Source organism: Cajanus cajan, chromosome 8 (genome assembly GCF_000230855.2).
Source record: "Cajanus cajan strain Asha chromosome 8, NIPB_CcT2T_4, whole genome shotgun sequence".
NCBI lineage: Eukaryota > Viridiplantae > Streptophyta > Magnoliopsida > Fabales > Fabaceae > Cajanus > Cajanus cajan.
The window spans coordinates 7,403,148-7,464,095 of NC_138524.1; the positions used below are offsets into that span (position 1 = coordinate 7,403,148).

The 60,948-nt window shown below is 31.3% G+C and overlaps 5 protein-coding genes across 15 annotated transcripts; 3 read left to right on the plus strand and 2 right to left on the minus strand.

Annotated features, from left to right (window-relative positions):
* Window positions 1–337: 337 nt before the first annotated feature.
* LOC109798997 (ethylene-responsive transcription factor RAP2-7) lies at window positions 338–4,442 on the plus strand. Of its 2 annotated transcripts, XM_020359462.3 has the most exons (10): window positions 338–1,320; window positions 1,480–1,505; window positions 1,638–1,668; window positions 1,795–1,882; window positions 1,967–2,112; window positions 2,349–2,393; window positions 2,514–2,617; window positions 2,702–2,826; window positions 3,209–3,322; window positions 3,965–4,442. In XM_020359462.3, the coding sequence occupies exons 1-10, from the start codon at window positions 806–808 to the stop codon at window positions 4,238–4,240; spliced, it is 1,470 nt and encodes a 489-aa protein (XP_020215051.1). In that variant the 5' UTR covers window positions 338–805; the 3' UTR covers window positions 4,241–4,442. The 2 variants fall into 2 exon arrangements, with proteins under 2 accessions (XP_020215051.1, XP_020215052.1); XM_020359463.3 differs by lacking the exon at window positions 2,349–2,393.
* Window positions 4,443–18,830: 14,388 nt separating this feature from the next.
* On the minus strand, window positions 18,831–26,318 carry LOC109799122 (uncharacterized). Of its 6 annotated transcripts, none has more exons than XM_020359636.3 (13): window positions 26,160–26,318; window positions 25,318–25,416; window positions 24,761–24,888; window positions 24,178–24,331; window positions 23,930–24,039; window positions 23,313–23,396; window positions 23,168–23,216; window positions 22,999–23,090; window positions 22,617–22,746; window positions 22,354–22,436; window positions 20,798–22,260; window positions 19,616–19,729; window positions 18,831–19,539 (listed from the first exon to the last, which is right to left on the minus strand). In XM_020359636.3, exons 2-13 carry the CDS (start codon window positions 25,408–25,410, stop codon window positions 18,971–18,973), a joined length of 3,069 nt encoding a protein of 1,022 aa, XP_020215225.1. In that variant the 5' UTR covers window positions 25,411–25,416; window positions 26,160–26,318; the 3' UTR covers window positions 18,831–18,970. The 6 variants fall into 6 exon arrangements, with proteins under 6 accessions (XP_020215225.1, XP_082918983.1, XP_082918980.1 ...); XM_083062857.1 differs by having other exon boundaries at window positions 22,354–22,433; window positions 22,617–22,743; window positions 26,160–26,317; XM_083062854.1 differs by having other exon boundaries at window positions 22,617–22,743; window positions 26,160–26,317.
* Window positions 26,319–38,967: 12,649 nt separating this feature from the next.
* On the plus strand, window positions 38,968–41,546 carry LOC109798834 (L-ascorbate peroxidase, cytosolic). The gene is made up of 10 exons (XM_083061773.1): window positions 38,968–39,125; window positions 39,261–39,390; window positions 39,503–39,677; window positions 39,824–39,889; window positions 40,397–40,445; window positions 40,532–40,617; window positions 40,756–40,835; window positions 40,922–41,024; window positions 41,123–41,181; window positions 41,296–41,546. The coding sequence occupies exons 2-10, from the start codon at window positions 39,272–39,274 to the stop codon at window positions 41,309–41,311; spliced, it is 753 nt and encodes a 250-aa protein (XP_082917899.1). The 5' UTR covers window positions 38,968–39,125; window positions 39,261–39,271; the 3' UTR covers window positions 41,312–41,546.
* Window positions 41,547–47,442: 5,896 nt separating this feature from the next.
* Window positions 47,443–50,508, plus strand: MPK3 (mitogen-activated protein kinase 3). The gene is made up of 6 exons (XM_020358689.3): window positions 47,443–47,832; window positions 48,051–48,180; window positions 48,833–48,970; window positions 49,105–49,437; window positions 49,631–49,814; window positions 49,956–50,508. The coding sequence occupies exons 1-6, from the start codon at window positions 47,672–47,674 to the stop codon at window positions 50,123–50,125; spliced, it is 1,116 nt and encodes a 371-aa protein (XP_020214278.1). The 5' UTR covers window positions 47,443–47,671; the 3' UTR covers window positions 50,126–50,508.
* A 944-nt stretch (window positions 50,509–51,452) lies between these two features.
* Window positions 51,453–59,676, minus strand: LOC109798530 (uncharacterized). Of its 5 annotated transcripts, none has more exons than XM_083061771.1 (16): window positions 59,357–59,675; window positions 59,086–59,286; window positions 58,762–58,997; window positions 58,569–58,658; window positions 58,259–58,415; window positions 57,853–57,989; window positions 57,526–57,723; window positions 56,116–57,420; window positions 55,665–55,959; window positions 54,998–55,559; window positions 54,790–54,898; window positions 54,511–54,603; window positions 53,125–54,356; window positions 52,889–52,997; window positions 52,538–52,618; window positions 51,453–51,768 (listed from the first exon to the last, which is right to left on the minus strand). In XM_083061771.1, the coding sequence occupies exons 1-16, from the start codon at window positions 59,493–59,495 to the stop codon at window positions 51,700–51,702; spliced, it is 5,013 nt and encodes a 1,670-aa protein (XP_082917897.1). In that variant the 5' UTR covers window positions 59,496–59,675; the 3' UTR covers window positions 51,453–51,699. The 5 variants fall into 5 exon arrangements, 4 of the variants coding, with proteins under 4 accessions (XP_082917897.1, XP_082917896.1, XP_082917894.1 ...); XM_083061770.1 differs by having other exon boundaries at window positions 54,998–55,119; window positions 55,240–55,559; window positions 55,665–57,420; XM_083061768.1 differs by having other exon boundaries at window positions 55,665–57,420.
* Between the last annotated feature and the right edge of the window lie 1,272 nt (window positions 59,677–60,948).

The following is a 60,948-nucleotide window of genomic DNA, read 5'->3' on the forward strand; positions in this document are numbered from 1 at the left end:
GAGAAAGTAAATAAATAATAATAATGTTGTATATGTATCACTCAATTGATAGTAATTATTTAGAATATTAATTGCATATTCTTTTCACTTCAATCATTCCCCTTACGCTAGCCATTTGACAATAATCTAGTAGTTAGTTTAGCCATAAATCCAAATCAAGAAAAACTCAACTAAGTCGATAGTTTCCTTCAACGAGACGGTGACCTTGGCACAGAGAGAGAAACTAAGAAAGAGCAACGAAAAATATCTATTCCCTTTTGCAATATCGGTGACCGGTAACCGAACCAACAAGTCGCATTATGAGAGAGAAAATGTTTATATATTCCTTCCCTCTTAAAACGGGTCGCAGTGAAAGAAAGAAAGTGTTTCTGGCACTTCACTTTTCATCTCTCTCTTCCATGGAATCCACAAGTCGGCGACGCTTTCACTCTCTCCGGCGACGATGAACTCATCGCCGGCGAAATGAGCTCGCGTCGATTCCTTCTCACTCCTTGTTCCGTGAGTTCCTTCTTCTCACTCCTTCTCCGTTTTCCGGTCGCCGGAAAATTTATCCGGCGTCACTCGTACTGAACAAAACGACGTCGCGAATCTGTTTTCTTCTCCGTTTCGTTTTCCACTTGTCTCTCTGTGACTCTTACATTACTTCTCTCGTTCGGTTGTTCTCGATCGGATCCATTTCGCGGACGGAAAATCTTCGCCGGCGAAGTTAGTTATACAAGCTTTAGCTAACGTTAGTTGACCTAAGAAATTATAAAATAGAAAACGGAATCTAAGAGTTAGTTCGGTTCAGTTACAGAACGGTTAAATGAAAAAAATAAGCGCGATGTTAGATCTTAATCTCAATGTGGACTGGACCGAGTCGACTCAGAACGTCGACTCGGCGGTGTCGTTTGAGAAGTTTCAAGAAGGTTTGAGGCACCAAATGGCGGAGTCAGGGACTTCGAATTCCTCGGTGGTGAATGCGGACGGTTCCAGCAACGGCGGCGGAGACGAGGACTCGTGCTCCACGCGCGCCGATGACCTGTACACCTTCAATTTTGATATCCTCAAGGCGAACGACGTCGTAACGAGGGAGCTCTTTCCGGTGAGCGGTGGGGGAACTAAAGGAGAGTCCGATACGCCGTCGCTTTCGGCGAGGAATGGCTTGGTGGATCTCTCGTTCGATCGCGAGGGAGGGAACGGTGCGATGAAGGTGGTTCAGCCTCAGGTTCAGCCTCAGCAACCGGCGAAGAAGAGTAGGAGAGGACCGAGGTCTCGAAGCTCGCAATACAGAGGGGTTACCTTTTACAGAAGGACGGGAAGATGGGAATCGCATATCTGGTTCGTGAATTTTTCTAGTGTCGCTTTGGTTTTGTTTTAGTTGCGTTTTCCATTTTAGGTCTTGCGGGGAAGGGAATATTTGTTTGTGTGGAGTTTGATTGGTTGAATTGCAACTGACTTTTGTTTTTTGGTCGTATTTTTTGTAATTATTTGGTGTAGGGATTGCGGGAAACAAGTCTATTTGGGTATGGATTTTTAATTTATGAATTTCTATGTTTATTTTTTTTTTGGTGCATGGTTTTTGTACTATTTTCGATCGTATTCTATGGTTTACTATTTTAAGCATCTTTTGACGGAATTGGTGTTTGAGTTTGTAGGTGGATTTGACACGGCTCATGCTGCTGCTAGGTAGAGCTTTGGTCTTATTTTCATTTTCTTTGTCGTAATTTTGGTTTTAAGAAACGGTCCTTCATTTTGATTTTTGAAGATTTGAGTCGTGTTATTTTATTATTGACTTGGAGTTTCTAAATGTAGAGCCTATGATCGAGCTGCAATTAAGTTCAGGGGAGTTGATGCTGATATCAATTTCAATCTGAGTGATTATGAGGATGATCTTAAACAGGTTAGGAGGCTCAAGCATTTGGTGGATATGGAACTAGATGGTGTATCTGATTTGTTTTTTCACCGTTTTCTTACTGATGGGCAGATGAAGAATTTGTCCAAGGAGGAATTTGTACATATACTGCGTCGCCAAAGTACTGGTTTCTCGAGAGGAAGTTCTAAATACCGAGGAGTAACGCTTCACAAATGTGGCCGGTGGGAAGCTCGAATGGGACAATTCCTTGGCAAAAAGTGAGGACATGTTTTTATTTATCAACTTAATTAGTGATGTACTATGATTATATGAGATGTTATAAATTCAAATACCTGTTGGCCTGCCAAGCGAATTGGTTCCAGCTTAGTTCTCGATGCATCTTTTGGCTTTTTCCATGTTTGGAGAAGCATTTCTAAGATAGTAAGATGCATGTTTTCAACGAAGCGATTGGCAAAGGTATTTTCGTTATAGAGATTGCAATGCTTCCATGCAGGTATATATATCTTGGCTTATTCGACAGCGAAGTAGAAGCTGCAAGGTCCTAAATCCTAATGTTTCATGAATTAAATTCTAACTGCATTGAATTTATTACCCTGAATTATCAAGCTCATTAAGTTCCATCCAACATGTATCTCCCATTTGATTTTCTGGAAATCAGGGCTTATGACAAGGCAGCTATCAAATGCAACGGAAGGGAAGCAGTGACCAACTTTGAGCCAAGTACTTATGAAGGAGAGATGAAATCCGCAGCCATTAATGAAGGTAGTACTTAATAGAAAATATCTTCTTCTATTTTTAATTTCCAAGTGATTTTCTGAATGGCAAATGTTCTTTTTTTCAACACAGGTGGTAGTCAGAATCTTGATCTCAATTTGGGCATAGCAACCCCAGGACCTGGTCCCAAAGAAAATTGGGGCCAACTTCAGGTCCCCTCCGTCCCTTACAACATGCATAGCGGAAGAAGTTCAATGGTATAATTGAAGTTACATCTTCATTTATTTTAACTTTATTCTAAATTATGTGCAATGAAGGTGGGTAGCACTTTTTATGCTCTCAAAATACCCATTCAATTCAATTTAACACCTATGACCATAGAGACGTGGATTGACGTTGAAAGTGTATTGGAAAGTGGGAAATAAGTAAAAAAAACAACACTATTTATTATTTTGATAAAACTATTCATATCATGATGTTGAGGATATGTTTGTCTGGATGCAAAGCTTTTGTAGCCATCGTGGGTTCACCTTGTAACTAATTACAACCTGTTTTCCTTTGACGGCATTGGTATTGTTTTTATTAAATCTAGATGTCCTATTGAGTGATCGTAATTGACATGGTTTTCTTTATTTGCAGATGCAAACCAATGTTAATTCTGGAATTGGTAATCCATCTTTGAAACGGCTGGTTGTAAATGAAGATCGTCCTTCTGTATGGAATTCCATGTGTCCTAATTTCTTTCCCAATGAGGTAATCCATTTGGTGTTGCTCTCTTGTTCTTTATTGAGTGCAACATTTAAAAACTGCAGAATTATTTCCTAGCTAGTGTCTTCGATTTCATTGGAATACTGAATAATGCTTGACTTTTAAATGTGGTGCTTTACAGCAAAAGTTGATTTTTTATGTTCAGGGATTTACTAGTTAACTTAAATAGGATTTTGGCGTAATTTTTGTATTGGAAAGTCAAGGGAATTGTAGGTATTATGTTATATATAGTTGATATTTGCTCCATGGTATTCAATTTTTAACAAAATGAATTGGTCCAGAATGTGTCTCAAAAGCATTACTTGGAAGTTCGAACGGTCAACATTTGTGATAATGCATGGTCTCTTTTTGTTTTTGTTTGGTCGGTAATGCATGATCATTATATGAATAAAATAAGACAAATATGGCGCATGGCTCGAGTTTTAAAACAAAGCCCATCAAAGCATTGTGATAATATTTTCACTGAAAGTTCCGCGACATACATTATATTTTTGTGGCCTATCTAAAGGTTCTGGGTGGTGTAACGTTTGTTCACTGAACTCCGCGTGTAAACAATTATATGATTGCATGCATTTTTTTAATTAAACGATTCTGTAAGACTGTTAAAGATTGCTAATTATCTAGCAGGAAAGAGCAGAGAGAATCAGCATTGATCCTTCAAAAGGACTCCCCAATTGGGCGTGGCAAACACATGGCCAGGCCAATGCTACCCCAGTACCAACGTTCTCTGCTGCAGCATCATCAGGATTCTCAATTTCAGCTAACTTTCCATCGACTGCCATCTTTCCAACAAGATCTATGAATTCAGTTCCCCAGAGTCTTTGTTTTACTTCATCCAGCACCCCTAGCAGCAATGCATCTGAATATTATTACCAGGTTAAGACCCCGCAGGCACCACCATAGCTGATCTTGTACTACAGATTATAGGCAAACCATAAAAAGTGTTTGCATTCAATTTTTTTTTGTTGGTATAATTCAGTAACTGATTGGTGTATACCGAGATTTGACACCTGATTGCTACCTCTTGCTTAAACTAATAATGCCCCATGTTTCGGTGAATCATGTTTGAAGCAAATGATGTTTTTAGTGCACTATAGCACATCGATGTTGCTGTTTTCCTCTAATTTGTTGGCAGTATCCACATTGCACACCAATCTTGAGATATATTGTGCATCCCATAAATGGGAGAAACGAAAGAGTATTTTATATTCTCCGTTGTAGGACTCGACCCGATTTGACAAACATTAATTGTAAAAAACAACGCTGAATATTTCCCATGGGATTTGGGATCTCTTCACCTAGTATATGAAAGAAGGTAGACAAGGCAAAGAAGTTAGATAGGTTTGCACCAGTACTACTTGCTGCCGTTTCCAGAATATATAGCTGCTAAATCACATATGGCGACACTAATGTTGCTGTTCTTTTATCCGGGAGAACGAAACAGCTCCAAAGGAAAAGAAATGGTTAAAATGGATAAACACTTTACTTTAAATAGGATACTCCATATTTTATTTTTTTATTTTTTTGATAACACGATTTCTTTTTCATAACCTACATAATGGCAATTAATTTCGTTATTGGGTGATGGTGATGCTTACCGATCCATCATATCAAAATGAAAAGGAGGGGAAGAAAATTTGAACTCATTGATGATTAGTGAGCCACCCTGCAACTATGTAGCCATGAGAATCGGCCTCGTCCAATGTCAATGCCAATAGGTGGCAAAACTCATATTACACTTGTCATGTTACTAGGTTGTAGCAGTGCAGTTTCATTCAAAACTGATAGCAACTAGCAATTACATAAGTGGAGCTAGCCAAATCTAAGGAATTGGATGTCACTGTTCACATTCATATGCCGTATCTGTTTTGTTGTACATTTGTAACCTAAGAAAAACATTCAGTGAATGAGTGTTATTCCGGGCCTACGGGTACAGGTGTTCAAATGTTTGAGGAGAGGGATAATGGGGAATGTTAGGTTTCGACCCCGCAAAACTGAGCTAAGCCGTGGGAGGCAGTCCATTAGGCAACAGTTATTGTGTGTTTATGAGGTGGTGGACCAACCCTTAAAAGCTTACCACGGTACTCCATTCAGACACCAGAGAATAGAGGTCCTTTTGATCAATTTTCCCAAATAAGCCTAGACAGTCCTAGCTAGAGAGTTCAAACCAAAAAGGGCAGAAAAAAAAACTCTTTAAAGCATCATTGCTCGTTACTGTCCATCCCGGTTGCTGGTTTTGCATATCATCTTATGACAAATTTTGTCAACTTAAGATGATTAATGTCATAAAAAAAAAAAGATAAAAACAAAAATTAGTGATGTAAAACAAGTTGTGAGAATCTAAAATTAGTCATTCAATCTAAACTTTTTTTTTTTTGGAAGGTAATATTATTTTGGGGTAATATGATAGAAATCGATAATGTATATAATTTATCTCTATTTCATTCCCTTAAGTAATATGGCTGTAATAAATTTAGCCTCTATATGCCTTATCCGGGTAAACAATTGCCTCTCTATATATTATTTTAGAATTATTCTCAGTGCCAAAAATCTTTGCTCACAAAAATTTAATGCAAACAAGCTGTCAAATGTTTTTTTTTTTTTTTACATCAACAGAATCGTATTTTTTTTCCACTAAAACAATAATTTAAATATAATAAAAAAGTTTATTATAAATATTTTCTGCATCAAATAAAATAAAATTTCTAATTAAGAAATGAACTATCAAATTACACGTGGTCAAATGTTAATATACACAATGTTGAGTTGATTTCAAAGATGCGTAATTTGTTTGGGGGAATATAAAAGGTCAACGGATAAAATATGATTTATGGTCATTCATATGTGAAGGGATAGGTTCTCGTTGTGGGCATCTATCTGAATGGTGACCATATTCTACCATTCTCCCACTTCTCCATTCTCTATGCTGCTGGTAAACTAAGCTAATAAAACATGTCATTTTCATGAATGACAAATTCAATTGGCACCACAAGTGTATTATTTTTTTGTTCATTTAAAACAATTTATTTGATAGTGGTGAGTAAATTGTAATATTTAGATGAGATTCTTATCCTCATCTTCCTTCCCTCTGTTTTTTTTTCCTGTACTGGTGCATAGTAGAGATTTTTTTTTTTAATTTTTAATATTTTAAATTATTTCAAAAAATTAATTTATTCATGAAATTATTTTAAATTTAAATATATTATTTTATTAATTATAAATTTTAAACTTTAATTAATATTAATTTTAATAAGATATAATAAGTTATAGTTTTAATTAATTTTAAATGACCAAATGTTTTAAACTTAATTATTTGTAATTCTTGTGATTAATTATAGTTATAATAGTTAATATTCCCTTCTATAAATATTGGCACCAATATAGTCACATACACATAACACAACTCTCCTTTATATGTTTTTTTTCTCTTATTGTATGTTTCCTCTTTTCTGGGTTAAGAAATTGTTAGTTCAATATCTTTAGTCTAATACCGGAAAGATCTTGTTATATCTAAAGAACTTGCATTACGGGTCTCCTCAGAAGTTCAGATTAGTTAGTGCTCTCAATATTCATGAACAACATTTTTGAGTGGATAAGTTGAGATATATAGTCAATAAATTCCTAATAATATAAATATATGAACAAAAATATAAGAATAACATATCGAAAGAAAAATATAATGTTAAAATAATAAAACATTGAGAAGAATATAAACCCAATTCAATGTTTTTTTATTTATAAAATAATTCATGTAAATTTGAAATTTATCCACAAAAAAAAAAATAGTTTAGATTTTTTTTGTGTGCTTAAATTTATTAAAATAGTTTTTTATACCCTTTTGGTCGAAACTGACCTGATCTTGGTCCAAAGATGGTGATCAATTGGATAGTTGTTAAGCTTCTTCATACTTGCATAGTTAAAGCTTGGTCTTCATCCCTCAATAGTTCCTAGTTCATTAACAATTTGGGACTGACTCATTTATCTCGACACCTTTCTTAGGATCATATAGAATATTTGTGATTCATCTCCAAATATTTAAAAAACATAATACACTCACATTATATATAGACAACTAGATTTTATTTTTGAATATTTCAGACTTTAACTATCGCTAAATTTCTAGAAGAGGTCCTTTGTACCAGAACATATTCTATTAATAATTAATGATAAAACACATGCATTTGTTTATCACCTTTTATGTGTGAATATAAGACATTTTTTAGTTAAGAATTATAAACTAATTTTGAGATATTACAATTCATTTAAGAAATTAATATTTCCAAGCAAATGTTTATATATATATATATATATGCTTGAAAATAAAAGTTATTATATTAATATTTTTGTTGTATAATGTGAAGAATAAAGTTAAAATCTAATATTACATATAAAATATTTAAACCTCTTATTAGTTCGAATATGATGATTATCACATCATATTAGTGTATGTGAAGATTTATCACTATAAAAAAAATCAGCTTTAATCCGTATGTTTTGATATTCATATATGTTTGTTATATTATTCCTAAGTAGTCATAAAGATATTTTTTTCTTCTTCTAAATCTTATAAAAAATATAAAATTAATGAAAAATGTTAAATGATAAAAAAACTAAATAAGAAATATTTAAGCTTAAAATAAAAAATGCTTTTGTTACTTATGTAATTTTCTCCTCTTGTTTAAAATTATTTTCTTTAATTTAATTTTATATTAGAAAATATGATTCTCATTATAGATTATTTTCATAATTAATAATAAACTTTTATTACACTTTCTTCCTTCTTATAATACATAATTTTCTCATATTTATTTAAAAACTTAAGATATTTGGATTTATGAAGTTGTATAATATACACTATTGAAGTCAAATTTTATTTTATTTTTGAATATGACCATATTATTAGAATAAAGTATCTATTACTTTTGTCACTAACTAACTTTTATACAAAAATTTAACTGATTACTTTTGGTGAGATTGTTTCTTTATACTTTCATTTTTTTTTTTCATCCTCAAAATTCGAATCTATAATCTTGTTTATGGAATTTAAGCTCACTTCTACTTCAACAAACCATGGCCACATGTTTTTAATATGCATTATTGAAGTCAAATTTTTATTTAGTAACAACAACAATATTTTTTTTTCATCCTCAAAATTCTAATCTATAATCTTGTTTGTGGAATTTAAGCTCACTTCTACTTCAACAAACCATGGCCACATATTTTTAATATGCATTATTAAAGTCGAATTTTTATTTAGAAACAAGAACAATATATTTTAGAAAACTGTACTCAAATTCTATATCGTGTATTAAAAATCCAGATAAAAGTAAACTACACTACATATAGTAATCGTCAAATCGGCACACTTTTTAGTAACTACCTAAAAAAGAAAAACACTTTAAATAGTTTTTGTTCTTACCCTGCTCTCATCATGCAAAGCTAATTATTGGAGATACTATTACAAATATATATATATATATATATATATATATATATATATATATATATATATATATACATGCAATGTGCATAAATGTGGACCTCTTCATTAAAAAAATTTAAAATGTGTGGCTCCGAGGAAGACAGCCAGAATGGGTTAGGAATAGAAGGACCACATGTGTGTGGTGGGTATTTGTTTCGACATATTTGTTTGACTGCAACTCAGTCTTATAATTGTTCCTATTGATGGGGGACACTTACTTGGTACTATCATTTAGGCAGTCACCTTTAAGCATGGCCAAGTGCGAGGACCCCCCAAAAATACTCAATCCAATGCTGTGAAGAGAGGAGACAGTGTTTCAGTACCTCTATTAAGGTCACCACCTCCCGGTAGGCATGTCACTACTCACTATTAGTCATCATAAATAATCATGTCCTCTCTTCTTATCAGCAACTATAATTTAAGATTCCTATACATCAAAGAGAATAATAAAGTACAAAATTTAATTTAAGTATAATTAGTATTATTCTTTAATTATAATTGAAGTTTTATTTCGATGTAGTATGTTTAAATATATATATCAATGATATCTAAATTAAATGTAAGTGTATAATACTAAGATAAAACTCAAATTTTCATTGAAAAATAACATCAACAATACACAAGAAACTATACCTAAGTTTTGTCAATATTTATTATAAGTGAGAAAAAATAGATTTTTTTTTCTTAAATATAAGTAAATTTTAACTATTTTTACCTCATTTAATGATGTTATACAAGTAGCAAAAAAAATAATGATTTTACTCTTATTAAGAAAGTTATTTATCTTACCGGGATAATATTTATTAATATATATACTAGTATAATATTTATTAATTTTGTTAATGACTAATTTTCGTAAGAAAATTTGAATGATCATTTTTAATGAAGTCTTTCTTTTTTATTATAATTTTTTAATTCTCAAGACTTAAACTTGAAATCTTACTTAAGAAAATTAAATTCAATTATACTCAAACTAACAAATTGTTAGGAACAAGAGTATTTATTAAAATATTTAAATTTTTAATATGGAATATCTCTTAATTAAGAATAAGACTGTCTATTAAAGTATTTAATTTTAAAAAAAATTATTCTTTTTGATATATGTTTTTTCTATTTATAAGGACGATCGAATATATCAAGCATTTATTTCTTAAACAAGTAAAAGTACTTTTAAAAACATATTAAATTCTCAATTTTTTTGGTAAAAAAATTATTTTTTAACAGCTTTGTTATGAAGTTGTAAAAATGATATTAATATGTCAAAATGAATTAAACATGCGAGAAAAAAAAATCAGCAACTAATTTGCATGTGTATGTTAGTTGAGTGTTATTATTTTTAATATATTTATATGAATTTAATTATAATGTATTGATAATGTAAATATTCATAAATTGTTACATAGGAAAAGATTATTATTTTATAATAATTATTTTTAAATGGATATCTAGTTTTTAGAATAAATTTTAACATATTTTTATATAAAAGGTTTAAATTAGGCATATAAAGTGAGAGCCAAAAATCAATACAAATCCATATAAAAAAATATAGAGAGAAATTATATTTGATATCATGTTCTAATTAATATAAGTAAAGGAATTTAATCAAATGTGTCACTCTTGTAGAACTACTTAAACTTAGTTAATTGTGAGACCCCTTTTTCCCTTTTACTTTCTTCCCCGTAAACTCTCCCTCTCTTTTCTCTTCCTCACTCACTCAAAAAACTCTCTTTCTCACTTCTCATCTTCTCTCATCTTCTTTGTGGTGACCTTGGTAGTTGTAAGTGCTGATTGTGGTGTTGGAAGCTAGTGAAAGTCTCCTTCTCCGTTCTAAATTCTCCGCTCGTTCTTCTTCTCCATTTCTCTTCTCCTCTGCTGTCCCGAAGCTCGGATCCTTGCACCGAGGTAAGGGAAGCTAGTTTTCTTGATGGCTGGATGCAAATGAGTGTAGCAACTCATGGATAGTTTGATGTTGAATGATTTTGGCTGAGATTGATGGCTGTTTTGGTGAAAATAAGTTTTCGGGATGTTGGAGGAAAAATTTTGGTTTTTCTTGTTTGATGATTGCATGTGTGAAAAGATTATATTTTTGAACTCTTGGATGAAAATGTGAACTTTTGGCTGGTTTGCATGTGCTGGTTGAGTAGATTTTTGCAGGTTTTGGGAAAATTTTTCAAACTTGGTGGGTTGCTGCTGAGCCTCGCGTTGAGCGCCGTTCTTCGCGCCGGGCGCGAGACCACCTGGAGGCTCCTTTTAGGCAAGCTCGTCGGACGCAAAGATGTGTGCGCCTGGCGAGCTTGAGAAGGTGAGCCTCTGGATGGCCCACGCCGAGCGTGACATGGATCGCGCCGAGCGCGCTGGCAGTATGTGACATGTTTTGGGGTTATTGTTCCACGCTGAGCGCGACCCTCTTCGCGCTGAGCGTGGGGGACTCCTTGGGAGTCTCTGCCATGGGGGCGTTGGGCGCAATTTGAATTGCGCTGGGTGCGAGACCCTGGGAGGTCTCTGCCTTCCCCGCACTGGGCGCAGGTTAGGGCACGCCAGGCGCGCGAGACTCCTTAGAGTCTCTGCCTGGGCATGCGCTGGGCGCAATTTTGTATTGCGCCAGGCGCGTAAGAGCCTTGGGCTCTCTGGCTGATCACGCCGGGCGCGGGCACTCTTGTGTTGGGCGCGTTGACCACTGGTACTCCCTGGTTGCGCCACGCCGGGTGCGACTATGAGTACGTTGGGCGCGTAGGATGATGATGATTCATATGCTGATAGTTGTTATATTTTGCTGAAATTGTTAATAGATGTATATTGTCGTGTTGAGTTGAGCTGTTATTGATGATTTTAATGCTGAATTATGATATTGTTGTACTATAGAATGTTGAGCTGAGTTGTGAGTAGTAAGCTGTGTTGAATACTACTTAGCTGTGTTGTATGCTGAGTTGGCGTGCTGTGTTGTGAGCTGTGTTAGCTAGGCTGTGAGCTGTTTGGCTGTGTTGTATATTGCTGAGTTGTATGTTGGTTATGGCCACTATTGTGGTGCTGTTATAGCCGCTATGTCGGTGTCATTATAGCCACTATTGTGGTGTTGTTATAGCCGCTAAGACGGTGTTGTTATTGCCGCTATGCGGTGTTGTTATAGTCACTAGAGTGATGTTGTTATTGCTGCTATGCAGTGTTGATATTGTCGCTTTACGGTGCTGATATTGCTAAATGTTGTGGTGTAGTATAAGCTGGTTGTTGCGCTGATAGCTGTAGCTGTTTATCATTCATATTGTTATATATGTATGTTGATTTGTTTTCACTAGCTTACCCTTTGTTATTTTCATGTAGTTTGGACTGCAATGATCATACTATGTATGGGAGTAGAGCAGGGATAGGTTGGTGGCTGGTGGTGAGTCTGCAGCTGGCAGACGGAGCTGATATATTAGGATGTTTTGTTGTTTTAGTTGCTTGGTGTGGTAGCATTTGTTGTATTTTGTACATTTTAACTCTATCCAGACTTGGACCTTGTATATGTATATATTCTAGACCCTATATGTATACACTTGTTCCTTTTTGTGTGGTATTTCTAGTGTGTTGTGCGGTGTGTAGTGACCAGCTGAGTTGTTACATTAATAATATTAATGTTGTACTAATAATGTACTACTTCTTTTCTTTATTATAAGAAAAAAATAAATTACTTTTATGCATATCAAAAAAGTTAGTTATTTACATTAAATTTTACTAGTTTCATAATATTCTTTCTAAATTATTCTAATCATAAATGTCAAAAGAAATAGTACAATTAAAAGGTCATATATTGAAAAGGAGAATATTTTTTTTAAAAAATATTATTAAATAAAATGAAAGTAGTTAAAATTTATTTATATTTAAAAAATATTTTTTTTACTTATAATATAGACAAGATGGAGGATGAAACATGATTTGTTTATATTCGTTTTATTTGTGCGAACTACATCTATGGAACAACTCATCTTTGTCTAATGCTTCATGTTAGTTAGGCTTACATTAATTTTCTAAGTACCATTACTTCGACAAGCAACTGTATCAACACATGAGATTGCTTCATGACAAAATTGAGGCAAGCAACATAATTAATTCTAAGCAATATGAACACTCTCGGTGTCAAACTTAAGACCTTCAATCAGTGAAAACAATTCATTTAAAAGTAAAAAAGAAAACATTTATTATTATTATTATTATATATATATATATCAAGAAACAAATATTATAAAACACTCATCAAAAACGACAAATGGTTTGAAAAGATATCAAAATATAAGAAATAAATTAATTAATAAAAGAAAAATTTAAGAACAATAGAAAAATTAGATGCAATTAGTTGAAATTATAAATTTAGAGAGAGAAAAACTCAACTCAACAACATATATATAATATGAATTATATGTAAGTATTTTATAAGTTGCTTTTATCTCTTTATTCCGGTACAAAAAACTCATTAGAGAAGATTTAAATATTATCCATGATCAGAGCATTTAAAGAGTATATAACCTATCTTCCTTCAAGACTAGAGGTCTCTAATTATACCAAAGTTATCATTTATGAGTTTCATAATTTTTTTAATTTTCACCCTAAAATCTAGGAATGATTGATATTATGTTTTGACATTCAATCTATGCATTAATGATGTTGATCCTCATATCAAATCTCTCGACTCAATAAATATTTGACCACCCCTAAATTTGATTTGCTAACTTGAGCATTCTACAATGGAGAGGCTTCTTAGAATATTTTTTAAACAATACACTTGCATCCTAGCCTTAAATAAAGATTGTAGGCAACACTCTCCTTGTTTTGTCAATTAGTTGAGACCTTTCAAAATATTTTTGAGATAATACACTTGTTCCCCAACCTTAAGCACGAGATGTAACACCCCTCAGATTTGATCTCTTAGTGACTCTACTTCATGGCACTTCACACAATAATACTTCACATAACTTCTCATTAGTCAAAACTCTTCACCAGTCTGAACTCTCCATGGGTAACCTTTTTTGAGATGTCTGTCTATTTTGAGGATCAATGAATGACCCCACAAACCAACATAAGACTTTTCAACGTACTTTGTCCTCACTCGCACACTTTATAAGAAACTTTCTAGAAGGTCACCCATCCGTAAATTACTTCATGTCATGAAGTTCTTATGGGATAAGTTACCAAAAAGTAGATGCATCTTGTTAGTATAGGTAGTACAAATTAATTCCTTTAAGACATCCTTAACTCTACAACCTCATACTTGTACAATCTCTAGATCTCTCTTATTTTGGTGTGTCTAGGCTGTTGCGCAAGGTGCTTAAAGGTTGTAGATGACCTTCTCCTTATTTTGTCAATTAGTTGAGACCTCTTAAAATATTCTCAAGATAATACACTTGTTCCCCAAGCTTAACCCTCAATTGTTTGTGCATGGTGGCCAGTTGAAAGTCAATCCTAATCACATCTTTTCAAGTCAAATGCATGGTGGTTGGTGGCAACCAATCCAACCTACATCTTTCCAAGACCAATGCGTGGTGGTTAGTGATGACCAATTTAATCCATGTCTTTCCGAGACAAATGCATGGTGGTTGATGGTGACCAACCTGATCCACGTCTTTTCAAGACAAATGTATGGTGGTTAGTGTTGACCAATTTGACTCATATCTTTCTGAGATGAATGCATTGTGATTGGTGGTGACCAATCTGACCCACGTCTTTCCAAGACAAATACGTGGTAGTTTGTGTCGACCAATCCAACTTATGTCTTTTGGAGATGAATGTGTGATGGCCTATGTCAACCAATCCAACCCACATCTTTTTGAGTCAATTTTTTGTACATGGTCCAATCATGTTGAGTTATGTTCTATCATGTTGAGTCTTCTCTTTTTTTTCCACATATGAACAATTTTTGTTCTCTTTTAGTTTCTAGTAATAGACAACAAAGACTAAATATAAACAACAACAAAAAGTAATATGTATAAAAATAAAAATGAAATATTTTTAACTGAAAGGTAAAATTTATGAAATTGTAAGGATCGAAAGGTTATTTTTTTACACCTTCAAAAAAAAATTTACTTTTATTTAATTAAACAGAAAAATATCACCCATCATATTTTTTTCTCTTTTATATTCTTTTTAACCCAAACATACATAAAAGGATACTTCAAGTCATATGGTAGCAAGTTACTAAAAGCAAACGTTTCTCTCCCTGGTTCGGAGTTAAATGAATTAAGGGTTAGCATCAAATAATAGACATTTTATCCGATTTAAACATGATCGTTTTCGATAATAATGATAATAAAATATCTTTAGTATCTGCCAAATAAAATAAGATAATGGTGGCCTTACTTAAAAGCCATCAATCAAAGAGAGGGATGTATATTTTAGGCCAATTTTTTTTCAGATAGTGTGCTCTTTTAATAGCTAAAAAAAGTGTTGAGTTCTCAAAAGAAAAGTAGGTTAATTAATTAAAACAAAATAATAAGGCTACAGAAAAATAGAAACAGAAACTAAAAATGGGCGTATTTAAAATTTTACTTCTCAGATTGTCAACTAAATTTTCTTCTTAACGTTCTAATTTATATATTTATATTTAAATTTTAATATTACTGGCATATTTCAAATTGATCTTGCCTTAAAAAACTTGGATCTTGATGCTTGATTATTGAAGAATACATGTGCGTAATTTTTTTAAAGAAATTGAAAAAAAAAAAGGCAAAATATTCGGTTTGAAGCGTTGGAAGAACAAGCACTATAAAGCAACGAGCAACCTTTTTTGCTAACATAAGTTCCATTATAGTGCCAAAAACAATTGCAATGCATAATTTATGCGGTAATCCAGCGCTTAACACTACAGTAAATCTTAGTGCTGAGAGCGTTGCACATAGAGATTTGGAAACGTTGTAAATAATTCCCATGCACTATAAAAGCAAATATCAGATGCAAAGAAATCGGACACCCATTACAAAAATACACATTTTATAATCAAGGAGTGGATACCTTATTCGTGTTTTGCTAAATTACCCTGAACTAGGAGTGGATGAACACTACAAACTCTCGGTAATTTAACTCGTTTGCTCCATGTTTATTTTCCAAATGTGGGCAATCGTTCTCTCTACTTCGTGGATTATCTAATTGATCATTAGTGAATATGACGTTTTAGTTATGATTGAGAAATTATAAATACAGCTAAACTCGAGATTTACTTCCTTATTCAAAGAGACTAGAAATAAAACTTATTGAGCAAGCGTTCTTAATAAATTATATACTTAATGATTAAATAGATCTAAGTATATTTAAGATAAAAGAAATTAGACTTAAATGTCTATGTCAAAAAACTAAAAGCTAAAATATCATCAATCTCGAGTAATATTACTGAAAAATAACAGATATTCAAATCTTAATAACTTCTATTCCATATTCATCAATTAATTAAAAATATATATAAAATCTACTCGGTTATCAGTATTATTTATATTTCATATATTATTCATACACACATCCCCTATACTATTGTATTACTTAAACAAATGTATAGAAGAAAAATTTACAAAGATAAATAAAACTACAAAAATAAAACTTGAAAATTTAAGGGGTGATAAAATAGCGACAGAAACATTTAAACCTTCGTGTAGTTAAAAGGGAGGAAAACAGACACCATACCTCAATGAAATTGCAATTTCAGTATTAGCTTAGTTAAAACCAATAATCGCTAATCCTTAGATGTCTTGGCGTAATTTTAAAATAATAGAGGATTTTAATTTTAAAACAAGAACTGTATATATTAAAAAAATTAAAAATTGTTTTTATATTAATTGGGTGTTTCATTTTATATTAAAAACCATCGTATTAAAGAATAGCTATTTAAAAAATTACCCACTTCTATTGGAGTGAGAAGGTAGAACCATCAAAGTCAGTTTAACCAACCAGATCTATCATGGGTTTGAACTAAATTGGAATAGAAAAAATTGAATCATTTCAATTATATAAAAAAAATAAAGATAAATAAAAATTAAAATAAACTAACTCACTTATAATTCAACTCACTACAAATCAACCCATGATAAGTCAAGTTAACTCAAAAGTTAGTCCATCTAATTTACTTTTTAATTTTTAGATTCTCTAATATTAATTTATTTGATTATACATTTATAACATTGACTAATTTAATAAATACTAATTATAAATTATAATAATTAATATTAATTTAATACTATTTATCTTTATTTTATATAATTTTGATATAATTTAATATTATAAGTTAATTTAGTTAAGGTTTATATCTTTTTTTTCTCTTTTTTTTGTCCTATTGTTAAGATAGTGGGAATTCTAAAAATTGTATGTACTTTTTATAAAGTTCAATAATTATTATTATTATTTTAATTTAAATAAGTTAACCCGTTTAATCCATTAACTAATGTGGATCATGGTGTACTGAGCCGAGTTCTAGGAGAAAGGGACTCATTTTGGGAAAGGGTAACACTCCTGCCAAAATGAACACACCCAGAGGACACCTTAAGTAACGGGCTCCACAAAGGAATCACCAAAGAAAATTATATACGTCATATACTCGAACCACAGCACAGCAGACTAGAATTAATTGTGTGTACCAAAAGTCAACAGAAACCTTAAATACATAACCGATCTCATTCAACAAACCCGAAATCGGCCCTAGAACAATGATGTCCTCAACATTACATCTTAGATTTTCAGCTGCGCCAGAATATGCAGAAAATTGACTGCTAATAGAGACATGCCCATAGTTTCATAACAAGGCATGGGTCACGCCGTTCCTGCTGGTTATATTAGTTTGAGAAACAGTTTCAAAATCAGAAAACAGCTAAACAAGGGGGAAAAAACAAAATCAAGGAGAAAACCAGCGCATTTAGAAGCAAGAGAACTCCTCTCGCAGGAAATATATGAAACGATTAAAAGAATAACTACCGAAGAAATGGCAAAATTAAGATAACTAAAAAATAATTGGCAGAGGGGAAGGGGGGATGGCCACAAGCTCTAAACGAGCGCAACAGCATTTCATTCACATCACATGGACTTTCCAGTTAAATATCGATCTATTTAATGCCCAGAATAAGTATCAGACTCTAGCATGTAAACCCCACTTCCAAAAAAATTCCCCTTTTACCAGTCGAATCAAACCTCTACTTCTACCAAAAATGGTAGTTAAACTAAAACATAAGTTACAAACAATGAGATTGATCTACTTGATTTTGAATCAATAAGTTTCCATGTTCTGTACTATCAAGAAAACAGTCGACTAAGATCTACCTGCCAGTTTGATCACGTTAGCATACTGACAGTTGATATCTTAAAATCCCAAAACAGCTCACTTCTGCCAATCCAGAACTACAAAGGAAAAAGGGGAAATGAGTGCACAATTACAAAAATAAAAACAGAAACACCAATGACATTCTTAAAATAGAAATATAAAACCGAGTGCAAAATGAATTAAAAAAAATACTACTTTTATCCCTATTAATAACCCAATTTAGATCAATTGCTTGTTCCAATTCATATTGTCTAATATATTAATTATTTTTAGACTAAAATATCCCTAATTAAAATGTGTTCTCTTAATTTTGTAAAATGTATTACAGAATGTTTAAAGAGTATGCACTCTAATTAGTTAGGAGAAAAATGAGTATTAATTAGTAGAGAGAAATAATATAGAACATACACTCTAATTGGTTAGAAGATATCTAATTGGTTAGAAGATATGAGTATAAATTAGGAAAAAAGTAGTATACAGGTAATCTTGGAAGAAAAAAATATATAAATAAGTCAATTTTATTATTATTAACAAAATTAACTACTTTTCTGATCTTAGTGAATTTGGGAATTGAATCCTATATATAAGAATGGAGGCAGTATTTTTTTATACAACCTTTTTTGGAACAAATAGATGAGGACAATTTCATGTGTATGCAAGTTGGGTAATGCCATATAAGCCAATTAAATCATGAAAACAGAGGAAGTTTATTAGTTACCAACTGTAGCCATAAATTACACTTCCCGGGAGCTTCATCATTAGGTACCCCAATACTTGCCAGCAAGAATCAGTTCCATCATCCTCAGCAACACACCAAATTGTTTGTCCATTTCTGCTAGGGTTTACCATTTCCAACAATAATAATGAAAACATAGCTAGCAAAAGGTCACATCCCAAATGTTCTGTTGTAAAGATCCCCAGAATTTGGCATCCGAAATTTCGAATCATCATATCCTGAGTAAAATTTATTGAATCCAAGTCTTTCATTTCTCAAAAGCTCAGCCACACCCAAACCATTTCCACCCTGCATCTCATTCCACCCATCCCATTGCCCATTTGACAATACTGAATTTGCAGACTGCTGCAGAGACAGCTGCTGAAATGGACCTAGATTACTGACTTGTGATTGATCTAACCTTGAAGAAAGACCATAAGAATCACCAAGTTGAGAAAAATTATTCCCAATTTCAGAAAATCTATGGTTTTGCTGTGGTGAGAGAGATCTTTGCATCAGTAATTGTAGTCTGGCATCATTTTCAAAGTAATTTAATTGTGACATAAAATTAGATCGCATGTCCAGTGTTGGGCTGTTCAGTGCACCTTGAAGTCTCCCTTTGCCAACTGCCAAAATAGCAGGGTCCATAAATTCAATGTCCCCTGTGCTACCAAGATTTCCAACTGAAGGTGTCTGATATGAATTTCTCAAAAGGGAAGAATGGTCGAGCAAAGAATTCCCTGTCAAGAGGACTAACATGTTCAACCAACATATGAAAAAGGAATATGTGGAAAGTCAAAAGAAACCATAACTAACCAGAAATGGAGTCAAAGGCGTGCTCCACTCTCTCATGGGAAGAAAAGCCAGGCGGTGGAGGCCTGCTTGGAATTGAAAATCCTGGTGGAGCTGAAACTTGTGCTCTTGAAATGGCTGTCAATCATAACCAAAGCAAGGTCATCATATCAGATGAAATTAAAACAAATGAGACACCTAAATGCATATATAACATGGCAACGATGCAAAAATTCAGAGGAAGGCAAACAGTTTGCCAAAAGAGTGCAGCCTTAATCATAGCTAAAATATTCAATCAACAGAACCAGCAGCAATTGTTATTCACACTTTGATATAGTGGACATAATTTTCCTTCATATCTAGTGATCAGCCATAAATCATCGCAATTGAAAATGTATGCTGTCTAGTTACTTTTCATACACTATATTCTTAACAATTTGCTATTCAGTCAAGACCATACAGAAAAGGCCATTTTGACTATTCTACATAAAATACAATAGAGTTTTTTACAGCCGCAAAATAAAAAAATTTCCATCCAATTGAAGGCCTATACCATATAGTTACTTAATTCAAATGAAGCAAAAGAATGAACGTTTAATTTTTCAAAAGCAAGGTTGACAATAAGCGCAATATGTCAAAATGAGCCTGCAGTATGATAAGTTTATTTAAAAATAAACATTTAAAAAAACTGAGTTAAAATTATGTGCATAACACATTGAGCATTTTAGACTGACCAAATACAAACTCAATATTCGCTCATTAGCTTGAGCAGCTATTGAGCCAAAGGCAAGCATATAACAAGCCAAGAAAATTGACTCATGTCTTAAGGCCTTCTTCCAACCTTGTTGAAAAGTCATTACAAAGATACAATTTCTCTCTTTTTTCCCCATACACAAATGAAAGATCTTCCAAACAACTATATACATACCACAATAGAAATTCAGAAAATCATGAAAGCCAAAAATCAAATCAATTTTCAAAGCAGCAAAGGGAAAAATTTGTTAAGGAAATCAAACTAAAACCAAAAATGTGCCTAAAATTATAGTATCATACAAAAGAAATGTTTTAAATAATGTTTCTCATCAAACAAGAATATCACAAAAGCAATAATGGAAATGGTAACAAAGGAAACAATAATAGAATATGCCGCTAGAAATGGTATATAAAAGCTACAGTAGGCATCTCAAGGAAGTTATTATTACTCACCAGAAAACTTATTAGAAGATGCAATGGAATGACCACTGCCCATATTTTCAGCTTCCTCAAAGTTACTGGAAGGAAATCCATTTGCAATGCCCAACTTATCCATATATAAGTCTCTTTCTGAAAAATTCTGGATGATTGGCTGTTGCTGGCTGACACCATAAGATGCATGAGCATCAAACATTTGGAATTTGGATTCCTCCTGCCTTGCGAAAGAGAACCTTGATTGGTTGTTATTGGGAACTTTCCAAGAACTGGATTTTTTTAAAGGACCAGACTGGTTATCAGTATTGTCACCCAACAACTTTGCTAAATTATGAGGTGATGTTAGTGTGTCATCCCAGGCATCAAAATCCATGGACAATATATTTGAAATTATACTATTTTCACCCTTATCCATAGCAGCATCATGTCCAGCATTAACTTCTTCACCAACTAATCTTTGAATGTTATGCCCATTTCTTTCACTGTGAAGCAGACCATAGGAGCTGCTGCTGACCAATTTCTCAGGGTAGCCATTACATAATATATTAGATGTATGTAATATAGGTTCATCCCGAATTCTGTCATTGGCAGAGAGAGAACCTGCATTTACGGCAGCACATAGTTCACCATGCTGCAGAAGAGGAGGGCTAGAATGATTTGATGCATGAAGGAAACTGGTTGACTTTGGCAAATAAGTACGACAAACAACTTCTGGATCCTTGAGTCTTTGATTATCAAAAGATGTTACATCATCAATTTCAGCAGTATCTGATACTACTAGAGATTGAGAATCTAATTTCCAATCACATTGTTCCCTCGAATTACAAACCGCATTATCCAATGTAGCTTTACCAGCCACATTTGTAGTTATTACATCTTTAAATCTGTCAACAGTATATTGTGATCCTTGAATTTGAGGAGATTTAATCAAGACATGATCAGTAGATGGGCTATTAGGTTTGGTTATACTGCAATGTTCAGCATTCCTATCAACGCTAATTGAGGACAACTCACTGGACAAATTCTGAATCTCTTCATTGGTAGCAGCCATTGCTTCCTGAGGATCAGAGCTACAAGCCTGTCCAGTAATGTTGGTAGAAATTATTGTGTTCGCTGTGGTACAATTGCCATCACTATCTCGGGACAATGGTAGAGAAGACAACTGACTGTTCAAATTCACAGGCACAGGAGAAACATCAGAAGCTGAAGTTTTTTCTCCTGCACTAACCAGACTGTCCACACTATTGTTGTATTGTTTAACAGGTTTCAATAATTCACTTTTCACTCTAGGTGTCATACTATGACTCCCATCACTCGATGGTGGCCTCTTTGTAACATCTGATGAAGTCTGAATTGAGCCTGTAACAGCTGCGGAAAAGGCTAGTGTGCTGCTGCCTGTATCAGGCTTTGGCTTGGATGGCCCATTTGAATATGATAGACCTCCTGCAAGTGGCTGACTATTCGTGGTCTGAGTACCCCTGCTAAACATAAACAAAGCTAGGAATCATAACTATCTTCAGATAAGTTCAACCTTCAAAGCCAAATACAAAAATTATACATGGTACAGTACATACCATGCAGCACTAGCCGGAAGGGCAATATGCCTCCCATAGATTCCATTCGGTGGTGAACCTCTTACAGTGCTAACAGAGTTCTGCTGTATGAATAATATTAAATGTCAGTTTCCTTGCATACAGCTGCTGAGTGCATAAATACACTTCACTCAGTTTAGCAATTAAAGATAAAAAATAAAATGAGCTCTGAACATTAATGCGGCGAAAGCTAATAAACAAATAAGAGGGAGATTATAGAAAAGATTTTTAAAAAAAGGTCTTACACTTGAAGCATTTTTCACAATAGGCTTTGCAGAAGAATTATTCATACTGTCATCCATAGGAGGAGGTAATACATTCCCTGACCGCCGTTGCATATTATTAGTGGCACTGGTGATTTGTTGAACTCGACTTCTTCAAAAGAACAAAATAAGATAAGGCATACTTATTTGGAAAGCACTATATTCAGTTCAAGCAACTAAAGTACAGAAAAGCACAATCTGTAAACACAACTTTTTCCAGCACAATATAATTATAAAAGCAATCTCCTTAGTTTTACCCAACTAAAATAACTTCAATGCAAAGATCACAAATCCTCAATTTAAGCAAGAATGGTTTTTATTTATCTGAACCACAGTAAGTCTCATCAAAATATCAGAAAAGTACCTAGTGTATGCAGAAATTATTTCATCTTTAGTAAAACTATCTTCTTGAGAGCCAATCTCATGCAGATATAGACAATCCGGATTGCTGCAAGGCTGGTCATAGATATCTCTCCTCAATTACACAATTAAGCATAACTTTAAAAAATGGTGTAAACTAGTAATTTTCATACCACATTTCGGAGCCATGCATGGCAATATTTTGTAGTTCCAAAACAAGCCCTGAAATATTAAATCCAAAACCACAGAATTGATAAGCAAGACTCAATGCTAAGCCTCCCATGCATGACAAATTTCAATAAAAACAAATATTTGTACCTTAATGGTCTACCCTCCAAAACAAATCCATGTACATTTTGAATACAACGAATAGCTTCCTCTTCCTTTGAATAAGTTATATATCTGAAAACAAAAACCTTTGTTTAGAAACTGTAGTATGCATATTAATATTAATGTATCATATAAAGATATAGCATTCATGCCAATAAAATAGCTGGAAATAAAATGGAGAAAGGGGAAAAGATAGACCCATTCTCTGTTTTGTAACTAAATATGTACAGAAATAGATTTTCATGTTTTCTTTCTTTTTTATCAAAGGAGAATATTGCATTAAATGAACTCCTTTTTTGCTAGTTTCCGTTTGCTTGCTTCCAGTGTCAAAAGAATTGTTCAATAATCAAAAGCTACCCAAATTCATATCTATGACAACAAAACTAAACAGTATAGGTTCTGTATACAATGACCAGAGCTAATTAACAGAAACCCATAACCACAAGAGTATTTAGTTTAGTAAAACCCTGCTATCCAATGCACATTGAGCCAATCCTCCTCTCACATTGGAGAGGCACTCATAGTGGCCTAATGCTTATTTGAAAACATACCCTAATAGCACAAAGGAAACAGCTAACCCACAAACTTGAAGAGGATATACTTACACACTGCAAGTATCATTTGGAAACTGTTGAATGACACCAGCTGCTGTTCGAGACATCGACACTTTTAAGACCTTCCCATACTGACCAAAATACTCTCTCCGCTGAAGAAGCTATACAAATGGTGATTGGTTATTAAAAATAAAATTTTGCCTATGGAAAACAGACCAAAAAAATCCAACTAAAAAAGGGAGAAAAAAATGAACAAGTGGAATTTCAACATTCAATTGTGGACGAGGTTAAAGTTTTACATCTTCATCTGCAAGATTTAGAGGCAATCCAACTATGTAAACAAGGTTCCTCTGAATCACTCGCACACTGCTGAGCTGCTTACGCCCATCAGATGGTTTAGACTTTGATTTCTGATTCTTCATCTTTTTCTCCATATTAATTTCATTCACCAATCTACAGGAAAAACATCAAGATAAATGCACAGATCAAAAAAGGTCCACTGTTGCCTAAGTATAAATAACTTGAAAAATAACAAGATCTAAGAAACAATAAGTTCAGTAGCTGATATTTTCCTTTGTTTCATCTCAAACAATTAAAAATTATAAAGTTTCTAAAATGTATCTTATTGAAATCAAAAGACTATTTTGATACGACAAGTAATAGCAACATACTTTACAAAACACTACCATCAGTTGAAATCAATTGGAAACACAAAATTATGAGTACGACTAGCATCATTTCATGAGTTCCAACAATTCCAGCCAATAAAAGTGTATATTGAATAAATAGTTATACCAATACATTGATGTGTATTGAATAATGAAGTGAAGAAATGACCTACAGACAAACAAACCAACAGAAATATACAGTTAACAGAATAACCTCTCACAGCTTGCAGCCATCCCAACAATCTTCTCCTTATCATAAGGAGAACGACATGCGGGGCATCGCCCCTCAGTGTCATCCTTCTCAGCCATTTCCATTATGTGGTGCCAGCACCAGACACAGATCTGCAATCAAGGAGAGATGAAACTGACATTTATCATAATGAACCTTAATGATAAAGACATGTCATCCAAAATCAAAACAGAGACAAGACCAACATCGCATGTACAAGTCAATTTCTAAAAGATGAAGAAGCAAGGTTTTATTCAGGGATATAACAACAGTATGAAAAGTAACCACAAAACTCAGATAACACAGCAAAAAAATAGGTGCACTCAATCCAAAGATAAAAGCAATACCAGAGTAACAGGCTGAATAAAATAAGATCAATAATGGGAACAGATAAATGAAAATATGAACCATAAACCTTAATAAACATTAAAAGGATCAACAAAAGAGAAACTTATATAAAGGACAAGCGATTGAACTAACAACAAAATTAATTAAAATTAAATAAAAATAAAAATATAAATAACATAAGCATAGAATCAAACCTCATAACCACATTTGCAAGGCTTCAACTGCTGATCTGTCAAATCCATCTCTTCAGCACAGAGGGGACAAGTTCTTTCTCCTTCGTCACTCATGATTGCCTGAATGAGAAAAGGATATGCCACGAAAACAATAAACAACATCCCATCAAAAACAATAAACAATGCACATCAGAAGCTTAACCCTAAAAGAAGAGGAAAGCACTTATCCAGCATACTTGAGAAAACTATTTTGACCTAAGAAACCATGTGTGAGAAAAAAAGGAACCAAACCACAGCTGTGAGAGTAAAAATTATCACGCACCCCTCAATCCAGCAAGTTAACAATAAAGTTCAGTCTTATAACAATCTAAGGCATTCACTTAAGGAATATTGCGACTAACAACATAATGGAGAATATGAGAATTTCAAGATTAAAATAAGAATAGCAAAAATAATTGCATCAGAGAATCAAGATACAAATCCAGATAAAAACCGGCACAGTCTTACAACTCTAGCAACATTTGATTAACAAATTATAACACCAAATCCCTTCAAGAAAAAAAAAAATACATCGATGCATTGAAATACGGCGAACCCAAGGCACCACAGATCAACTAAATCATCAATCAGAACAAAGAGAATCGTATAGATATACAATAAAAAAATCGTAAAGATTGACAATCGAAATCGAATATGCAACACGAACAGAAAAGAGAGCTTAAAATATTTAAAAACAAAAAGGCAAAAAAAAATAATCGGGCGCTGAGAAATAGCAAACGTAATTTCAGAACCGATTAGGGATCTAAGAAAATATTGTAATGGATAAGCAAATTAGGGTTAAAGATTGGGACTCGATGACTCACAGTGGTGAGATCGAGAAGACGAAACTGTGAGGAGGAGATTGTTTGCGAAGACGGAGAAGGAGAGAGAGGGCAAAAAGTTAAGAAGGGTAGAGAAAAACCACAGGGTGTCTTTATAAGAGAGAGAAGGCGCTGTTTGGATGATGGCGTTTTCGGATTTGGGCTCTCAATCTCTATCTCTTGCGCGTTGCTGTCGTTTGCATAGATAAATAGCCTTTGATTTTCAGTTAATTACTGGAATTGCCCCCTCCCCTCTGCCTTCTGTTTTGTCGCAACTGGTTCCAGTGTTTGGGTCTGTGGTACACGTATTTCTTGCTCCTCTGTATGTGGTCATTTAGATGTGTGACACGTGGCCAGTCCTTCGATCCTACGAATGTGCTTGCGGACAAGTTTATGGTGCGGGATATGGGTGCAAAAATCAAAAGAATTTAATTCCGCCTTTAAAATGATACTATGTCAGTTTCTTTGAAAGAAAAAAAAAAGTAAAATAATAGGAGTAACAAATAATTTTAAAAAGAAATTTTCAAAAACAATTTCACTCTAAAACATTAAAAAATAAATTAATACTAATATTTTAATATCTGCAATACACAAATTAAATATTTATTATATATAACAAAAGAATTGTAATAAATTACATAAATAAATATTATGAAAAATATATAATTCATAATTAAAAATTATATAATTGATACTATTAAATATATAAATTATATTTTATATTTATAATAAAAAATTATATTATAACACAATATATTTTTATTTATAATTTATGTTAAAAATATTAAAATTAAATTCATAAATATTTATGTAAATGAAAATTGAATTAAATAAGAAGTTAAAAAAGATTCTCAAAAAAATTCTAAAAATACTCTTGTCCGAAATAACTTAAAATAGAAATTTGTATTTAATATATAAGAATTGATTAATAATTTATAATAAAAAAATAATAATCAAATTTACATTTATATGAATAATAATATATATATATACTTATTTTTTCATTGGTTACATTTATTTATTTAAAAAATCAAATCCAAAACAAGAGATTAATCTCTGAAATTGTAAGGGTATATAAAAAGCGAGTTTTAATTTTAAAAAGAAAAGCAAATTTCGATTTTAAAAAATATAATTTTAGAAATAGAGACTAATTTTAAAAATTATAATCATATATAAAATAGATATTTTTTTATAAATACACACAAAGTATATACTTTTCTCTTTATATTCTCTATTTCATATAAATATCAGGATTTAAATTTTAAATAACTTGATTAAAACTTAAAAGACACTAATTGACAATTATAATTATTACTACTTATATCAATTAATATTAATAAAATTTTATATATATTTATGTTTGATAGCATAAATTTGAAAGAAAAAAATATATGTCAATATAAAATATAATTAATAAATAAATATTTTATTCTCTAAAAATATATTTAAAAATATATCATTTAAATGATAATATATATATATATTAAAACTGAAATAATAATAATAATAATAATAATAATAATAATAAATATTATTTTAGAGACTTGAATGTAGTAGGCGAAAATCTCATGACTTAATTGAAAATTTCTAGATTTTATTAACTAATTAATGGCAAGTTACATTTTTAAAAGTCAACATAGTAGTCGACTTAAAGATATAATCTTTACCAAGAAAGTTTATATTCTAAGGAAAGTAAGAAAATAAATGCTACCAAAATGGCATAAAATTCAGATATTGCCATACTAATCAATAAAAAATAATTTAATAAATAAATTATTAAAAAAAAATCCTAAATAAACAACAGAGGACGATAGTATTAATATAATATGACCAGATTAATATAAAATATAATACTTTACTTTATTTTTATTTTTTTTGAAATTACTATATTATTTCAACTTCATATAGAATAATATCATAATGTTTCGTGATTTATGATTTATTTGTTAATATTTAATTTTCTGCTCAATTGCCATGCTGAGAATAATTGAAGGAAATGATTTAATTTATTGATTTTTTTATTTTACATTGTTAATATGAACGTATCTGTATTTTTACTTTTCGTAAACTATGGTGACAAATATTATTTATAAGATTTATGTTGGACATTATACTAAATAATACTTAAAATTTACATAATTATGTGTGTATAAAATAAAACTTCCCAATTGATTTAGGTTGCATATTATTTCAACATTTTTGTATAATGTTTTCTATTTTATGAGATAATGGTTAATTACTCAGTTGAGAAAATAAGAAGGTGAAATTATTTATTGGTAAGTGCAGTACCTCCCTGATCCTGACTTCTTTTTTTTTTTTTATGGACCCTATCTTCTTTTCGTAATTTTCCTAAAGTTTGATGTGAATTAGTTATTTAACAAAAATACATTACATTTACTTAACTATCACTAGTGTAAAGTATTAGAATGGGCCGTGCACATCATAAAAAATAAAAAATAATTTAAAAAAAAAAATCATTATATATACATCCTTTTTTTTAAACAGTATATCTCTTTTATTTAAAAAAAATTATTAAAATATCTTTAATTTAAAAAAATAATAATAATTTACACCTCTAACTTTTATTTTACAACTTTTTTTTTTCTTTTTCACATACCTCATTCCTTCTCCCTTTTAATTTTCACTTATATCATTCTGTCATCCCAATTTCCCTTTTTATTTTAATAGGTTATTTTAGTTCTCTTAATTTTTACATTACACTATTTTCTCTTCATCTCTTTCACTTTTTCGCACGCACTCAGACTGTAAAACTAGTGTGTGACAATACTATAGGTATGTGCAACTTCTTCAATAGTTTTTGTTAAGATAAACATATTTTTTTTTCCAACATCTCCTTCCTTTTCACACTTCAAAAATTGTAACATTAAATTTAGTATTATGAAAAATACATTCCGAAATACTAATTTCACTATTTTGAAGGACTTTTCAAGATAGTGAAATAAATATTCTGAAAAGTATTTTTCAGATTTGTGTTTTTTACATATTTTTAGAAAGTATTTTATAAAATACTAAAATTGGTATTTTAAAAAATAAGAAAATTAACAGACTCGTATAAAATATTTTCCAAAACGTTAAATTTACTATTCCGAAAGAACTTTCTAAAATTACGTGAAATGACACTTTTGAAAAATACTTTTCAAAATAGTAAACTTCATGTTCTAAAAAATACTTTCAAAAATAGTAAAATTAACGTTCCGTAAAGTGCTTTCCGAAAGTGTTGTTTTACATGACTCAAGAAAGTTTTTTCCAAAATACTAAATTTATTATTTTAGAGAGTACTTTCAAAAGTATGTTAAAAACACAATTATTTGATGTTGTGTTTTCTATACGTGTAAATGGGAAAAAATGCTCGAAGAAAAAATGCACATTTGGCTTGTCACTTTTGACACTGTAAAGGAAATCACACGCACCTATAATATTGTTAAAAATTAGTTCTACGTCTTGTGTGCATGCAAAATCTAAAAGTTGCGAGGGAGAGAATAATAATGTGAAAAGTGAAAAAAGAGAGAAAAGAGAATAATATAAAACCGAAAGAATTAAAATTATTTATTGAAATAGTTAGGCAATAGAAGGTAAATGGATGCATGTGAAAACTAAAGAAAGAATGGAAAAAGATGTGTAAAACAGAAGAAAAAACTGTTAGATTAAATGTTGGGTGCAAATTTTAAAACAAAAATTTCAAAAGTACAAATATTTTATGACTTTTTTTTTAAAGAACATATAAAAAAAAATTAGTTGTATATATCATTAAAAACAATTGAATGGGGCCGTGCATGTTTTGGACCGTTATCCACAAATGGCCCAAGTCCAGAAGAATTGAGAATTAACCATTTTCCTCGTTTAAGACAAAATCTTTGATTCTAGATTTCGATCTTATCAGTGGGTCCGTAATTTATATCTGAGGTAGTACTTAGTTTGAAACTTTAAAATTTTAAGACATTATAATTATTATTTTTTAGTTTATAGTTTAAATTTTAATTTTTAAAATTTGTTAATAATCTTATAGTTTTATTTTTAGAAGTTTATTAAAAAAAAATGAGACTTTTGTATGTGATTGTGATCAGAGGATATGGAGCTAGATTAGAACACAACGAAAAAATAAATATTTAAGTTTTTTGCATGTTTTTTTCAAGTTACATAATAGATTTAATTTGTGTTTAAGATTTAAAACCTAAGTCAAACATTTCATCATACAGGTTTAACTAGTTAAAAAAGGTTTGTGAATTTGATGCCCTAAGTTATAGTTTGTTAGATCAAAATATTATAATTTAATTTATGTTTTTAAAATGAGACACAAGTTTATTTGCACGAGTTTTTCATGATTAAGTGTTAATTAGGACGTGATTGTACTAACCTGAAATGGTAAAAAAGAAAATATTGATAAAAAAAATTGAAGCACAAAATTTACATTTCACCGAATAGTTTTAGGTTTGTTGTCTCAAACTTTACATTGATTATAATTGTGGGTGATATGAAATTTGATTAATTAGAATTTAACCTTCTAGAGTGAGATTAGTCTAAAGAAAATCTATTTTGTACAAGTTTTTTTTTTGGGCAAGCTAAACAAACTAAGAAACATATTTAAGTTATGTTCAAAATTTAAAGCACATTTCATAAAGTGGGTTTAAGTTAGGTTGGTCACAAACTTCATGCTAAAAAAGTCAAATTCAATATGAGTTTTCAAATGAGGCTCATGATTAATGATAACCATATTTGTACTAGATTTTGCAGGTTAAGCCTCGTTTAAGGTATGGTTGAATTGAGTTAAAAGAAAATAAAAACTTAATTTGAGTTTAAGATTTAAAGTTCAAGTCATATATTTCATCTAATGAGATCAAGTTAAATTAGTTTTGAAGTTGATGTGAGTCACAATATATATAATAAATTAAGCCAAAAAAAGATACTCATGCTTTTAGAAATAGGACTAAACTTGATGAAAACCTTTTGTGATATTTTGTTATGTGCTAAGTTCGTGGCAGGAATCGTCAAATTGAACTAAAATGTCTAAAAAAATTGTGCTTAAAAGTTAGGAGACATTTAGTAGGGGAGAGGTTTCTTCATACCTAGAAATCATAATTTTTGAAAATTACACATTCTGAAAATCATTGTTTTTATGAACAGTTAAAATACATTTGGTTACTCATAAAGTTTTCTCAAAATATTCATACAAGATTTTCAAGAATTAAAGATCTTCACATTTTTTTATAATAATATATTCATAAGTATATAAATAATTTTTTACCAAAAATATATTTTATTAAAATAATCTCGTTAAATATACCCATTTATTTAATTTTTTTTACAAATATGACATTAAAGTTTTTATAATCTAATTACTTTTTAAAGATAATAAAAATTTAATTACATATATAACCAAATTTTTTATATAATAATATTGCATTTGATAAAACTTAAAACTATTTTTAAAATTTTAAAATTTATAGTTAAAATTATTTAAATAGAGAAACAAACAAAAAAAATGTTACCTTATAATTAAGAAAGATAAAAATATATTATTTTATTTTATTAAAAAAATTTAAAAAAGTATTAACAAATAATACCATTAAAGTGTAAAAAAACAAAATTTTAATAATACTAGTAGGCTATACATTATATAACTAAAAATTATAATAAATTATATACAAATAAATATTATGTTTGAATATATAAATCATATTTAAATTTTGTATAAACAGATATTTAAAACATATAAAATATTTTAGATTTATGATAATAAAAAGACTTATACTATATTTGAATATTGTTTTTATTTGGATAAGAAGTTAAGAAAATAAAAACAAAATTTAATAAAAAGTTTTTTAAAAAATCCTTAAAAACTCTATCATCCAGAAAAAAAAAACTCCTAAAAATACTCTATTGCAATATAGAAATTCGTATTTAATATATCAAATTTATTAAAATTAATAAAGTCAAAAAATAATGAGATACAATAAATATATAGAGAAATAAAAATATAGGAGAGAAATGGAGAGAGCAATAAAGAAAGGGAGAAAGGGTAATATAAATAGAAAGAAAAAAATATTTTAAAAAATAAAAACTCAACTGTATATTTTCTATTTTAAAAATGATATTGTGATCTTTTATATAATTATAAAAAAAATCTCTTGATTGGGCAAGTTAGATTCCCAACCCTCGTGATAATATTTCGTGAGAAAGTGTGATAAAAGTGATTCTCAAAAAATAATATATTTTGAGAATCTTGTTTTTTTAAAATAGATATCAAAAATGAGAATCATGGCGCTTGGGCTGCTGCGCTCTTAAGTAAAAAGAGTTGCGCCCTGACTATCAGCTATAGCTTTTGGCCTAGTGGTAAGCGCTCGATCCAAAAATTGGTATCAGAGCCAAGGTCATGAGTTCGATACCTAGCGGGACAATTACTGAGGGGGAGATTGTTGCGGGTTGCATCAATTGTCCCGTGGTAGAGGCTAGGTGGGCAATAAATATCTCCACTCTTTTATGATAATTCTAATTTTTAATAAGGAACATGTCTTTTAGATATAGATCAATGTCTCTTAGCAATGATCTATCTAGTTCATGTTTAATATATAAGAGTTGAAAGTATTTTTAAGCACAAAAAAATAATATTTTTTTATTAATGATAAATGATTTAAACTTCAACACAAGATTGTTTTTTATTATTAATTTTTATAAAACTATTAAATTTTAATTCATAAATAAAAATTAATTTAAATAAAGAGGTTAAAAGAACTCCTAAAAACGTTTTGGTTGAAAAGTAGCTGAAAAAAAAAATTGGGCAAGATAATTTGCACTTAAAAAATTGGATAAGTAAAACTTTCGACTAGATAACAAAATTAAAAGAATTTATACAAATGCTCTTAGTGAGGAATGATCCCTAAAAATGTTTTCGTCCAAGATATGGTCACTACACTTACATTGAAAATAAATAACTACCAGAAGCTAAATATATAACATCTAAGTGAAACATATAAAAAACATAGACTAGTCATGCAGAGCCAGAGGTACACAACTTAAAAGAAAAAGCTTAACATAAACATTATACAACTCAAGACCATAAACTACAAGTAAGGTTAGACTGTCAGACAATGTTTAACAAAAAAAATAAGATATCTCTTCCAGTGGGATCAAACAACAACATACCGCATTTGACAACTTAATAAAGTTCCAAGCAACAAATCTAATCCTATCATGCTCACATATCAAACATGGTAATGATAGTTTCAATTACAAGGAAAAATAATGGTAAGCTTATGCAAGAAAACACACATAAATATCATCAATAGGTAATCAACTTACAACTTAAAAGTATAATTCACAATTTAATCATCAAACAACTTCCAATAATAACAACTTAACAATGTGTCCAATATTCAACATAATAATGTAATGCTCTTAATCAAGTAATATAACCAAACAACTTAGTAATTGAGTCAACATCAATCTCAACTTTCAATAATTAGTACAACTTACAACATGTATGACAATATCAACATAACAACTTCAACTGCAGCACAAAACTTAAAATAAAATAAAAACTAATGTGTTGTCACACATGTTAATTTATAAAGATTTCCTACAATTAAAGTGAGTAATTTAAGTGATTTGTCCCTACTGAATCACAACATTAGACTTATCTCAAACAAGTTAGGTATAGTACAATGTTAAGCCTTGTGAGAAAGTCATGTATAAACAACTTAGTTTGGTTTTTCAAACTTTGTCATTTAAACAATGGAGTATGGTACTATGTAAAGGTAAAATAGTTTGGGTATGAATCTACCACGATGTTAGGTAGCTTAACTAAGTCACCTATGAGATTAACTCACCAACTACTCTCTAAATATCACAATCATCTGATACTAGGTTGGAGAATTTAACTTTTGATTTTGTACTTTACTCAATTAATCATTTAACTAAGATATGATTTGACTACTTCCATACCTAAACCACATAGACCTTAAAAGAAAACAACTTTTAACACTGTATACATTATACGACCTTATAACTTTCAATTTTCATTAAATTAATCATCAATACCCAACTCAACATCAATGATACTCATCATCAAGTATTATCATTTAACAATTTAAAATACCAATAATTCATTATGTTCCAACATTTAATATCTTAACACATCACATATTACCATATGTTATAAGATAATCAACATATAACGTTTTCAACATGTAATTGTCAATTAGCATACAACGTCAATTATGTATAACACAAAACAAATGGAGTTCTACCAACTAGAACAAACTCGTATTTATCTCATATGGAAGATAAAAATATTATATACAACTATTTTGTATGCCTCAAATTCTAATTTCATCATTTACTATGCTAAAAACCTAAAAAATTGCAACAATCTACATACAAGTTGACAGCTTAAACTTTGGTCACTAAAAATATTATTACTTGAGTTATAGATCTCATTATTGACTGGTTCTAATGTCATTGAAAAACCAACATTCAGGACTACAACTTTCATGAAAACTGATTCCAACTTCACTGCACTCGGTCATACGCTTTTTGTTCGATCAGTGCGGGTGTAGGGTCTACACTTCACAAAACTCATGAATTTTGAACTTCTTAAACTACCAAAATCCATCCTTAACTCATCTACTAACTCCAAAATCAATATAAACCACCATAACTCATATAATCATCACTATAGAACATGATTCCAACTACAAAATAACATGCAAAATAAAAAATTATAAATATCAACCAACTTATCGAGCCACAACCATGGTCAACAAAAATGCAATAAATCTATCTCACTTCATTTAACTTAACTAAGCACCCAACAAGAATCTTGACAATCAATACAATGTATTTCAGACCTCATTTCAACATGCAAAATACATAGAAGAATAGGTAAGTTTCCCTTACCTTTCTTAAATTTAAACAGCTAAGAAACACAAAAGTCCAAAGACTCTGTACGGGCACTATCTATACTCATAAACCCTCAACCACTAAACTAGTCACACAACCAACAACCAAACAAGACAACCAACTTCAAGAATGCCTAAGGATTTTAAGAGTTAAGGTCAACTTCACGAGCAAGGAAAAATGGGAGTGGAAGATTCAGTCAGGGCATGGGAGCTCTCTTACACAATTTATCTCTTTCTCTCTCTTTTATTCCCTTTTCAAAAAATAAGTTATGAGCTTATGACACGAGAACCCCTTTGTGACCCCTTAAAACAACTTAATAAGCTCATCTCCTTTCCCAAACTAACCTAAAAGACTCGGTTTACACTAAGTTCTAAAAAACAAAAACCACTTAAAACAACTCAACACCAACAATAAACTAATTATTACAATAAAACAATTTCAATCAAGACCAAACAACAACTAATTAAATTAAAATACAACACAAATAATTTAATTAACTAACCATCAATAAGTTAAATCAAACTTAACAAACAATTTAAATTAAACACGAACGTCACAATAATTGTTCGCATTTAATTTACAAAGGTTGATAAATGATAAAACTACAATTAAAATTAGTTATTTAAAATTTGATTTAAAATATTTATTTATTAATTGCCAATGTAAAAATCTTTCATATTAATTATGCCTTTCTTTATATGCTATGTGTTAGTTATTAGTTTTACATTAAAACTAAACTCTAATTTTCGTTCTTAAATTTTAACAAAATTTTACTCATAAAAAAAACAAAAAATTAATGCTTAATTTAATTTATAAATTAATTTTTTTATAAATATAAAAAAGTTATCGGTGGCATTCAAATTAATTTTATTTAAACAAAAATTATTGTTAAATTGATTTCAGGCAAAAAGAATTATTTAATATCAATGATAATTCCCAATATAGACTACGCATGGAATGCCGAATTTATATAAAAAAATTTGAAAATTATTTGATGATGAACATCTCAATGATAGCTAGCCTTTTTGAGTTTTATAATACATACAACTAGTATGGACAGCACAAAGTCAAGCATATCCACGTCGTCGGGGAGCAACCAAATTGAGTGAGGAAAAAGGAGTATGGAAGGGGCTATGCCTCGACGGTGACATTAATATTGCTCAGAATGGAATCTTCTGAAGTGGAACGTGTTCACACTTTGGAGTTTAAACATATTTTATTATTTCAGCATGGAAGGTTACCAGCTCCGTTTAGAAATTTGAAGCTTAATTACGTAAATAGCCTTCCACTCATGGAGTCTCGCGCTGCACGCGAATTTTGAATTAGACGTTGGTTTTTCAGATGAATTGTTGCGTAATTAAAAATATGCGACATTAAATATAATACAAAAATTAATTACAGTTCTTCAAGCATATTTTGTATTAATTTTTAATTAAAATTTAAATCTTATTTTAATATTATACACAATTATATATTAATAAAAATTATATTAAATATAAATATATACTATTTAAGTAAATTTTTTTATTTTAATTGAAAAATAACATCAATCATACATTAAAAAATTATACTCATGTTTTATCCTAATATACATTTTTAACATTTTAGATATAAACCTTTAAATTGAAATCTTTACATCACTTATATCAATTATTATAAAGTTTTTTTATTTAAGTTTTAATTTTGAGTATGTACTTACTGTTTTTCTTTAAATATTTGAGAGTAGATTTTTGTATTTTTAATAATATACTTTACTTAAATATAGTTATCTTTGATAAAAAAAAATACATATTATTTAAATATAAAAAACCTTTGCATTAATCCGTTATGAGTGTAATTTCGAGTGTCAACCTTTTTTATTTTTAATTTTGACCCACATTTAAAAGTTTTAATTTGGAATAAATTTAAAACAATTTCAAATAAAAATTTTAGTATAATATGAAAGTCATATTTTTTTTTACTTAGAAATATTTATAATATTTTTGAATCACCTTATTATTGACCTAAAATATCCACTATCAATAATACTTTCTTTCCATCAACTAACTACTTTAATAAATTTTATTTTCAAATAATTTTTTTTTCATCCATAAAGTTTAAATCAGAATTTTATTTAAGAAATTCGATTGTAATTGTATTTGGACCAACCAGACAAGCACATGTCGGTTTACTTTTCACAATTTTCAGATTGCATTTGGTATGGAATTTATTTTTTTTATTCTCAAATTAAGTAGTTAAGAGTAAAATTCCTAAAACGTTGCAGAAAAAATAAGATTCCTAAAAAGTTTTTTTTTTTGTAAAGAGATTCCTAAAAAGTATTTAGGAACATGTTTAATTATTAATTTGTTTATAGTTAATTGCTACAAAACTAATAATTTTTCCGTCAATAATTAAACGGTTTTATTTTTTTGTTTTTACTTATTTATGAATAAATATTTGCAATTTGCACTTTAAAAAATATTTTTATTCTCTTTAATAAAAAAAAAAAACTTTAGTTTTCACGTTTCCTTTCGAGTAATATTAAAAAACATTCCTAATATTAAAGATTATCTTAAGACGAATGAATATTAAAAAACATTCCTAAACCCTAAACATTTATTACTTTTTAGTATTCTTCCTTTTATTTTTATCCCTCTTATTTTCAACTTAATCCACTCTATTTTAGAGTGAATGAATATTGTTGCCCGCAAATACTCTCCTTGACAGAAAAAAAAAGCAGCAAATATACTCGTCACGTCAACGGGGGCATGTTCGTCATTTAAATCCGAAAATATAATAGTCAAAGGGACTTATGGTATAGCGCCACGAAATCCGTTTTCACTTTCTTTGATAACAATAATCCATGACTTTTTTATTTATTTAATAATTTAAAAAGAATCCACAGTCTATGACCTTTTCAATCCCGTCTTCTTTCCCATGCTTTATTTATATTAAGGATAAAATAGTTTATAAAGAAATAGAAAACAAAAACAGGATGAAATAATGTATTGCTTAGATAAATAAAAAATCAATATTTGCTTTCCACTTATTTTAATGAAAGAAATTGAGAGATGATAAAAAAAAAATTTCATAAAAATATGTTTATATCAATTGATTTTTTTTTACTTTATTAATTTTTAAAAGAAAAAGTAGCATTATTAGGATTTATGAAAAAAATATTATCAAAATTAATCATTTAACAATAATTCATGTGCTCTTTTCATCTTTACTCATAACTAAATATTAAAATTGGAAGAAATGTAATATGGCAGGCCTCACAAATTTTAACATTTTTCTTAAATTATTCAAATAAAATTTTCTTTGAATGAAGAATGTCAACGATACATTTTTTTAAAAAGAAATTTTAGTTTAAGTCCTTTATATATAATTGGTATTATTTTTTTAATTATAATTAAAATTTTACTTCAATAATATACACTTATAATTTTATTTAAAATTTTACTTTGATAATATATACAGTAAAAATCAAATTTTGATTAGAGAATAATATTAAATATATAAAAAATTATATTTAAATTATATTTTTTTAAATACATTCTTTAATAGATTGAAATTTATTAAAAAATATAAAATTTGATAAATCTCCTATTCTATTTAATTTTATAATTTTTAATAAATTTTTATCAATAAAAATAAATATATTTAAGAGTGTGTTATTACGGCTTATATTTTCCTGAATTACCCAAAACAAAGTAAATATATTTAAGAGTGGGTTATTACAGCTTATATTTTACTAAATTACCCAAATCAAAATCAAACTCTCTCTTTCTCCTCAATTGTCAGTCATAAAAACTTTTCTCACCTACCCAACTAGCTGCACCGTGCAATTCACACGTGCAGATCCATCTCAACCATCAATTCCCCAAGTCAATAACACCCGCTTGATCAAAAGAATCAAACGGCTCACAATCATCTACTAGAACTTTCTCCGTTTCTCCTCATTATTTATATCTATCTTCCCCTCCACTCCACTGCCTCATCACTCCTGGCTTGTGCTCTCCTCGTGCCACTAGGGTTACCTTCTCCATTTCCATTTCGCTCTCAAGTTTCAAGGTTCGTTCGCTTCCTTCGCCGAAATCGTTGATTACGGTTCACGATCCACATTCTTATCGGTTTAATTTTTTCGATATTTCATTTTTTCGCGCACGATGAACTGTTATGTGACGGTTTACTTCGACTGTTGTTCAGAATCGTGAGCCATGGGAAAGTCTTACCCTACCGTTAGCGCTGATTACCAGAAGGCCGTTGACAAGGCGAAGAAGAGGCTCAGAGGCCTCATCGCTGAGAAGAGATGCGCTCCTCTAATGCTCCGTATAGCGTATGTTAGCCTCTCTCTCTCTCTCTCTTAGTTTTTGCGCTATATCACTGTTTCATACGATTTTGAGTTATAGACTGTCGTTTTGATGCGTTTCGATGCGTTTTGTGTGCAGGTGGCACTCGGCTGGAACCTACGACGTGAAGACGAAGAGCGGTGGTCCCTTCGGAACCATTAAGCACCCTGCTGAACTTGCTCACGGTGCTAACAACGGACTTGACATCGCTGTTAGGTTGTTGGAGCCGGTTAAGGCGGAGTTTCCTATCCTGAGCTACGCCGATTTCTATCAGGTCAGAATCTCTCGTTCGGATTTCTTTTTTCTTATCGTTTACTTTTTATTTATTTTTTATTTTTTTTTATGCTAGATCTGAGAAGAGAGAAGTTATTACTTGTTTTTGATGGTTGTGTGCTTAACGGTGTATTTATGTTACCGCAGTTGGCTGGTGTTGTTGCCGTTGAGGTCACTGGTGGACCTGAAATTCCTTTCCATCCGGGAAGAGAGGTATATCATTTCGAGTTTTTAGTTCTCTGTTTATTGATTATGTATGTTATATGTAACATGCAATGATGTTACATGCAGTAATCGTACTTTTGTGAACTGATTTGATTGTGTTTTTATGCATGGGTTTTCTTTTACTCGTGCCGTAAACGGTAGTTGTGTTAGCGCGTGGTTGTACTGTGTAATTATGAACAGAGGTGTTGAATTATTGTGATTGCGTGTTTGTTTGGCAAATCGTTTAATTCAACTCTCCTTATCGTGGTAAGGTGCTAAAATCTGTGACGCAATTTTTTGCACAATATTATTAATCTAGTTATTAAACCTATGCGATTTGTTCTACCGGATTTGCTATGTATACTTTTTCGCCCTTTGTTGGTCCTTGTTTTGTTATTTTTGGCACCCTGAATTGAAGTGAATTTTGGTGCACTAATTTGCTGTTTTTTTTGTGACTGTGATGGCGATTTATTGTTATTATTTGGAGGATAATTGTGTTTTTTTTCTTCTGATCAGGACAAGCCTGAGCCACCACCAGAGGGTCGCTTGCCTGACGCAACTAAGGGTTAGTACTCCGGTCTTGTAATGCCAAGAAATGTTTGTGATTGGTCGTGTTTGTTTGGCTTAAGGTTTGTATCCTGATTGTTGCAGGTTCTGACCATTTGCGTGATGTGTTCGGAAAAGCTATGGGGCTCAGTGACCAGGATATTGTTGCTCTATCTGGTGGTCACACCCTTGTATGTTATGATTTTAAACTTGTTCTTGTTGAATTTTGTTTATGCCACATTGCATAATGACACTGCGATGATAGTATGACAATTGAAACATCTAAAATCGTGGCCTTACTCTCTAATTCTGCCTAATACATTTTGTAGGGATCTTGTCACAAGGAGCGTTCTGGATTTGAGGGCCCCTGGACCACTAATCCTCTGATTTTTGACAACTCATACTTCAAGTGAGTATTTTTGTGACTCGCGCATTGTCTTTATGCTGGTTTTTTTTTTTCCTCTCAATTTTTATTGATGTCCTTGTATGTTTCAGGGAGCTGTTGAGTGGTGAGAAGGAAGGTCTCATTCAACTGCCTACTGACAAGTCTCTTTTGAGTGATCCTGTATTCCGCCCTCTGGTTGAGAAATATGCCGCGGTGTGTATATTCCCCAATATTTCACATAACATTGATTTTTAGAATGGACTTGATGATACAAATAAGCTCAAATATTTATGATTTGCTAATGATTTCAGGATGAAGATGCCTTCTTCGCGGATTACGCTGAGTCTCATCTAAAGCTTTCTGAGCTTGGGTAAGTGTTTTTATCTCTTCTATTGCTATTATTTTGATGCTTTATTTGTTCATTTACGTTTTAGTTCTGCATTATTAAATAGGAACTGATTCGTGTCATGAACTTTTACCTCAGGTTTGCTGAAGCCTAAGCAATGTTTGGGCGTGTCGGAGATGCACGGTGCCCATAATATTTCTCTCGTAATGTGGGTTCGTCAAATTTCGGATAGCTTTTGAATGTAGTTTGCTGGACGTGATAATTGGGCATTTGGATTGTTTTTGTGGTTGATCTTTTTTAATTAAATAACATTGTTCAGTGATTATGAAGAAACTCTTTCGGACCTCACTTCGTTATTAACGTCTATAGGTATTATGTTTTCCCGATTATCTACCGTGCTTTTTTCGTATGGCTTTTCGCCTTTATAATTGCCGTTTAAATTGCTTGGTTTGGCAGATATTTGGCCGGTGTTTTTATCGATCTTTTTATTTAATATATGACGTAGAAACCATACTTGGATTAGTATAAAATGCTTGAAGATGTTTTGTTCTTTCAGTATTTTTTGTTGTGCTCGGAAGCTGTGTAAGAATTTCGGTCCGCGTTGGAAATGGGGTTACCTTTATTTTCGGCTCTCTGTTAATGTAAAGTTTGTTGTGCCTTTAAAATCTCTAGATCTCATTTTTAATGAATGTAGGTATGCGAAATGTGTATTGTGATAAAGAACAAATTCAAGATTTGGACCAATTTGAAAAAGATGAAATTGAGATGTAGCTTTTGTCTGTCTGTTGAGGTCAAGTTTGTTGGGCTTTTAAAACCTGTGTGCTCTGTTTGACGAATGCAAGCGAATATTATTTTGGTTGGTAGGAATTTAATTATAGTATATGAAATTGATTAAAAAATCGAGATTGTTTGATGAATTTATGTAAGCGAAGATTGCGCTTTGTTTGGCATTTATTCTGGTGACAAGTTAGTTTCTGTGTTTTATTATTAATTATTAATTTTAGTTTTATTAAACTATATTATATTAAAACGCTTAATAGATATTTGTTTAATACAAATAGAATATATTTATAATGAATAATTTAAATTATGTGATCATTTTTAATTAGGATATTTTTTAAAAAAAATGCTATATTTAATTTTAAAATAAAGATTATATTAATGCCAAGATATATTCGCTTATTAGGCCCTCTGTTTTTCTTAATCATTGAAAAACCAATTTAAATTAAAGTAGTTTTTTTTATAGAATTAAATTGGAGTAGTTATTCCCTTTCTTAATGCTAAAATTATGTTCACATTATTTTATAAGATAAATATCAAGTGCTTCTCATAAAAGATGTAAAGTTACACGTCGATGTATTTTTAATATAAACAATTGTAAATAATGATAAATATATCCTTTAAGAAAACCATCGTATCTTTCAATCGATTGATGTCAGTAATTAGATTAAATATTAACTATTGGTTTTATGTCATCGTTGGCAATGAATTAAAATTGATTCTCTTACATATTCTCGGTTTTTGATAAATACTTGGCAGAGAAGGACTTAATGAAATTTCTCCCTGAATTAAACTAGGTCCATGAGTATGAGAAATAGCTGAATTAAATAAGGTCCAAGCATATGAGAAATATAGAGGATATGTTTTTACGTATTTGTATTTGAAAGTTCAGCATTTGAATTGCACATCTGAAATTTCATTTTAATTTGGATTTTGGTTATTCATTATATCGAAAGACCAATTCTTTGCAATTCATAGTGAAGTAAGCACAAATAAAATTGTCTTCTAATGTCGGGAAGGCTAACTAGAAATTAAATTTTAGTATTCATTATTGATATTTTATATTTTAGAACGGAGGGTATATTTGAAAATAAGAGAAGAAAGTGCATTATTTTTTTTTTGAAAATGAAATAAATTTAGTTTTATAATTTTTTTTACATACCTTAACATTTTTGTTTAACTTAAAAACTTTTATAAATTGATTTAATTAAATTATTCTAATATTAAAACACTTAATTTATTTTAATTAGTGCATCTTCAATGACAAATCCTTAGAGAATTTCTTAACCCAAACAATAAACCCTGAACAAATTTGTCATTGAAGAAGTCCCAGGTGACATCAAAGTTTAAAAACCATTTTGGGTTGCTTCTACAAAAAAAAATAGTTGCTTATACAAACAACAATTGCTTAAATATAATAATATTATTTTTTAATTAAAAAAGAGGAAAAGCTTAAATATAATAATTTATTTTTTAATCAAAAAAGAGGAAAAGGGAAGAAAAGAAAAGGGGAGAAGGGAAGAGAAGAGGGGTGCAACCGGCGGAAGAGGCGGCGGTCCGACGGAGGGCGCGACCGACAGAGGAGGCACGACCGCCGGAGGAGGCGCGCGACAGGGTTAAGAAAGGGAGAAGAAGAGAAAAAAAGGAGAAAAAGAAAAAGAGAAGAAGAAGAAGAAGAAGAAAAGAAGGAGAAGAAGAAGAGCAACACAATCGGTGGCATGATGGGCGGTCCGACGAGGAGGCGGCGATCCGGCGTGATGCGGGAAGAAGAGAAGAATAAGAGAAAAAGAAGAAGAAGAAGAAGGAGAAATGTGCCGGAGAAGAAAGAGAAAGTGGAAAAAAATGAGAGAAATACGTATCTTTTAATTATTTACTTTATAAATTATTGATTGTATTTTATTTTCATAATTTTTCAGATATAAAATAATTTAAAAATCTATTTTAAGTAAAATATTCTATAAGTTTAAAAGTGTTAAGTAGAAGGACTAAACATAATTAAAATTTCTTACTATAGAAGTTATTATTTGGTTCGAGTCATTTTCTAGTGTTTTCTTTAGGATATCACAAAAAATTGCACCTTTTCTTAATTATTTTATTGAACTTCATATTAGTGATAATTTTAAATATTATGTCAAGAGTAGAAGAGGATTTTTGGAAAGATTCTTTGTTGATACTTGATACAGATTGTAAAGCTTGAGGAATAACCTGTCACGAACTTTAAATAAAGTTTTGGTCAACGAGTTTTATCACAATTCAGGGACAATTGTAGAAAAATCTTAACATATAAAGTGTTATTACTAATTGAGAATAAAAATTTAAATTTATATTTCAACTGTATTTTGCTCAAAAGTTTTACAATTAAATGAATGAATAAATATGAATCAAAATAAAGTATACTATATAATATGAAAACAACAAATTATTATACAATAATATCGTTAACTTTTATAATAAAGTTAGACAATAGTTGGATATGGTTAAATTCAAATTCAAATGACCCAACCTATTATAAACTAATTCTTATTTTTGGATTTCAAAAGTTATTAGTTTAAATAGTTCGAAACTTGAATTCTTTAATTAAGGATTAATATTCAATGTACAATTTTATCTTTATAATGGTTGATTGGTGGAAAAGAGTTATATTTTTTCAACAAACCAAAAAATAATATTGGATTTGCTCATAGGGTTACAAGATTTTTAATTTTGATTTTTAAAATAAAACATGTTTGACAAAAAGGAAATTGAAATGATTTTTTTTTTTTGAAAATGATTTTACTTAAATTTTTAATATTAAGAAAAAAAATTGAAGTATTCAATTTTTAGTTTTTATTTTTTAAAAAAATAACCTTTCAATATATTTGACAATAACCTTTTTCGACACTAGTATTAGTATTGTCACTACAATCATCACCACTATTATTGACTCCATACCACCATTGACATCACCAACATTGACATTACCATAGCCATAGTCACACTAAAAACATTGTCATTATAACTAGTTATGACAGTATTACTATTACAATTATCACATATTTCTATTGTCACCTTCACTAACATCACTATCATTGTTACCACCACTTATAACATTGTTATTATCAACATTCTTGCTATTAACATAATCATTGGCAATATCACTACTGATACTAGCATTAACATTGCTTCCACCAACACTAATATCATCATTGACATTGTTATAATTAGCATTTAATTCTATGAGCGCAATTTAATCTTTGATTGTGAGCTAGTGTCTCATATTCATGAAATTTTGTTAGCATCATTGTTATCATATAAATATAATCTTAAACCGATTTTTAATAAGATAAGAAGTTTTTAAAATAAACTTATTTTAAAACTAAAATATGGAAAGAAAACTAAAACTATAAACTAAATAGTAAATTTTAAAACTAACATCTGCTCCTACACGCCAATAATTTTTTGGTGTCGTTTGGGTCATGCGAGTGGATTACATCATTTTGGGCTTTCAAATGGGGCTAATATTTTTTTGACCTTGGGAAATATTTTTAAACAAAATGGATAAATAGGTTTTGATTCTTTAATTTAAATTTTAATATCGATAGTCCAAAATAATAATATATTATTTCATTCAAGAAATTATGGAGAAAATTGAACGATGATAGCTCAATATATATAGGTCTTCACCTTTTAAATTTTTAAATTTTACACAACTATACAGTGAGGCAAAAATCAACATAAAATGGTAAAGGCCGTAATCAAGTAAATTAAATATTTAATCTGTTGATGACTCGTGCCTAATTAACCAACAAAAAACTTCACAAGTACTACCATTTGAATTATGTAATTTGCAACATATATCAGAACATTTTAAATATATGTTGTGACATCAAATTATTCTAATGATATACTCCGATCTCCAAAAATAATTTTTAAGGACATATTTGGTTTACCAATTAGATCCTTAAATGATCCTTAACGAGTTAACTTATTCTATTTATTTATTTTTACTTATAATATTGATTTTGATTTTTTTCTTCTATAGGATCCTTGCATTGTTCAGTTGTTTTTAAAATATTTTAACATAATTTATAATATTTCCATCATTTTTCTTAATAATATATTATCAATTCAAATTTACATGAGAAAGAATGAAATAAATAGTATTTATATTATATTATAAAATTCGTATTTATTTCAATAATCATATATTTAAAAGTATTTTTAATTATTATTATTCAAACAAATTTTTATTAATGAAAGTACTTTTAAAATATAAGTATCCAAACATAAATTAAATTAAGTAAACCCACTTTTAATTAAATTTAAGTTTAAAAAATTGAATTCAACTCAACTTAACTTTTCAACTATAATCTAAACACACACTAAAGCCTTAAAAAAAATGTTGCATAGAGTATTTTTCCTATATCACAACTATTTTGGCATTGGCACTTAGAACTGACCTCATCTTCACTCCACCGATCATGTGTTACCATATTTTAATTTCTAAGCAATTAAATTTTAATAGCTTTTTTAATTAGGTAAATAACATCCAACAATACTACATGTTTAAGTTGAAAAAAAAAAGTAATGAAGTGATAGATGAGCATATTCAAACAATATATATTATATTCCATAATAAAGTGGTTACATCTTTGAGCAACTTTTTTAATTAGACACTTTTACACCTAATTTTATTTTCATAAATTTCAAAATCATTCACTCAATATAAAATACTTACTCTCAACTTTCAAATTTCAGTTTTTTTATTCTCTTATAATCATCTTCTCTCAAATCATCATTCAATTAAAATTACAGTCTCTTTTCTCTACTAGTACTTTATAATGACTTTAAAGTTGATTAATGAAACCGTTTTCATCCTTTTCACAAATTCTAGCAGGACTTTATTTATTTAATGTTCATATGAAAATGATCTAGACATTAGATTTTAATTTGATAATATTTTATGATAATCCCATAAAAATATTCGCCGTGGGGATGCTATAGTTGTAGTTGTTAGTGATACACTAACAAACACAATTCTTTATTAACCTTATCAATTATTTGTGCAATTAATTGTCCATAAGTAAAAAATTATTTTAGCAATTTTTAATTTTTGGTGACTGAATGGGTCCAAAGGGCGAAACAATAGAATGAAGTCATTTCATTACTTATATACATATAGACATAAGTATGAGTCAAAATTTGCACATAATATACTAACACGCTTCGACTCAATTATTCAGTTATCTTCTGGCTCAGAACATTATTCTATATTTATTATCTCGCTAAAATACACGAGGTGGCTTTGACGAGCATACAAATCACGTAATAACACAAGTGAGAAAGGTTGATGGCTGTTGAAATAATTGAACGAACGACGACCGTAGATCAGAGGCGGCTACAATCTGAGCCGTAGGATCGAGTCCCGAACGCGTCGCACGTGTGCGCGTGTGGTTGGTTCTGTTATTTTTTTCTCCACCTCGCGCGTTTTCGCACCTTCTTCCTGGCACCTGCTATGAAAGAGTGTGAAGACTCAACGTGCTTACACAGCCGAGTTGACCGAGGGAGCGAAACAGTTATTTACACGCACGCACACACGCACTGACTCGGTGACTCGCTCGCTCTTGCGGACACTATTTAAATTAAAACCTCTCCATTAGCTTCTTCCACTCTTATCGTATTCTTCTTATTCTTTGACGGTTTCTAGAGAGAGAAAGTTTCGTTTCCTTGAGAGAGAAAGTTCGGTACGGTAGTGATGGCCGGAGTTAATCCGAACGGCGTCGCCGATTTTCCGGCGGTTCCGACGCACGGCGGACAGTTCATTCAGTACAACATATTCGGTAACCTCTTCGAGGTTACGACGAAGTACCGTCCTCCGATCATGCCGATTGGCCGCGGCGCGTACGGAATCGTTTGGTACTGCTTCGTTTTCTTCGGTTTCTCGTGTTTTCGATAGCGCGATAGGTTTAATTTAGAATTTGTGTGCTTCTCCGATTCGGTTTAATAGGATTTGACTGTGAATGAATTGTTAGCGAGTGCGTGAGTGTTTGATTTTGACGGTGCTTATTAGTTTATTATTTTTGTAAGATTAAGAAATCTGAAATAGTTAGTTTCTGTTGATTCGATTTTTGAAGCTCTCTGTTGAATACGGAGACGAACGAGTTGGTGGCTGTTAAGAAGATAGCGAACGCTTTTGATAATCACATGGACGCTAAGCGTACACTCCGTGAGATCAAGCTTCTTAGGCATTTGGATCATGAAAATGTGAGTGATCTTTCTTCTTTGTGAAGTTTGACTTACAGATATATCGTATTGTAAACTATTTTCATTAACGGTTTGGATCATGCCACGTAGTGTAATATAAATTTTGATTTAATAGTCAATTAAAATTAAGCAAATTACACAAATTTAGTAAGTTAGTTGACTTATTATACAAGAATTGTATTAAAATGATATCAATTATAATTTTGGATTGGTTGACTTTTTTTTTTACACAGTAATAGTGTATTAAAACTAAAACCAAAATTATGGTGAGATTTCATATCTCTTCTTTATGAAATGTCGTGGCTACCTAAAATACCCGTAAAATACATGTGGTGAGTGGTGACACGTTTGTAGGGTTTTAATAGAGCCAACTACTACTAGTCAAGTCATTTCCCAAGGTTGACCATGACTTCCTAATTTGTGGAACACGTGATGGCGTGGTACTGGGATTGAGTTGTAAAATTTTGCTAATAATAACATTTTACTTGCCCACGTAATGAAATTTAACTTAAGCTTAGCTGCTTACTAAGTTGGTTGTGTTGGTACGGCTCAAGTTTGCACTGTTGTTAATGTTATCAAAGTCCAGACTGGTAAAAGAAGAGTTCGCAACGTTTGTCTATTTCGTTGGGATTAAAATGTGTCTGTTTAACAGGTAATTGGTTTGAGAGATGTCATTCCTCCACCCTTGCGTAGAGAGTTTAATGATGTCTACATAGCCACGGAACTCATGGATACTGATCTTCACCACATCATTCGCTCCAATCAAGGTCTGTCAGAGGAGCACTGCCAAGTGAGTTCTTTCAATTTTTTTTTATTTTTTATTTTTTATAAATTTTGTTTCACAATCACATTCTGTAAAATCTTATTCTTTTTCACATTGAAACTTTCTGTTTTACTGATTAGCGGATGCTCTTGTACTTGCAGTACTTCTTGTATCAGATTCTTCGTGGGCTTAAATACATACATTCTGCAAACATAATCCATAGAGATTTAAAACCGAGCAACCTGCTGCTGAATTCAAATTGTGACTTGAAGATTATTGATTTTGGTCTCGCACGACCAGCTTTGGAGAGTGACTTCATGACTGAATATGTAGTCACAAGGTGGTACAGGGCGCCCGAATTGTTGTTGAACTCCTCCGATTACACCGCTGCTATAGATGTGTGGTCTGTTGGTTGCATTTTTATGGAGCTTATGAACAAAAAGCCTCTGTTTCCGGGCAAAGACCATGTGCATCAGATGCGCCTATTGACAGAGGTGAGATTGAAAATATACAAAACTTTGATGTAAACAATTGTATTAAATGCTATTTAGCTGCTCATTTAATTTGATATGTTTCAAATTTGATTATCAAATGTTTCAATTTATTTAAATAACATGAATATAATCAATAATTTATCTATAAAAGGTAATTCTGGTTCCATGCTTACCCTTCTTCTCTGATCCATAGCTTCTCGGCACCCCAACTGATGCTGACCTTGGGTTAATGAGAAATGAAGATGCGAGAAGATATATCAAACAACTTCCTCAATACCCTCGCCAACCTTTAGGTCAGGTCTTCCCTCATGTTCATCCCGCAGCGATTGATCTTGTTGATAAAATGTTGACAATTGATCCCAACAAAAGAATTACAGGTAATTTTCCCATTCTTTTATGTTTTCTGTATCTAGATGAAGCGACGTGCAGTTTCATTTTGAACATTGATGATAACAGCATTAGCATCGGAATAAAATTGGGCAAAATTTCATTTCAAGTATTTGGTTAAATTTTGGCAGTTGAAGAAGCTCTAGCCCATCCATACCTTGAAAAACTGCATGATGTAGCTGATGAACCAATCTGCATGGAAGCATTCTCTTTTGAATTTGAGCAACAGCAATTGGATGAAGAGCAAATAAAAGAGATGATCTACAGGGAAGCATTAGCACTCAATCCAGAGTATGCTTAAATATTGAAGCTTAGAAGGAAAAATAAGAACTCGTTTTCAATTTTTTCGTCACCAAGTTCCCTGCTAACAAGAGCAGGAAAGGATCAAGTTGAATGAAAGTTCAATCTTGTTGCCAATCAAACTCCCTAGGTAATCTATTCAATCTGTGTGACTAGTTAGGCTTGATGAGTGCCTTTGTTGTATAGTGCCATGTAACGTTAATCTCCATGATTTTTTTAACCCTGATGGGTTATTATTAATTTTTAATTTTACATTTTCATTTTCCTTTTGGTTGCTTTCTTGGGTAACTCATCATGTATCTTGCCCAAGTTATTTGTTTTGTAACTTCTTGCTACCTTAATTTTAGCTATTTTCTGCTATATTATCTGTATAGTGGATTTCAATTCAGTGAGCAAAATTTTAAGAGCAGTACTTCCTTATGATTCAGAAAATTGAAAGCGTGGACCTTCGTCTGGCTTTTCAAGTTTAATGCGTGTCTTATATAAGATGATTATGTAATACTACGAGTCTCCTTACAATAGATAGGCAGATTTAGCAATCTTTACTTTTTACACCTTTTTTAATTTCTAATTTCTATTTTTTTTTTGGCATACTATATTCCCTTTAAATTTGAATAATTTTTTTAAAAAGTAAATTAAAGAAAATAGTATATGTATTTTTTAGTATTAATAATTAATGATTTTTGAACTTTCAAAATAGATGAAGAAATTACAAAAACAAATCATATGAATCAAGACTTTATTTTTATTAATGTAACATGTTAAAGTTAAAAAATCAAATTTAAATTAATATTAATTAAAAATTACATAATTTTAATACGTATCTAAATTAAGAAAGTTATATTCAATTTAATATAATATATCAATATTCAAAATTTTAAATTAAATCAAACTAAAATTGAAATTAGATTCAAGTAATAGTGTTTGAAGGAAATACAAAATTATAAATAAATAAAATTAGATACTTAATGCAAACGAAGTCATCTAAATTAATAAAAAAAATGTATTGTAAATGCTTTTTCTTTTTTCCGGTTGAAAAGATATTTTCATTCAAAGACTCAATTTTATAAAATATAAATGTATATGATATCTAAATCTTTGGCATAAAATTTCATTAAAAACAAAAAGACTTAACATAGGGAAATATAAAATACATTCAACATTATTGTATCTTCTAAATGTGACAAAAGAACTAAAGTTTATGACACTGTAGGTTGTAGCGTCACTTAAGAATCAATTCTAGCCCAGAAAATCATGATGATAGAAAAGTAGAAACAATTATTTTGTTTTGCCTTAACTATAAAGTCACATCTAATACCTCGTAGAAATCTTTGAAAACTAGAATTCCATAAAGTAAAAAACTATTACACATTTACAATTTGAGAACAATCATTTATTTATTTATTCATTTAGTCTCTTTGGAGTAAGGCAAGGCATAGTTATGGCAACAGGCAATTCTATCTACGTCGTACTTTGCTCCGTACAACGTCTTCTAACTTGAAGCTGAAGGGTTGGATCAAGCAAAAGAAAAAATGGTTAGTGATTAATGAGGATTATATCCTAGTTTATCCATCATCAACTGGAATGCTGGATATTGTGTTTCGTACAATCAAAGGGTCCAATCGATTGATTCTTTCGTCTCACCTGCAAACCAACATGAAACAAAGAAATTAAAGTAATACTCGCAATAATATATCATCAAAATATAAAGCATTACGATAGAAGAAGACAACGAACGAAATGGGAAAGTAAAAGCAATAACGCAACTTCTTAACATGTTCAACCAGAAAGGATTATAGTTAGTTAGCAATAAAGAAGAATCAAGCGAAACTGAGTTGATTATCATGACATCAAAGATAATCAAAAGAGATTGGGGAGATTTTGATGTTACATTGGTGTAGAGATAATGAAAAGGCATTTAATAAAGGATGTGAAAATTCCACCATTTCTTGTCATCCAAGTTCTAACGGGTTACATAATCAAAGGAACACCGCCATCCAAGTTCTCATGCATATTGCATCTTTTGATGTTAAGGATTAAGTTCGTAGAAATGATAGGCGAACAAAACGAGATTGCAAAAAATCCCATTTTAGTAGAGCAGGCAGAGGCTGTCCCCCTGTCACCATCGAAGAGAATAAAATGGGAATATAGAGAATATTACCATTCTGGTCCAGGGAACAACTACAAGAAACGAAGTCTGTCCCCTGTTTATTTTTCATATACTACGAAGACAATATGGACCATTTTGCTTGTGTTGTTTGTAGGAAATACATCTTACATGTTAGATTTTTCGCATGAAAACAATTCAGGTGAGAGAATCCATAGGACTTTGAATTAAAAAAATTCAATTATTCACGCAAGAGATTTACGCTTAGAATTGGAATTAAATTTAGATACTGAAGGATGAACCTACCGGGGACCAAGGACTTGGTTCATGCTGGGGCTTGTCAGGGGGAGAATTTTGCACAGCACCGCTTTTTATCGTTAAAATCTCCTGCAAACACTCAAGTGTAAGATGAATCAAACATTAACAGAATCTAATGCATTTCAATTTCCACGTGCAATACAAACAATTTGACTAATTTATCATTAAAAAAAAAGCATACCAAAAAAATAATACTAAATCCAAGTTTAGATAGAGCCCTAAAGAAACAACTTAAGAATTGAAAACAGAAAAACAACACTGAAGTGAAACACCACGCCATGCAAAAAATATTAACCAGTCATTAAAACTATGCAGGTACAGTCAAGAAATCTGAGACACCTCTCCAGCGGCTTCAATTGCAGCTAACCATTCGTCAGAAAAAGGAGCAACATTTGGTGGAGGCTTCACTGTAGGAACTTCCTGCTTGATTTTAGTCAGAGAGTTCTGCCTGCCATTCAAAAAATTAATACATCACTCAATTTGTCAAGATTGAAAACCGCATCTTAGATGCAGAAATGGAAGGGTTGCCAAAGCGTAATTGATCATCAAATATAATCAAGAACTAAGATACTCACAAATGAGTTATTTTGCTGTTGTCTTCTGCAGAAAAAATGTCTCCTGACTGGAGCTTCATGTCGGAATTAGGAAACCCATCTTCCTCAAAGATATTAGTTTCAACTTCATCTGAAGATCTTGTACTGTTCAATGAACTAACTTCACAGACCTGTGGGATTCTTGTGTTGATGGTTAGATTATCTAAAGCTTGTAATCCTGAACTTTCACTTAAAGAACAATGCTCATCGGATTTCCAAGCAACTACCTCTGTAAGGGAGTCTTTGCTTACTTCTAAAGAAGAATCACCTTCAGAAGATGCAACTTTATCATTCAGTTGAACTTCAACTACTGACAATATGTCTGAACCTTTTTTTGCACCATCCATTTGCAAAAGCTCTGCCCTTTCATCCACGTCAAGATTTCCATCTTTGTTTTCAGGCATAGCCTGAATATGATGATTGGAAGCATTGTGCTCACTTGTATGGATATCACGTCCTTCTAATGCACCCTCAAATAAATTTGGTTTCTTGATTTCTTCCGAAGAAGTAATATTTGTGGGCAGCCAATCAAGATCTGACTGCAGTATGTTATCAACATTCTGGGAATCTACAACAACAGCACTAGACCTTTCAAAATCAGAAAGATCAAAATCTTCATTTGTATTATTATCTTCCAAAGGAAACTTATCATTAGTAACAGCAAGACAATGTTTACTGTTGCAGTTGAATGCCACTGGATTTTCAGTAAATGACTGCACTTGTGCATCTTCCAAATGTGATTCCTCAATCTCTCTGTTTTTGTGATCAAAATCTTGGACAAACTCAGCCAACAGTGTATGTTGTAAATGGTCAGAGGGTTTTTCAGCTCCACTATTAATAGAACCATTCGTGTTTGAAATTAAATCTGCAGATACTTGTGCATCTTCCAAATGTGATTCCTCGATACCTCTGTTATTGTGATCAAAATCTTGGACAAACTGAGCCAATAGTGCATGTTGTAAATGGCCAGAGGGTTTTTCAGCTCCACTACCAATAGAATTTTTTGTGTTTGAAATGAAGTCTGCAGATACTTCACGAAATTCCCTCTGATCAACCAAATGATCACTATTTGGCAATAAGCTCTCATATTCACAAAGCATTTCATTAGCTTTAGAATAAATAATCATGCTAGTTTGTTGCTCAAAGTTTACAGGGACATCACATTGAACATCATGGTGCATTGAAGCATCCCTAGAAGAACCATCATCGCTAACCTGCAACTCAGAAATGGTACAGCAGTCATTAGTTGACATCATTCTCCATGGAATCAAAATCAGCTTTCACCAATGAAGAGAGTTGGGCTGTAAAGTGGAGATATTCTACATCATTCTCCAGAAAAGGTCTGCTTTTCTGAGAAGCATTGCTCACCTTAGTGTCACAAGCAGTTGCAGAACCAGTTTCTGGCCAACCTCCATTGGGGGAATTTTGATTCAACTTCCACATGCAACACAAACAATTTGACTATCGTTCAATAAAAACATACCAAATAATTATTAAAAAAGGATCAACGTTAAATCCCACAGAAAAAAAAAGCACAAGAATCAAAAACAGGAAAAGAACACTGATGTGGCACAAAACACCATTCTATGCAAAAAACCTATTAACCGGTCATTAAAAACATGCAGGCAGTCAAGAAATCTAAGTCACCTCTCCAGTGGCTTCAATTGCAGCTAAGCATTCATCAGAAAGTGGAGCAGCATTCGGTGGAGGCTTCACTGTAGGAACTTCCTGCTGGCTTTTAGGCACAGATTTGTGCCTGCCATTCAAAAATAAAGATTACATCACTTAATTATGTAGAATTGGAAGGGTTCTAATGCAAAATTGACCAACTATTATCACAAACTAAGCTACTCACAAAGGAATTATTTTGTTGCTGTCTTCTGCAAAATAAATGCCTCCTTCTGATTGATGCTGCATGTCGGTATTAGGTAACTCATCTGAAAGTGTTTCACTGTTCAATGAGCTAATTTCACAGACCTGTGGGATTATTGTGTTGAAGGTTAGATTATCCGAAACTGGAAAATTTGAACTTTCACTTAAAGCACAACGCTCCTCAGATTTCCAAGCAACTGCATGTGTAAGAGAATCTTTGCTCACTTGTATAGTAGAATCACATTCAGAAGATATAATTTTGTCATCAAGTTGAACTTCAACTGCTGGCAGTATGTCAGAAGAACCTTCTTTTGCATTATCCATTTGCAAAAGCTCTTCTCTTTCATCCACAGCAAGATTTCCATCTTTGTTTTCAGGCATAGCCTGAATTTGACGATTGGAAGTATTGTGCTCACTCGTGTAGATATCGCATCCTTCTAATACACCCTCAAATAAATTAGTTTTCTTTATTTTTTCAGAAGAAGCAATATTTGTGGGCAGCCAGTCACCATTCAAATGTAGTACGCTATTAACATTCTCGGAATCTATACCAACAGCAACAGTCAATTGAAAATCAGAAACATTAGAATTTTCATTTATATTATTATCTACCAATAGAAACTTATCATTTGTAATAAGGCAGTGCTTACTGTTGCAGTTGTATGCCGACTGTACTTGTGCATCTTCCACATCTGATTCTTCAATCTCTCTGTTAGTGCGGTCAACTTCTTGAACTAACTGAGCCAATAGTGTATGTTGTAAACAGCCAGAGGAATTTTCAGCTCCGCTACCAATAGAATCTTTGGTGTTTGAAATGAAATCTGCAGATACTTCAGAAAATTCACTCTGATCAATCAAGTGATCATTGTTTAGCACCAAATTCTCATCTTCATGAAGAACATCATAGTGCATTGAAGCATCCGTAGAACAACCCTTGTCTCTAAACTGCAACTCAGAAATCATACAGCAGTTATCAGTTGACATTTCATTCTCACTAGAATCAAAATCAGCTTTTTCCATAGGAGATTGTTGGAATGAAAAGTGGAGATTCTCTAGATTATTCTCATGAAAAGGTCTGATTTCCTGAGAAACATTGCCCACCTCAGTGTTGCAAGCAGTTGCAGAAGCAGTTAAGCAATCTTTACTCCACCTATACAATTCAAACACTTGAGTACTATCATGAATTGCTTTTGAGTCAATAACCTTTTCACATCCTTCCAAAACTGGTCTTGTCTGAATGAAACCTGATTGATCATCTACAGGAAACGGGCAGTCTTCAATTTTAGCTATTTTTGGTTCACTTTCAGCAGGACAGTTAATTTCTGGCACAGACTTCTGTGGAGAACCTTTGGAAGATATTATATGAACTGGCTGACAACTGTTTACATGAGATTCATTTCCTTTTGAATTAATTTCTCCTTCAATTCTAGTACTTGTAGTCTTGAGTTGTTCCCCTGGTAACTGCTGATTAACTGCCTCTAAATTACTTTCAGTGGTGGTTTCATTGCAATCGACTGAGGGATTCCTGTCCAATAAATGCACTTGTGCATCTCCTCCACTTGTAACAAAATCAGCACCACTACCATTTACCTGTTCAGTATTCTTAAAGTGGATTTCTTGTGTAGGTAAAGCAGTTTCACGAAAGCCATTAAGACCAGAATTTATAAGGGCAGTCTTGACACTACTGTATTCCTTTAACTCTCCAGAAAGTCTACTATGCTTATAAGAAGTTTCATGCTTTTCCTGTGGCACCAAAGTTTCATTTAAAGTAAGAACATCAGAACCAAGAAGTTTGATTTGTTCATCTTCATCTTGTCCCATGGCATTATGCACAGTATTTGTAATACTACCTTTCACTGTTGAAGTTCTCTGTATGCCATGATATTGCATAGACTGTGGTTCTTGAAATACAGATCGATACCCATTTGACAAAACATCAGGGTGCTCAACTTCTTTCTCCAACTGCTCTTGGGTATCACTCTTTGAAAGAAGCTTCGTTTCATGTCTAGGGAATACCACATCCTCCACACTAGAATCATTCTCATTTCTATGTAGTTCTCCCCATTCCTTGGATTTTTTGTTGACATGTTCAAGAATGCTTTCAACCTTTTCTTGCTTTGTTACTTTTTTAGAACCCATAGAATCATATTCCACTTCTACACCAGCCATCCGCTTATTATCCACTTGCATGCTTGCTTCTGACTTTACATTTAAAAGGCTTAATTCCTCAATGCAATTCTTGGCTGCTCCTTTGATAATTTCAGACCTTACACCAGGTGCATGCGGTAGTCTTGCCTCATTAACAGAAATTGTTTCTAAATTCTGTAATTTAGGAATGTTACTGTTAGAAGGTTTGCAAGGTTTAGAACTTTTCTGCAATTGGCTACGTGAACTGGGAGCTTTTGCCTGCAAAAACAGCAAAAGGGATGAATACAAGATCATCATATAAGCATTGTTTTACTTATACATGCACCAAAATATGAAATAAGGAACCAAATAAAACAAATATACCTGAGATAGAGAAAAGAATCCCAATGAGGGAGATGGCATCCGTAGGCCTGACAATTTTGTTGGTTGAAACTGTGTCTGTTGCTTTTTCTCACCAATGTCAGAAGCACCTTGTGGGAGATAAGCTTCTGAAACCTTATTTGCTTCAGTTCCTGATTGATGCATTCTGGATGGTGGATGTGTTTCTGAAACTGAGTTATCCTGTCACTCAAACAGTTTTAAGAGAAGAATTATGCACCTAGTATATTTAAATAAAAGGAATTGAAAATTTTTATGGTGCAAGTGATGAATAATAAAAAATTACAGCCTCTGGAAGTTTGAAGTTCCTACCAAATGTTTCACAGCCGGCTTGGCAAGTGATCTAGTAACTGAACATTTGTCAGCCAGGCCAACTTTTGGGTTACTTGGAGCAATTTTAGGATTTTTCGATAGGCCTTTTACTCCAGCATGCCTCTGCACATTAGTGGCTGTAGAAGAGAAAAAAATTAACAAAATATAACCAATAAATTCATCTCATTTTAATGTAAGAAATTTCTGTTTGGTTCCTCAAGAAACCTGTATTTGTGAAGTTCATTGAGGTTACAAACCTCAATCAAAATTAATTTATTAGCTGATCCATTTTCACATCATACTATGCAATAGTACAACAATTGTACTTGAAATCATTTCACTCCAATTCAGTCTTGTCAAACATCCTAGGAAAAAATAACAAACAAACACAAGTTGCAGAACAAACCAGGAATAGGACGACCATTCTGATTACTCTTTGAGGAACCTGAGGTCAACATTCCACTCCTAGCAGTTGTTGCAGTAGCAGACACATTTAATTTTGGACCAGGTATCCTATTGACTTTCAATTCTTTACTCGGTGCCTTTGTGTCAGGTCTTTTTAGTTTGCAAAGGAGTTAAGGTAAACACTCATAATTCAACAGATGAAGAAAGTAAAAAACACCAGACAACTCAATTCCATAGCACAGGCACAATGTCAGACACTCCACTTAATATTTATCCTAATTACTAATCAATAAAAAGCAATGTGAAGGATATGAGGACGAAGCTACTGGCAACCGCGGACAAGCATTGCGTTTTGCTCTATTCCCAACAGTATCATTGACAGTAAGTACTTTCCTCTTTGCCTATCAAAGAGGTATAAAAAATTAATGTAATAGAAATCAGAATAAGTTCAATTTTTATTCACTATGATATAATCGCGTAAAGAGTATGTATACATAGACTAACCAAGGAAACCGGGGCCGGAGAAGCTTTAGCCAATGCACCAGGCTTCGGAGATAAGCCAATTTTTCTATCTTTAACGGGAAGAGCATCTGATGAATGCATAAACAAATTCTCTTCAATTTCCTGCAACTCTATCGAAGTGCCAACGGGCTCTTCTTCTTGGATAGCTTCCAGATTCAACCCTGACTTAGCAGAGACCGTGCCACTAATCATAGAAAGCTCCACCGCATTCAAAACACCTGAAAAGTAAGGTTCAACACCAATTAATTAATAATATCAAATTTTACAGTTTATTCATGGATAATAGAGAGAAGAGAATGTGAATGCCTTGTTCGGTGAAGAAAGCTCGATCCCACGCCAAGCTCTTGCGCAAGTTGTAACCGCCTCCTCTCTTCTTCCTCTTCATCTTCTGAGTCTCCACGCTAAGCTTCTGTGGTTTGTTCCAATCCGCGTTCTCTTTGTTCGCATTCTCACCGAGCGAGGAACTCGGAGTTGCAGAATCCGCACCACCGCCACCTTCTCTTCCTTCTGCAGGTGCATTAGTCAAATCAGTGATACATTAACAATTATTCATCACAAATTATAGAAAAACCCTAACCGGATTGAGGAGGATTAGATCCGAGGGAAAGGAGAGGGGAGCAAGAGAAAACGTCGGTGGACGCTGCCGAAACATCGAACAGCAACGAATCGTCTTCGCCTGCGATCTCGAGAAGCGGAAGGTTAGAAATGGAATCCATGTGATATCACTTCTTCTTCTCTTTGAGTTGTAGTTTTTGCATTGGCTGTGAAATGGAATGAATGAATCGGTTACTGTGTCTGCTTCTGCTGCACACTCCTTCCGAAATTCAAATAAGGGCGAGCGGGAACCACCACTGTTCTTTTGGCACGTTAGTGTAACGGATTTACGAGATGAGCCACGCTAATGTCACGGATTTACCAAGAATATCCAACGGTAGTGTGAGTGATATAATGTAATTGGGCTACACCAAATTTGTAGTTGTTAGTTAGTTATTACCCTTTGGGCCCATTAGCCTCTCTTTCTATGTCCTTCTTTACTACTCCGCCTAGTCGTTCCATGTGGATAACTTGATTTTTTTTTTAATTATTCTTTTGATCATATAGTTTCATCCATTTTATTTTTTAATCTTTACAATTAAAAGTATTTTACTTTTATTTTTATATATATCATTTTTATTTTTTTTAATCTCTATAATTTCATAAACTTTATCTTTTAGAAATATCATTTTTTAGTTTATATAAAAATAGATAGGATAGATTAAAAGAAAAAAAATGATATGTATAAAAACTAAAATGAATCATTTTTAACTGTAAAAATTAAAAGGTAAAATTGATAAAATTACATGAAAAAAGTAATTATTTTTTTAACCAAAACAGTGTGGATATCTTTGTTCTAGTGTTTGTGGATTTGATGTTTTGGAGAGACAATTTTTAATACACATATTAAATGAGAGACAACAAAATTGTTGTAAAGACCGTCATAAATATTACTTTAAGATTGAATTATCAATATTCATTCCTTTCTCGTAATTCCTTGTATGTTTATCACACAATTTGAATACTAAAGATCCACCAGTGATATAATATAAAATTTAAATAAAAAATTAGTTATATTTGTTAAGTTTTATAATGATTATTTTAAGAGTTATATTTAAGATGACTTCTTATTAGTTTATATTGTGAAAATACTTACGCTGAAAGTACATACAAATTAAATTCTTAAATAACAATTTATGAAAAATATTAATCTCTATATATTAAACATGGATTTCTATTTTACATAAAAATGTTTTTAGGGACTTTTCTTCAATATGAATATTTGTAGAGACTTTTTTAATTTTTTTTTATCTAATTTAGTTTTTATTTATCATAATTATTTATAAACTACATATTAATATTTTAAAATAAACTATTAATAAATAATTTTTTTGTTACAACACAAATTATTTATCATAAATATAAAATATGATTTATATATTTTAAAATATTTATGTATACTAATTTTAAATATAGTTTAAATATTCAAACATAATAATTATTTATATAATTTATTATAAAATTTAATTATATAATAAACATGTTTATGCATTGCATAGACTAAAATACTAGTTAAATATATAAATTTTATTTTAATATTAATTTATCAGTAATATTAAAATATTAATAATATAT

Bases quoted from the DNA above. Each gene is read 5' to 3' on its own strand.
- LOC109798997 (XM_020359462.3), top strand. From the start codon at position 806: ATGAAAAAAATAAGCGCGATGTTAGATCTTAATCTCAATGTGGACTGG. The intron at 1,321-1,479 runs GTTCGTGAATTT...TATTTGGTGTAG, and splicing joins AGATGGGAATCGCATATCTG to GGATTGCGGGAAACAAGTCT. The intron at 2,113-2,348 runs GTGAGGACATGT...GCTTCCATGCAG, and splicing joins GGACAATTCCTTGGCAAAAA to GTATATATATCTTGGCTTAT.
- LOC109799122 (XM_020359636.3), bottom strand. From the start codon at position 25,410: ATGAGTGACGAAGGAGAAAGAACTTGTCCCCTCTGTGCTGAAGAGATG. The intron at 23,397-23,929 runs GTAAGTATATCC...TTTTGTTTTCAG, and splicing joins CCAAATGATACTTGCAGTGT to ATATATAACTTATTCAAAGG. The intron at 22,261-22,353 runs GTATGTACTGTA...GTTTATGTTTAG, and splicing joins CTTCCGGCTAGTGCTGCATG to CAGGGGTACTCAGACCACGA.
- LOC109798834 (XM_083061773.1), top strand. From the start codon at position 39,272: ATGGGAAAGTCTTACCCTACCGTTAGCGCTGATTACCAGAAGGCCGTT. The intron at 39,890-40,396 runs GTATATCATTTC...TCTTCTGATCAG, and splicing joins CTTTCCATCCGGGAAGAGAG to GACAAGCCTGAGCCACCACC. The intron at 41,025-41,122 runs GTGTGTATATTC...TAATGATTTCAG, and splicing joins TGGTTGAGAAATATGCCGCG to GATGAAGATGCCTTCTTCGC.
- MPK3 (XM_020358689.3), top strand. From the start codon at position 47,672: ATGGCCGGAGTTAATCCGAACGGCGTCGCCGATTTTCCGGCGGTTCCG. The intron at 47,833-48,050 runs GTACTGCTTCGT...CGATTTTTGAAG, and splicing joins GGCGCGTACGGAATCGTTTG to CTCTCTGTTGAATACGGAGA. The intron at 48,971-49,104 runs GTGAGTTCTTTC...TTGTACTTGCAG, and splicing joins TGTCAGAGGAGCACTGCCAA to TACTTCTTGTATCAGATTCT.
- LOC109798530 (XM_083061768.1), bottom strand. From the start codon at position 59,495: ATGGATTCCATTTCTAACCTTCCGCTTCTCGAGATCGCAGGCGAAGAC. The intron at 58,998-59,085 runs GCATTCACATTC...CTTACTTTTCAG, and splicing joins AGCTTTCTTCACCGAACAAG to GTGTTTTGAATGCGGTGGAG. The intron at 54,357-54,510 runs GTGAGCAATGCT...TCTGAGTTGCAG, and splicing joins CAACTGCTTGTGACACTAAG to GTTAGCGATGATGGTTCTTC.